General features: G+C 40.2%; 2 protein-coding genes across 2 annotated transcripts; both read left to right on the top strand.

Moving 5' to 3' along the window:
- The first annotated feature begins 240 nt into the window (after positions 1-240).
- On the top strand, positions 241-14584 carry LOC137074960 (bactericidal permeability-increasing protein-like). The gene is made up of 16 exons (XM_067443066.1): positions 241-333; positions 1606-1712; positions 4126-4237; positions 4452-4580; positions 7575-7727; positions 9005-9068; positions 9186-9246; positions 9602-9693; positions 11131-11307; positions 11463-11522; positions 11752-11919; positions 12171-12235; positions 12581-12623; positions 12715-12778; positions 12902-12978; positions 13102-14584. Exons 2-16 carry the CDS (start codon positions 1616-1618, stop codon positions 13150-13152), a joined length of 1413 nt encoding a protein of 470 aa, XP_067299167.1. The 5' UTR covers positions 241-333; positions 1606-1615; the 3' UTR covers positions 13153-14584.
- An 11934-nt stretch (positions 14585-26518) lies between these two features.
- LOC137074956 (tripartite motif-containing protein 16-like protein) lies at positions 26519-36529 on the top strand. Its single transcript, XM_067443063.1, has 6 exons — positions 26519-27181; positions 33407-33502; positions 33588-33821; positions 35227-35386; positions 35539-35574; positions 35813-36529. The coding sequence occupies exons 1-6, from the start codon at positions 26606-26608 to the stop codon at positions 36331-36333; spliced, it is 1623 nt and encodes a 540-aa protein (XP_067299164.1). The 5' UTR covers positions 26519-26605; the 3' UTR covers positions 36334-36529.
- Positions 36530-53868: the final 17339 nt, after the last annotated feature.

Here is a 53868-nt window from a genome sequence, read left to right as displayed (position 1 = left end):
ACATATTATGAAAAGGGGTATACTAGGGCCCCTTAAAAGCTTTTTTTTTTCCTTTGTTTTTTTCTTTTTTGCTGACAACAGCTTTCTAAACAATTATAAATTGACTATGATGATTAGTTATAGAAGTGTGTGTGATTAATTACTTCTTATCCGAGTGAATCGAGTGAAAGCCTTAGTAATTATCCTTTAATATTTAAAGACACTCAAAGCAGGAACTGAACACACGCCCCTCTCGTGTGAATGTTGTTCTTTCAAAGCAGCTTTTGAGGAAACACTCACACAGAAACACTCACTTTCCCTTCAGACACCTGGCTGTGCTGTGTGCGTTCTGAGGTACGTTCTTACAATTTCAGATCAAATGTGAATATGAAAGTGTTTATTAAATATTTTACATCTTTTATACAAGTATTTCTTTCCCTTCAAGGGATTTATGTTGCTTATAAATAAAACATACCAAACATTAATATGTTGATGCTCAACTGGTAGAATGACATGCCAAGGTCTAAGAAATACACCATCAAGATCTCAGCACAAGTCAAGACACCTTTATTTAGATAGTGCGTTTTACAATGCTGATTGTTTCAAAGCAGCTTCACAGTGTTAACAGGAAAATAATGCAACAGAATTTGTTTCGGCTGTACAGCCGCTCTGGTGAAAACGGTGATATTTCAATTATCATATAGTGTCAATGTGGGCAGATCAGTAATATAGTTGAAATTTAAGTGTCCCCAACTGAGCAAGCCAAAAGCGACGGTGGCAAGGAACCAAAACTCATTCAGACGATTGCTACAGCTTTAAGATAAAAAACAATGACAACCAGAAAAGAGCAATGAAAATATTCTTCTTAATTAAAATAAAATACTGCAGGTATGCAGACGAACTTACAGAAGAACAAAATGAATAATGTGATCAACTGTTACTCTGTGACCTTACACATGTTGCTATATATAATGTGTGCGTGTGTGTGTGTGTGTGTGTGTGTGTGTGTGTGTGTGTGTGTGCGTGCGTGCGTGCGTGTGTGTGTGTGTTTCTGAGCAGTGTCCTCAAATAAGCATGTGTTTTGTCAGAGTATCAGTTCTGTATAATTTAAGGAAGTGACTTTAATGCAGCTGAACAGAGGAATTATGACTGACATTAGACTTGATATGCATGATCAAATATACACTCTCTTAGCAATGCAAAGGTCATGGGTTCTCTTTACAGGGAACACACTCACTGATAATGTGCAGTGTCTGTTCAGATCATCCGAAGAGATATTGGGATGCGGTGGCACACATACAGTAGTAGTACAGACTAACATCTCAGACGTGTTATCTGCCACTGGAGCCATTTAAATAAAGATTAAAATAAAGAATGCACTTAATACACAGCATACATTAAACATACATATACATCAGATTTGTTTTTATCATATTACAATTGATGTGATCTTTGGTTAGATTATCTTGACATCTTCAAATAAAAAATGGTGTGTGTGAGAATTAACACCAAAACTAGAAGTAAATGTACAATCAGTAAGATAATGAATTGATGAACCAGGTCCAGATGCCTGTCTGAAGCTCAAGGACTCCTCTCATGTGTGATATATTTTGTCTTCCCCAGCAGGAGTTGAAGGATGCAGCGGGTCATTTATTTCCTGATGATATTCACATACACATATGCAGATCATCCGGCGCTAAAAACTCTTCTGTCAGAGAAGGGTCTCAGAGGTGGTAAGTTCTTCACTGCGTTGATCCGGAAAGACATCTAACAACATTCATTACTGTGCGTTTTAGTTTGAGATGATAGATACCTGTCTGTCAGGGAAATGCTCGGTAACGGACTTCTCTGCTGCTTAATTTGGAAACTGACAGGAAATTGACTATATCCAACATTGTTTTTCTAACAGATTAAACATGCATGCACTGATTCCTTTCATAGACTGTATAAACTTTGACCTCCATAACGTCATTTTTTAGTGAAAGAAAAACTTGTCATGTTTTCATAAATGTTACAAGCAGCAGTAGGACCTAAACACCAGTCAATGGCATTGTGAACTGGGCTTAAAAGCACAATATATAAGATTTTTGGAATAAAATATTAAAAACCATTGGAACGACGTTATATATTTTGTTGACTTATGTACTTACATTATCACAAATGTTTCCATCAATGTTTAAATCTAGAGAAATCAGCTATTTTAACCAACGGTCTTCATGTCACCTGTCAATCACGCCGTATCCGCTTTATCCTCAATTTATGTTTTTTTCTTCAGAAGAAACCAAAGATGCTTTAATAAGTTTATGTTTTTTTATGAGACAGTTGAGCAACTCTTTGGAAGACATTCATCAACAGAAAACTAATATATCTCAATTTCAGTTCCTCAAATAATCTGACCTGTGTGAGAAACAACGTTCAAGTTTAGGTCAGAAGAAGGAGGACGTTAAATGTAACTTCAATCATGAAATATATAATAACAACAAAACAAACGGAGCGGCTTAAACTGACTGCAACATATAAACATAATAAAAACTAGGGCTGTTAATTTAAACAGGTAAATTTAATGAATTAGTTATGGGGGTAATTATGGCATTACAATTATTAATGCATTTAACAAACGCAAGTGCAATCATCATTGAAGTAGTTCAATTCTATGTTGAATCAAATAAAATATTTTCTAAAGCTATGTTTTTTTTCCGTCTATTTGATGTTTTTCTAATTGAACACAATATAGATGTAGTCATTTGACAGCTGTAATGTAAACAGCAATGTAAAATGTCCTGGTCCTTTCTCGCCATTTACTGTGATCATTCCTTCTTATATCCTTGCAGACTCGAGACCGGTGTGTCGTTCAGGTGTCTCTCATTAGCATTCGTTCCGCTCCCACAGCTCTCGGCCTCACCCTGCTTCATTCCACTGTGACGAAAGCCAAACTTTAATACATAAGCTCATCCATGAGCATGATTTCTGAATGAACATAGAGTCCCATCGGATTGATTTCCATTGGCTGTAGAGGTGAAGATCAAAACAGCGTCATTATTGTTATAGCGACAGCGGAACAGCAGTATTTTTTATTGTTTTGAATAAGCGACCTATAGCGGCAAAATGTACAAACATCTGTGCCTTTTGAGAATATATAATATAGCTTTTGATGCAACCATCCAGTTTGAATACGCCTTTTCCCAACCCCATTCTTCTCCCTTTTCCCATTAAATATCATATCATCTTACACAGACAGGCATTTTCTTTCTTCTTTTTTTCTCCTTTGCTTGATGGTTATATATTGAAAGACCTATAACAAAATAGGTATATTTAATACCTCAAATATTTTAAGTTGTAAATTAACAATAATGGTACTAATATTAATATTAGTAATATAGTATATACAATATTAGTTGTATAGTATATAGTATACTAGTTGTATTAGTAATATAGTATACAATATTAGTACTAATATTAGACAAAGTATACAATAAACTTGTGCCCCAACAAATTACTTTACTTGTTGAGGCACATGACTATTAAGAAATTCAAAATTAATTCAAAACCCATAACCACAATTACACATTACTTAATCAATTAGTTAATAGTCATGCCCCAACTAGTAAAGTCAAAACATAATGATACCTTTGTAAATCATTAGCTGATGATTAATTAAAGCCGACAACTGGAAGTTGAAATGCATGGCTTTGACTCGTTGTGGTAATTAACACATTAATTTACATAATTAGTTAAAATATAATATGTTATTAAAGAATTAATACATTATGTCACATTTAACTAATAACAATGTAATGATTAATTAATCTATTAATCATGATGAATCCCTCAGTAGTTGCTGATGCAGTAATCATTAATAAATGGGTTAGTTAACCATTAGTAATACATTAACTCATGATTTTCTGTGCATTAATTAAGCATGAATTACTGCATATTAGTGCACCCGTATTGAAAAGTGTTACCGATTTTATTAATAATAATAAATAAAAAAAACGTTCTCCTGCATAACCCGCATAATTAAACGTTTTATTAATAAACCCTACATGGTCAGCGGTGAATTAATCCTTTAAAATACATGAAATCTATATGCTAGTCATGCTTATGCTAAAGACGGGGTGTTATATCTGTTTCTGTACATGTGTTCAGTGTCTCAGATGATGTCTGTCCGGATACAAAGCAAACTGAAGACTACTCCGCTCCCAGAGGTCCAGGGTGGGGTGGACATCGGGATCGGCACTGTGGAGTACACCTTATCAAAGTCAGTACACTAACAAACAATCAAACCAACTGAACTAATGAACATCGTCTTTGAATTGACAAAGATAATAAATGCATTTATTTAAATGCAATTGCATGGAATTGAGTCAGTAGTTCTTATAGGCATCACATGTAATAAATAGTTATTTAAACAAAAAAATGACTGCATTAACTTGAATATATTCCATAAATGGTGAGCAGATGTGTCTTTCCAGCATGCAGGTTGTGCAGTGCAGCATGCCAGACCCATCACTGGTGTTTCTCGAGGGAACAGGCGTATCTGTGGAAGTCAGTCAACTCACATTAGGCATCACAGGCAACTGGCGAACAAAGTTTGGTATAATGTAAGTGCACCAGGGAATCTATGGAGCCAGAATGATGACTTTAAAATTTGGCATCACAAATTAAAAATGTCATTGAAAACAAAAGCAGAACTGAAAAAGGAAACATTGGCATTGAAACATTTGGATTGAAAACAGTTGTATTGGCAATGAAACAAGTATTGGCACTGAAAAAATAAATAATTAAAATCTTACAATCTTATTTGTGGTTGGGGATGTCAGTAGTGTAACTTACACAGCCTACGGCCTGCTGATAATCATGTCAGTGTTAACGTCACAGGCTATGTTACTGTTAGCCACTGTTGTGATGTTCATACTTAGCAGCAACAAGTATACCGACAGACACCTAACGTTAATTAAATTTTTGCGCCAAACCGGACTTTTAGCCTTATTCGGTGCAAATGGATGGTGACCGGTGTTTATTTGACCCTGCATTAACCACAGTTAAGTTAGCCAACACGGCTAATGTTAGTAGTTTACAGTCCCTGACAAAAGTCTTGTCGCTTGTGTACAAATTGACCTAAAATATATTTCTAATCAAGATATTTTTACAAGAAATGGCTCATTTTAATCCCACCAGCTTTTGTGATAATGTTTCAGTGAAAAACTAAACTTTCAAAAAGTATTCTAATATTCACAGCTTGGTAAAGCCCATTGAGTCAAATTTTGCAAAGACATAAGTGTTGTCACCTTGTCATATGAGCTTCACCTGTGACTAATAATGGATCAATTAGGTCTCAAGTGTGTATAAAAAGAACCCCAGTACGCTAGACCTTCACATCAACTGCAACTAGACCTCTGCAAACATGCCTAAGATTCACCCTGAGACTATAGTTTTGATTATCAAGAGGCTGAAGACCAGATCCACTGCTGATGTGGCAGACACCTTCAATGTGTCTCAGCGTCAAGTACAGAGGATAAAAAAAAGATTTGAAGAGACTGGAGACGTTTTTGACAAGCCCAGGTCAGGCAGATCCCGCAACTGCTCGAGAGGACCGTTTGTTGGCTCGAAAATCCAAGGCCAGCCCATTTTCCACTGCAGCAGAGCTCCACGAGACCTGGTCACCTGAAGTCCCTGTGTCAACCAGAACAGTTTGTAGGATTCTGCCTCGAAATGGCCTCCATGGTCGAATCAGTGCCCAGAAGCCAGCACTAAACAAAAGACAATTGAAAAACCGTGTGGCATTTGCCAAGGCCCACAGCCTGCTAAAAGGATGGACGCTGGAAAAGTGGCAGAAGGTGGATTTTTCAGATGAATCTTCAGTTGAATTACACCACAGTCGCCGCAAATATTGCAGGAGTCCTACTGGAGCCAGAATGGATCCGAGATTCACCCAGAAAACAGTGAAGTTTGGTGGCGGAAAAATCATGGTCTGGGGTTACATCCAGTATGAGGGTGTGCGAGATCTGCAGGATGGAAGGGAACATCAATAGTCTAAAATACCAAGAAATCTTAGCTACCTCTTATTCCCAACCATAAAAGAGGCCAAATTCTGCAGCAGGACGGTGCTCCATCGCATACTTCCATCTCCACATCAAAGTTCCTCAAGGCGAAGAAGATCAAGATGCTCCAGGATTGGCCAGCCCAGTCACCAGACATGAACATCATTGAGCATATGTGGGGTAGGATGAAAGAGGACGCATGGAAGACGAAACCAAAGAATATTGATGAACTCTGGGAGGCATGCAAGACTGCTTTCTTAGCTATTCCTGATGACTTCATCAATAAATTGTATGAATCCTTGCCAAACCGCATGGATGCAGTCCTTCAAGCTCATGGAAGTCCTACAAGATATTAAATTTGGATCTCACAGCGCCACAACTTAATTTGTATTATTTTTGTATTTGCAGTAAATTTGTTCAATTTCTGTATAGGCGACAAAACTTTTGTCTTGCCAAAATTTGACAGAAAATTGAGCTTTCTGTCTTGATTAAATGATGAATATTTCTTCTGTGAAAATTATTTATTTCAGTGCATTAAACATATGAGCTATTTCTAACACCAATTGATTAATTAAAAGTCAGGTTAATATCAGGTATTTATACAAAATAGATTAGCGACAAGACTTTTGTCAGGGACTGTACATGTTCCAGTTGACGTCCGGAAAAAAAACAGCATAACGGCCGTTAAAAGTTAACCAAGCCGGCCAGGTTGCACGTGAATAAACATGTTAATGGCAGATAAAAAAAAAAACAGACTTACTTGCAGCTTGGAAGTTCCCGGTAAACTGGACATTTGTCATGCCAGAGGCTTCAGAGCTGACGACGGGTTCCAGTAAAGTGACGCTCGGCCTACTGCTTCAGTATACCTATATGCAAATGATATGCAAACTACGCTCTACTTACCCCTCCCCTCAAACCCCGCCCCTCTCCACGCCAAAACATTACCAGAAAGTTGAAACTGAAAATCAGTGACATTGAAAAAAAACTGACATTGTAAAAAAAATCTGTCTCTGAAAAAGAATGACATAAAGAAAAAATCAGAAGATTGTCATTGAAAAATACAAATAAATCCCAATACAATAAAAGAATAAGATTGTAAGATTTTAATTATTTAATTTTTTCATTGCCAATACTTGTTTCATTGCCAATACAACTGTTTTCAATGCAAATGTTTCAATGCCAATGTTTCCTTTTTCAGTTCTGATTTTGTTTTCAATGACAATTTTAATTTCTGATGCCAAATTTTAAAGTCACCATTCTGGCTCCATAGGAATCATGGGGAAGGAGATGGAGGCGATGACACGTACCATTTTCCGTAACAATATGTCACAATGTTTGTAAATAACAGCATTTTATTGTAAAAATGAACATTTATCAACAGAAAAATCAGCCAACTTTACGTCGCCAATATGTGTTTAACAAGACAACAACTCAAAGCACACATCAAAGTTGGTCCAAATGTTTTTGAAGGACAATCAAGAGCCTGGAGTGGCCCTCTGAGAGCCCAGATCTAAATCCTATTATGACTCTATAGCTTTTGTTCTATGATTGCAGCCATGATAGCGGCTCATTTGATCTGGCTGTGTACAATATACAAATCGACACCCTCCTGCAGTTAGGGGATAAGGCTGGCCATCTCTCCATCACCACCGTGTCCTGCAGTGCTGACATAGGAGGTGTGGATATTCAGTTCCATGGAGGTGCTAGGTAAGACCAGTGTTAAAGGGTTACTTCTATATTTAAACTGGGTCATTAATGTAGTAGAAATGTGAAATTATATTTGAATTTGGTGCCTTCTAGACTGAGAAAAGACAGAAAATGTATTTTTGGTTCATGGGGATGAATGACAACAACACCCAGAATGCATTGCTTCGCGAGGCCACTCTCAAAGCCATCGCTACTGGATTACTTTGCCACCGTGGTAATTTTTTTCCTAAAATTATTTAGTTCAGTTAGAAAACAGACAATACTATGAAAAACTGAATATGTCTGTCCAATATAATGTGAGTGAGCCGAGCGAGTTTCACAACTCAAGTGCAAATGAAAATGGGTTTTATTTAAATACAAAATAAAATAAACGTTAACAAAACTGCCCCCGACGGGGAAAACAAAGCATACTACACATAAGGAAACAGGAATCATGGAAAGAACAAAGACAGGAAACAGGAGACATACCACTGATAACGAACCAGCACAGGACTGAAGACACAAGGAGATTAAATAGGAGACAAACACGGCAGGTTATGGGGAAGAACAGGTGGGGCAAATGAACCAATAATCAGATAACAAGAGGGATGGGGTCAAGATAATAGAGGGAATGCATCAACGTCACTTCCCGCCAGAACACGCCCCCTAAGCCGGACTGAGTGGCAGAAGAGCTGCTGCGTGACTGGAGTTACTAGAGGAAACCGCGAGTAGTTTCGTTTCGGATCATATCGTTCTAAATGAACCAATATCGTCCTTAAATCGTATCGACAACCTCAAATCGTGATACGAATTGAATTGTTGTTAAAACGAATCGTTACACCCCTAATTCCCTCTATAGACAGGAGGTCACATGACAGAAAATGAAAGGCTTGTTTGAGATCCATCTGGGCTTCACAGACCGATCGGTGTATGACATTAACTACGGCGAGAGAGATTCAGAAGCATAAGGAGTCATTTGCTCTACAGTTGTTCTTGTGGTACTTTGATTTCATATGCTGATCAATCTGCGCAGTGCCAATGGATCTTAAACAAACCTTACAAAAACACCTCATGTGCTAGACAAGACAGACATGTGACAAGACTGAGATGTGAAGATACACGCAGCAATAGTGAATATCTCTTACAGCTAACGCTAATGGAGATGCTAATGACAGTCACATTGATATATTTTTAAATCTTTTGGCCCCTTTAAAATGAAATGAATGTATTAAAAGAACACTGTAAGGCTCACTGGGCCTATCAACTTCAAGAAGTATAATTTATGTGTTTTGCTGCAGCTTTATTTTTCAGCCATTTGTAAGCCATTTCAAAGGAAAAATATCAGGCATGATACGTGAGAAGGTTTGTCATTTATTCAAAACAAATGAACAAAAACTATTATCTGCTGCTTGTTATCATTATGTCTTGTGTTGCCATTATTATTAGTAGTAGTATTCATTTTTATTCCTTCTTTTTAAGATTTGCCCAGCAATTCAACAAGCAATCAGTGAATTGGAGAGAAATCTACAGGAAATGCCTGGTACTGGCACATAAACGATATATATAATAGATCACATTGATTTATATTTAGATAAAAGAAGACATAAGCAGAAATAACTTTTTTTTAGGACCAATGATATTTCTTGCACTGTGGTTTTATTTTAATTATGAAAATTAAGATAAATGTGATTAATTGTTATTAAAAATATTATTTGATGTTTGCATTTTAGAGAGACCCACCCTACTGTGGGTTACTTTGGCTGTATTATTTAGCCATTGCTACTAAATGACACTGATGTTGACGTGATTGTACAAAATCCTTAGAAAACAACAACACTTTACATTCCACTTTATTAGATGACTACGGTAATCATGCTCAAATGATTTATTTCTAGTGAACATACCTGTGGATAAGTATATATATCTCAGCGTCCCGCTCACTTCCTCCCCGGCTGTGACAGGCCAGAGCTTTGAATTAGATATTAAGGTAAGGATTTTTAATTCAGCATGTACATATTTTTTTTTAAGCCAGGTATATACAGTGTGATTTCATCAATGTTTCTGATAAATATCAGCTCTCACTGTATGAGTAAATCGCATTTGATGTAAATCCAAAGTTCACGATCTATACGGTCTGATCTTGGAGCTGCGACTCGACATATAGCGATTTCATTTCCCCAGGGTTTATGCCGCCTTCACGTGCTATTGGAATTATCGTAAATACGAGTTTTCAAGGTAAAAATTGCACATGAACGCCCTCTGATCTTGTGTTTACCTCTGGGAAGTTCCTGAGATGGGCGTGGCATAACCGTTAAAAATCGCAGACGAATTTCTGCTGTGGCAGGTGTTTTATTAGTTTTTTTTCCCACAACAATTTAATTGTCTTGTCGTTAAAGTAGTACATATTTACATAAAAAATAATAATCATTTGAAGCATGTTTTGTATTTTAAACACATCGAAAATCAAATCTAGTTGACCATCATACCAGAACAGTGAGCAAGCTGACTATCTATCTAGTGTGGTAAAGTAGCTATACAATAGCATCATGTATGGCTGAAAACTATTGCCATTTTAGTCTTTAAGCAGCCTTTATTGTCTACATTATGCCTTTATTGTGAATGTGATTATAAACGATATGCTTTCGTGTTGTGCTGCTGTGTTTGCCAGCGATTCTACAAATTTCTGGGACTGGGAATTGTCTGAAATGGTTATAGTGTTAAAATAACATTTTCCAAAGACAATCAAAAGTATGAACCAGGCGTCCTCCATTCTTTCCGACAACAAAGCACCTGAACACAACAAGCTCGTAATCACGACTTCTGAAGTGAGAAGTAGGAAACTTCCGATAGCACGTGAAGGCGGCATTAATCTCTGGGTTTGCGCAGGTGCATTGAGTTTAGGGCCATCAGTTCGAAGCTCAGTGTGAAAAATGATGTAAGATAAAGCTGAAATTCGGCCTGACTGAAACAAAAGAGTTTTAAAGCTTAAATTTATAAAATTTATCAATTTATAAATTTGCGGGCCAAGTAATAAAAAAATCAATCAATCACAGTTCGATGAGCGATTAAATCATTGTGTTTGTTTGATAAAGATGTTTTGCGAACCCTATCAGAATTATTCCGGTTGCCACTTTCAAAACAATCCCTCCATCATGTGAACTGACACCGGAGCTGAAGCTGCAAATCTTATCCAATCCTAGCCGTGGGCGTTTACTTCCATGTCTCCAGTGACACGCCCATCAAAACCCAGCGTTCAGGAGAGAGCCTCAAAACCAGTGTAGAAAATAGCCTATTACTTATTAGTTATGATGTTTTTGAATGTAAAAACCACATGAACATCATAAGCCAGTTCATGACACCTTTAATAGATTTGTAATAGTTACTGTATCCTGTCAATGATGTGTGGATGTTGTTCCTGTGACAGGGTGAGTTTTACAGCCGCAGTTCTCCGTCTGAACCGCCTTTCTCTGCGAGCGTGTTTGAAGTGCAGTCCACAGATAACTACATGCTTTCAGTGGCTGCCTCTGAGTTCTTCATAAATTCAGCAGCTTATGCATTCCTCAGCTCCGGGGTTCTCCAAATCAACATCCGAGAAGACATGGTGAGGAAATAACAATGAACATATCCAATGAAACTATACAGCGGCTGTGTGGGAACAGCTCTGTATCTTACTCTTATTATAGACTTAATGAATCCTGGCCTCTTGAAGCTATTAAGTTACTTTTTCAGTCATCTGATTTAATGTGTCAATCATAGATACCAAAGAGTTCTCCAATCCATCTGAACACCAGCCAGTTTGGTGCCTTCATTCCACAGGTTAGTGTATGCACAGGTCGTGACTTTATAAGGGAAAAAAATATTAATTTATAAAATATTTTGTTTAGTGGCAAAATTAAATGTAACTAGATTAATTACATATTGCATAACTAGATAATATGACTATGTTGATATTTAGTGATGTAACACCAGTCATCTTGTGTCTGTTCCATGTAGTTTCCAAGTACAATCAAGTGGTTTTCCAGATGAATAATGAGTTTCTTTACAGCTACGCACATTATATCCGGACATGGAGATGCAGGTGCTGTTATACGCCAGTGAGACGCCTCTAGTCTCCTTCAGTTCAGGAGTGATAGGCGTTCATGTACTGGCTGCAGCTAAGTTCTCCGCTGTTAAACCCGATGGTACGCTGCTGCCTCTCTTCACACTGAATGTGGTGAGTTTTGTGTTTGGATACACAAATTATGCACAACAAAATAAAAAAAAAATAAGAGGAACTCTCACACTTTCTCAGTAAATGGTAATATCAAAATTGTACAAAACATGTTGGCAAAACCTTCTTTAAGCTGTAATGCAGAAACAGGAAACGGTGATATAATACCACGTGTTCACCAAATTTATCAATATGTAATTTATGTAAAAGGAAACATCAATTCAGCTTTTAATTGACTCTCTCTCCACCTGCAGGACGCCAGCTTCAATGGAAGTGCTCGAATTGAGAAAAACCTGACTGGAGCTTTCGGAATGAAGAAGTGAGTTTCACTGATATTTGTTCAGATGAAGTTGCAGTCAAATAAGCTCCATTTTTGTTGTAAGGTCCAGTTGTCATTGGAGGTCAAGCATTGCTTTTTTCTTTTCCTTTGATTAATTTCTCTGAGGTCCACTTTGCAAAACCACTCATATTTTAGAAATAATTGCCCATTATCTATCCTATTTTTGGTGGGGGTTTTTTGTACAATGACCTCTTATGTCAAAAAATATTTCTTTATGCATGAATCATATTAAGCACAAGCTGTATATATGAATATATAAATATATATGCAAAAACAAGTTTTCTGAACCTCTACATGGTCTTTTGCCCTGAATGCTGCATGAAGTTTAACACTGACTGTCGGATCATCTGAGATTGGGGATTTCAAGGTGAGACAGACAGTGACGATTCATGAAATATTCACTTTGGTAGATCATCTTTATAAGATATTTTATCTCTGTGTAATCTTTCAATGTACAGACTGACTCACTCAAGACAATGTTAGTGGTGGCAGTGAAGGTGTCTGTACTTCCTAAACTAAATGGTAAAAATATTTTGAAGATATTCCATTTATTATATTTTGTCCATTATTTAAAGTATTCATAAATTCAAACTGTTTTTACAAAGTCTGCTGATAATTAACACCTCCTTCTACTTTGTATTTTAGCGGCGCTGAAGATTGGCTTTCTCTTACCCGCACTGCCGGGCTTTAGTTTGATCAATTCGCAATTGCTTGTCAAAAATGTGAGTACTATTAATGAATATTAGTATTATGTTATGTATGGGGTTTGGATTTTGTTTCATATTGCAAAAATGTGAGAAAAACACAGTGGAACCGTCTGAATATGTTTGTGATTTTTTTTTCAGGGCTTTGTGGCCATTTTTACTGATGTTGAGGACACTCTGACGGGCGTCTAAGATCCATCAACATGAACTGCGCAAAATAACAATAGATTACTGTCGTAACCCCGGTTCTCGTTCATCGTCTTATGTTCGGGATCCACCTATGGGAAGAACATCCGTACTTGACCTCTGCAGAAGCATCCAATTGCACCAAGTCTGACAAGACAGGCAGGAGCGCAGCCAATGCCCAGTAAGGCCTACCTCTTAGCTACCGGCATATATAGCCTGCATGCGCTCCTGTACATCAGTTGATATTTGCTTCTCATGCGGCAAGCGGGGCAAAGCTGGTGGATCTCTCCACTCGATGTTTCAGAGAACCAGGGTTACAACAGTAACCTATTGTTCTCTTTTATCATCTCGTGTTCGAGATCCACCTATGGTAAAGATTTGGACAGTTCCCCGATTGCCCAATACACTCACAGTGAGGTCCTGCTAGCCAAAACAAAACGGTCACCCCAAGGGTTTCCTCTGGCCGGAGGGGAAGCTCCCAGCACTTTCCCGTCATAAACATCCCGCTCCAGGATGGTTTGAAGCACAGCTGTGGGGGGCGGCAGCCTGGGGAATACCAGAGGGCGGGATGGCCTTTATTGGAAGTTATTGATTAAATAAAATGTACATACATTCATTTAGTAAAGAATCATTTTATGTGTTTGAATTCACACCGGAGACAACATGTGTTTTTGCAATAAGACATTTCTCTAAGCTTAACAGACTCAGAGACTGGGTTTGTGACCTTGGGGGTCGCGGAACACCTAAAGTGAGGGCCAGGTGTAAGGAAACCAGAACAGATGAGGGTTATTTGTTTGCTGTTCTTCCTACTTTTACCATGTGTAAACATTGGGGGTATAAGAGATCGTGGCAGGCGTGGGCGGCTCCGAGAGCAGAAACTGGCAGAATAGAAACTGTCACGCCTGGCGGAGGCTGATCTGAAGATATTTCCTCCTGCAGACAACAAGTGAGCTGCGCAAATTCGACCGAGCTGTGTCAGTGTAGAGATCGCGAGAAGCAAGTGTCAACTGATGTACAGGAGCGCATGCCGGCTTTATATGCCCGTAGCTAAGAGGTGGGGCCTTATTGGGCATTGGCTGCGCGCTCCTGCCTGTCTTGTCAGACTTGGTGCGATTGGATGCTTCTGCAGAGGTCAGGTACAGATCCCCTTTCCATAGGTGGATCTTAAACACGAGATGATGAAAGAGAACTAATAACTGCAGATTTTCTGTGTAAGAATTATATAATCACTTGATATGTTCATATGTACAAGTTGACCAAATTTGACCCGTTATTTTTTCCACATATCTTATGTACAAGAATTGTTGCCTCTCATCCACACAAATAAATACTCTACAGCACGACATCCCCATCCAAGAGGAGGCTGGCATGATGTCTTTCAGCTATGAGCTAGTGTTTGTATGAAAGTCAATTAAAAAATATATCATAACCAATTCAACATTCAAATTGTTTTGCTTCATCATTAAAGATTTGGAAGCCTTTTGGGTACCAAGGCTATGGTGAATATAGATGGTGGCCTAATAAATGAGCATATCATCATAACCTGAGACATAAACGTTACATGTTTATCATACACTCTACCTGAAAAAAGAGCTGAGCAACTCTAATCTAATAAATCTTAATTATATTGATGTAGCACAATAAAATCAACAATAGTTTGTAGGGATGTAGGTATAAATCACTTAAAATGTATTATTCTGTCATCATGCACTCACCCTCATGTCATTTTAAACCTACACAATTTTCATTTAACTTTAACAAAACACCTGAGAGATTTCTCTCCCTACATTTAAAAGTCCATTCCTCTCAAACAAAAAATGTCAAAGGCATTGTAAAAAATAATCATGCGAGCGTCTAATCCAAATCCAAGTCTTCTGAAGAGACACGATGGCTTCATATGATGGACAGATTTACAACGACAAGCATACTGTAGTACACACTGATGTACAAATGTGATGTGACATGCTAAAACATGAAACTGAGTGAATGCAGAACTAACCATTTACAGAATACTCAATTTGACACGCTTTCCTGCCATTAGAACCGTGAGGGATTGCTTTGATCATTTGAAGCGCACACACTCCTCAAAGTGAAAGCACAATTTAATTCACCAGATCACATTTGGTTTTAGTAGTTTGATTTTAGATTCATTATAGATGGTTTATTCTTATATGTATAGAGTATTAACAGCGGGAGAGGGGGAACATAGTGAGCACCGGGAGAGTCTGTGGGCGAGGAAGTACACAGTCACAGAGTTTCACTGACATTACTACATTAACCTACTATATACAGTATAATGTTGATTGGGGGAATATTTGTGTCCTTATACTAAAATAATAATAATAATAATAATAATATTTAAATTATAATGAAAAAAATCTTATTTTGACTTAAAAATATCACAATAAATATTGTATATTGTATCGATATCATGACAGGAGTGTATCTGTAACGAACTGCTCTGAGACAGAAGGTTGGGTTGAAGATCCAAATGCAGTATTTATTAAAGGGTAATCCAAAGTCGTAGTCCATAAAACACGCAAAAGGTCATACACAGGCAAGCAGTCCAAAAAGGCAAACAAAACAGAAGGAACAGGCAAAAGGGTAATCCACAGAGAAGGCAAGAAATCAAAGGCCAAGATACATGAAACCAGGGAAACGCTCAGAAATTCAGTTGTGACACTAAACAAGACTTCGCACTGAATGACTGAGAGAACAAGGTACATATAGGCAGAGGTAATGAGGTGATGAGAGACAGGTGTAAACAGTGAGTGCTAATGAGTCCAAGGCAAAGGATAATGGGTAATGTAGTTTGTGATGGAGTGACAGTCAGGGGTGGAGTGCCCTCTGGTGGTGATCATGGGCACTCGAACTGGTGAATTGTGACATAAAATTCGCTCCTAAAATTGTCCAGGAGGGAGGTGGAGCGGACCCGGGGACGGGATGGAGGGCCAGGCCCATGTAGTGGAAGAGGACCTGGAGATTCAGGCAGAGCAGGAGGCCAGGATGGAGCAGGCCGGGCAGATGACCAGGGTGGAGCAGACCGCACAGATGACCAGACTGGTGCAGGCGACCAGGGTGGAGCCGGCGGTCTTGAAGACCCCCACGGCGGAGCAGATGACCACCACAGCAGAGCTGATGGGCTTGAAGACCCCCACGGCAGAGCAGACGACCACCACAGCAGCGCAGATGGACTTGAAGACCCCCACGGCAGAGCAGATGACCACCACAGCAGAGATGATGGAATTGAAGACCTCCACGGTGGAGCAGACGACCACCACAGCAGCGCAGGCAATCTTGAAGACCCCCACGGTAAAGCAGGCGATCACCACAGCAGCGCAGGCGGTCCAGCCAGGGTCCTCTCTGGACTCGGGGCAGGAGGCGTAGCCCTCTCTTGACTCTGCACACGGACAGGAGACCTCTCTGGACTCGGCACACGGGCTGGAGCCCTCTCGGGACTCTGGTGAGTGACAGGAGGCTCTGGAAGGCCTGCTGAGACGACACGAGGCTGGGGTAATACTAATCCCGTTCGAATAGACCCGCTGTAAAAATGTGAGGTAAAATTCCATCATTTCCTTTTTAAAAGTTTTTTTTTAAAAACGCATTTTGCGAGCTTTGAGGCGCTTGAAGCATTCGGTTGCGTTGTAGGTGGAGGGACAACTCTGTGGCAAATCTCCAGTATTTTCCGTATATCATTTAAAACAAAAAGAAGATCAAAAGCACTTTGTGGAGTGACAGGCAGCGAGGCGAGGGGCCGCGAGAGCGGGCCGGTGATTAGTGTTGACGAGTGCCAGCTGCATGGCACACCGGTCTCGTCTCGCGGCCATGTGACGGGAGCTTAAAAGGAGGAGCAAGGGCTGCGGAAGACGAGAGAGGACCAGGCCTGGAGTTTATGTTTAGTTTTGTTTTACGTGTGTTTGTGGGCAGTCGTCCGTGAGGGGCTGCCCGTGGTTTTACTTTCGTTTTTGTTTATTTATTTTGAATAAAGTGTTTGAACGTTCGCCGGTTCCCGCCTCCTTCCTTCCCATCTACGAACTGTATTACACTGGTGCTGAAAACGGAAGAGGAAGGAGGGACATGCTGTCGAAAAGCCCTTCCTTCTCCTTTTATGCTCCCGTCACATGGCCGCGAGACGAGACCGGTGTGCCATGCAGCTGGCACTCGTCAACACTAATCACCAGCCCGCTCTCGCGGTCCCTCGCCCCACTGCCTGTCACACCACACACTTATTAGAGACACAACAGTTATTTTAGCTCTAAGAAAAGTGTCCATTACCAACACAATCCAATCAGAATCGTTAGACTGGATCTAACTGTTTATTAAAACAAACATTATATTGTAGACAGAGTTCAGACTGGCACTCATGTTGTGTGTTTGCTCACGTGATAACAGCAACGTCATACGCACATGAAGACACGGAGGTTACCGTGGTGTGTAAAGCGAGTTACTCCTCCCAATTCTGCTAGTTTTACTGAGATGCCTTATCCCCTGCAAATTGGCCATTAATATTACAGATGTCCTGAGGTAAAATTACTTTACCCCTACGTCCCCATGTTAATCTAATATATGTATATGTATGTGTATATATATATATATATATATATATATATATATATATATATATATATATAGTAATAATATAGTCATTTAATGTAATAATGTCACTCGTAAACTTTCATTTTTTCCCCTCAGGCATTACTCATGCTTCCAATACAGGCAGCATCTCTCCAGGTGCTCACAGTGTCCTGCCTCTCCCGTTATTAATGCACTATACATATAAGAATAAACCATCTAAAATGCTTTGAATCATACTACTAAAACTAAATGTGATCTGATGATTTAAAGGATATTTGCACTTTGACTTTGAGGAGTGCCGCTGAAAAGAATGTTTGCGCTCTCACTTTGAGGCGTGTCATTCCAGCAGCTTGTCCACTTCGTCATAGTTCTAATCACATGAAGGCTTGTCAGAATGACTGCTCTCAGACTGTAAATGTTTAGCTCATCCAAGAATTTCAATTCTGCACTTACTCACTCTCATGTTGTTTTCGCACGTCAAGCAATCATTTGAATATCTGTGTTTACTACAATATGTGCGATGTTGTATATCTGTTGTTCATCATACAGTCTTGTTCAAAATAATAGCAGTACAATGTGACTAACCAGAATAATCAAGGTTTTTAGTATATTTTTTATTGCTACATGGCAAACAAGTTACCAGTAGGTTCAGTAGATTCTCAGAAAACAAACAAGACACAGCATTCATGATATGCACGCTCTTAAGGCTGTGCAATTGGGCAGTTAGTTGAAAGGGGTGTGTTAAAAAAAATAGCAGTGTGGCATTCAATCACTGAGGTCATCAATTTTGTGAAGAAACAGGTGTGAATCAGGTGGCCCCTATTTAAGGATGAAGCCAACACTTGTTGAACATGCATTTGAAAGCTGAGGAAAATGGGTCGTTCAAGACATTGTTCAGAAGAACAGCGTACTTTGATTAAAAAGTTGATTAGAGAGGGGAAAACCTATAAAGAGGTGCAAAAAATGATAGGCTGTTCAGCTAAAATGATCTCCAATGCCTTAAAATGGAGAGCAAAACCAGAGAGACGTGGAAGAAAACGGAAGACAACCATCAAAATGGATAGAAGAATAACCAGAATGGCAAAGGCTCAGCCAATGATCACCTCCAGGATGATCAAAGACAGTCTGGAGTTACCTGTAAGTACTGTGACAGTTAGAAGACGTCTGTGTGAAGCTAATCTATTTTCAAGAATCCCCCGCAAAGTCCCTCTGTTAAAAAAAAGGCATGTGCAGAAGAGGTTACAATTTGCCAAAGAACACATCAACTGGCCTAAAGAGAAATGGAGGAACATTTTGTGGACTGATGAGAGTAAAATTGTTCTTTTTGGGTCCAAGGGCCACAGGCAGTTTGTGAGACGACCCCCAAACTCTGAATTCAAGCCACAGTACACAGTGAAGACAGTGAAGCATGGAGGTGCAAGCATCATGATATGGGCATGTTTCTCCTACTATGGTGTTGGGCCTATTTATCGCATACCAGGGATCATGGTTTAGTTTGCATATGTTAAAATACTTGAAGAGGTCATGTTGCCCTATGCTGAAGAGGACATGCCCTTGAAACGGTTGTTTCAACAAGACAATGACCCAAAACACACTAGTAAACGGGCAAAGTCTTGGTTCCAAACCAACAAAATTAATGTTATGGAGTGGCCAGCCCAATCTCCAGACCTTAATCCAATTGAGAACTTGTGGGGTGATATCAAAAATGCTGTTCCTGAAGCAAAACCAAGAAATTTGAATGAATTGTGGAATGTTGTTAAAGAATCATGGAGTGGAATAACAGCTGAGAGGTGCCACAAGTTGGTTGACTCCATGCCACACAGATGTCAAGCAGTTTTAAAAAACTGTGGTCATACAACTAAATATTAGTTTAGTGATTCACAGGATTGCTAAATCCCAAAAGAAAAAAAATGTTTGTACAAAATAGTTTTGAGTTTGTACAGTCAAAGGTAGACACTGCTATTTTTTTGAACACACCCCTTTCAACTAATTCAACTAATTGACCAATTGCACAGCCTTAAGAGCGTGCATATCATGAATGCTGGGTCTTGTTTGTTTTCTGAGAATCTACTGAACCTACTGGTAACTTGTTTGCCACGTAGCAATAAAAAATATACTAAAAACCTTGATTATTCTGGTTAGTCACATTGTACTGCTATTATTTTGAACAAGACTTAAGTCATCATTCATGTCTCTTCAGAAGATTTGGATTTGGATTAGACACTCGATTTATGATTTTATGATTACATTATGACATTTTTTGGATCTTTGAAATTTGAGGAATAATGGACTTTAAATGGAGGGACAGAAATCCCTCAGGTTTCAAAGAATATCGGTAACACTTTACTTGAAAGTTCATAAACATGCATAAAAACTCCTTCATATTCATGACACGTGTCATGTCATGATTATAAAGGTGTCATGTCAGTCTTATGCACACGCCTTCAAGTAAAGTTTTACCAGAATATCTTGATTGTTTGGAAGTTAAACGAAAAACAACATGATGGTGAGTACATGACGACAGAGTTTACATTTGTAAATTAGTGTTCGGGTGACTTATACCTTATCAATAGGCCTCCTACAGCAAGTTGAGCTGTAAAAAAAGATAAACTCTATATCGCAATTCATATAGTTTCCATCAACAATACATATCGTCACATTTTTATATCATGATATATCGTTTAACAATATATTGTTACCCCCTTAATATCCACTCCATCTCCATCCGTATTCACGCTGCCCCTAACATACATACACATAGTCTTATATACCTACTTGTTGTGAGCATTTGTCAGCGTCTGTGTTGTCGGTCTTCCATGTTGTGTCTCCTCCATCGGCCGATCGAAACCAAGGGCTACCCGGCAGCCTGGATAAGTAGTGCCGGGTCATGTCGGCAGAACACAGCTGGAAGCCGCTCCCCCATTGTATTTATTTGTGTGTGTGTGTGTGTGTGTGTGTGTGTGTGTGTGTGTGTGTGTGTGTGTGTGTGTGTGTGTGTGTGTGTGTGTGTGTGTGTGTGTGTGTGTGTGTGTGTGTGTGTGTGTGTGTGTGTGTGTGTGTGTGGAAGGGGTGTGTGACACGTGTTGTCTCACACCCTGTTATGTAGCTTTGACAGGTGTAAGACTCGGTTTAGCCATAGGCGTTTGCTAGGTCTGCTCTCACCAGAAAGATTAATCTTACTGAGGTCTCAGCCCCTAGAGCTCGGCTAATGTTTGCTAAGTTGTTAGGCTCTTTTGAGTCTCCTTGGCTGCTGTGAGAGTCGCTAGGCTCTACCCAGAGCTCCGCTAGGATAGCAATTGTGAGAGGTAGGCTCTCTGAGCCTCCTTGCAAGAAGCCTTGAGCGTGGGCCGTTGTTAGGTCTCCTCCCTATTTAGAGAGTCATGTTGAGGCATCTAATCCTAGTGCTTGGCAGTTTAAGTTGTTATGCTCTCTGAGAGCCTCCTTGGCTACTGCGAGCGGTGTTCGCCCTCCTTTCACTAGAGATTTCTTATTAAGGCCTCCACTTCCCAGAGCTCCACTGGGATATCAATTGTGAGTTGTGAGTCTCCTTGGCTGCTGTGAGTGTTGCTAGGCCTCCTCTCCTTAGAGATAATTATCTTGTTGAGGCCTCCATTCCTAGAGCTTGGCTTGGTGGTAGTGTGGTATGCTAGGTTGTCAGGCTCTCTCTGTGTTTAGCACATTCTAAGCCTTTACGGTACTGCCCATGCGTTAGAGCGTTGCTCTGCCTCGTTTGAGGCCTCCACTCTTCAGGGTTGTACACTGTAAAAAAAATCCCCGTAAAATTTACGGTAAAAAACCGGCAGCTGTGGTTGCCAGAATTATACCGTAAAAAATACGGCAGTTACGTTTTAGTTTTTACGGGGCAACAACATATAATTTAAAGGTTTATAATGTAATAATCACGGTTGAAAACCGTTTATTTTACCATTCAAAACTGTACATTGTAAAAAAATACCCATCAAATTTATGGTCAAAAAACGGCAGCTGTGGTTGCCAGAACTTTACCATAAAAAATACAGCAGCAACGTTTTAGATTTTATGGGACAGCAGCATATAATTTAAAGGTTTATAATGTGGTAATTATGGCTAAAAACTGTTTATTTTACAGTTCAAAACCATATAATTTGAAAGTTTATATTGTAATACTTATATGTACACAGTGCACTATAAACAATTACGGTAAAAAAATATTTAACTGAAATAATATTAATTTACCAACTTATTGAAATGCTAATATCTGTTATGTACCTTTGATATAGATTGACAGCCACCAATTACAGTGGTGATGAGAATCACATGATGAATCAAAGCTCATCACACGCAGCTTTTGGAGAGACAATATTAACATATAGAAGGAGCACACACAAACACTAAACACCAAACACCATCATGGTAACAGACATGGCTTTTTAAAAAAATGCAATAAACATTAATTTAACAACATTAGATGTAAAATAAAACATTAATGTACATAAGTGATTAGAAAAAACTAAGAAGAAACAGTTAATTCAATGAAAATGCATCAAATGCGAAGTGTCACGTGGGGAATTCTGGGAATGTCAATTTACGGTTTTTCACTGTTAATTACACAATGACCTGTTGTTTTTCACTTCGAAAAACTGTAAATTTAACGGTGTTTTACTGTTAAATAAAATAAAATGTATAACATTTGTAAATTATACAGTTTTAACCTGTAAAATAAATGGTTTTTAACCGTAATAATTACAGTATAAACCTTTAAATTATATGGTCCTGTCCCGTAAAACCTAAAACGTAATTGCCGTATTTTTTACGGTAAAGTTCTGGCAACCACAGCTGCCGGTTTTTTACCGTAAATTTTATGGGGAAAAACTGTTGTTTTTACGGGAAAACGCTGGCAGCTGCCGTTACCAGAGAATTATGAAACTATGCACACTATGAAAATCAAAATTAGGCGTGGTTAGAGGAGGCACTTTTTTTTTTTTTTTTACATAAATATAAATATAAAACCAGTAATTATTACATCAAAATGTAAAGACTAAAAGAAAAAAGGAAACAAAAAGCATAAGATTTATGTATTTATATTGCATATAAATTTTCAATGGATTTGGATTTTTTTTACATAAACAAAATAATAAACTTAATGTGATTCATATTTCTAAGTATACACAGATTAAACGGGTAAGATTTGTGTAATTGTATTAATAAACTGAATGTGATTGATATATGCCAGTTATACGTAAATTAAACAGGATGGAAAAGCACACCAAAAAATGCTCATGTTAAATTAACACTTCCCGGTGTTCATGTGTGTGTTCACTACTGAGTTAAAGTACCATTGAAGCAGTGTTGATGTTAATTCGATAATTAAGTGATGATTGAGCATTAGTGGTGAACACCTGGTGATAACCATGATGGTGAGCAGTGTTTGCTTTAGTTGGGCTCTTGACCCTTATCTCTTTCACATTCGTTTTCTGACTGCTTTAACTGTGTTTGTAAAGCACTTTTGTTATAGCATGGAAAGCCAAGAAAGAAACATGGCCAGGTGATTTGGCTCTTTAGTGATGATTAAATAATCGTCATGTAGTGGTTGAATCCCTGAGCTCATTCAGATTCTAATGCTCTGGTTATAAAGGTGATTAGCCGTATGTGTAAAAATATTCATGTGGTTTGCAGTATGACAGCCAGTATAATTGTTGTAATCAAACAATATGCAGGTTTATAAAAAAAGTTTTAAACTACAGCATAATTTAGACACACACAGACATCAAGAATCAGTGTATGTGTCTCTACAATGGTGACAAGCAAAAAAAAAATCAGATAAACATCTACTCTTAACATGAAACAAGCTACTATAAAACATCACAAGAAAAACAGCAAAAGTAAAAAAAAAAAGTTGTCAGAATCAAAGAAAATTTGTCAATTCAGATGGATAATTTATTCATGCCGCAATGCATGCTGGGACCCATGGGAGAGTTTTGATTGGTGGTACCCAGCATGCACTGCAGCATGAAGCTTTTCATTGATTGTCACCATTGTTGAGATTAATACACTGATTCTTGATATCTGTTTGTGTCTAATAATTGCCATAGATTAAAACCTTATGCACACTTTTCTATTTTATTTTTTTAGCTGTGCATATTATTAGATTGCCACAACATTGCTGAAACTCATGCTGTAGAATGAAATGCTAGTTGGCCACTATAATGAATAAAACAAAATTAACACACATAACAAGGACCTTAGACTCTGAAAAAGATCAGTGATCACTAGATGATGATTATAGCATCATGAACAAAGAGCCAAATCACCTGGCCATGTTTTAGCTTTGCTTTCCATGCCATAACAAAACTGCTTTATAAACACAGTTAAAGCAGCCAGAAAACTAATGTTGGAGAGTCAAGGGTCAAGAGCCCAACTAAAGAAAACACTACTCACCATCATGGTGACTTCAAATAAACCTATTATTTTCATTAAAACATAAATTACACAAATAAAGTCAGTCTGGTTAGTAATGCATGAAGCTGGTAATGTTGTTTGTGGAGTTGTTTAATCCTCTGATGAGATCTTCAGAGATTTAATGTCTTCTTTTATCTTCAGTTGATTTCATCTAAAGCTGTGGCTGAAGTCAGATGTAGTTCTCGTGTTTCTCTTTCCTTCAGTGATTCTGATCTGTTATCATCAGGTGTTCATCATTAATGCTCAATCGTCTCTTAATTATCTCATTAATGTCAACACTGGTTGAATAGTACTTTAACTCAGTAGTGAGCTTCTCATCTGAGAATCTTACCTGTTTCATTTATGTTTGATTTACAAATAAGATTTTCATTAAGTTTATTAATTTGTTTGTCAAAATTACATAATCAACATGCATGGAACATTTATATGCAATTCAAATACATGTTTAGACATTTTTTAAGTGCATAAACTTGTAAAATTACTTACATTTCTAAGAACAACTGACTAAAACATAAGTTTTTACAATATTTAGATATCAAATTAACAAAATAGATTTTAAAGTATTACAGTATTTATCTGTTGTTGATACCAATATTTGTAGGTTTAACAAACAAATTTGTTTATAATCACATGTTGTTGTAAATATAACACAATATTCTGTTTAACAGTTTACAAAAGTTCATTGTGATTTAAACAAAAAATATATGTTTTTGGGGTTCTAATAATATTCTGTTGGGATTTTACATTGTTTTTTTGTAAATGTTACAGGCATAAGGTTAGATCTATTACAGTTATTCACCGTATATAGTACGGAACCTCTCCTACGGAAACTTTCTGTTTACCAAATAACAGTTTTTAACCGTAGAATATTACAACCTTACACCGTTAAAATCACGGTCATTTTTTAGAGTGTATAAACATGAGTCCTGAGTGTTAGGCTATCTGTGTTAGGCTCTCCTTGGACACATTGAGAGTAAAAAAAGACAATTGCTAACATCTCAGACACGTTAATGTTGTGATTAGTAATTAATTAGTAATGCTTTACAATTTGTTATAGTTATTTATTAGTTATTAGGGATGACAATCATATTCAGTAATTATTGATTACCTAATAAGAAACTATCTTAGTCCTAAATTAACTCTTACTTACTGATTAGTTAAGCTTTTTTCTATATTAGTTAATAGTAGTAGCTGAAGTGTTATGTAGTACTACTCATTAGTCCTGCATTACTTCATCCATAGTTACTTATTAATGATGGACCATTATTCTAAAGCGATACCGCTTGTTGTTGTTTACAAATCCATCTTGAAAGTAGCAATTATCAAAAAATGTGCGTAAAATACAATATTCATGTTTAATGTCTACAGCGTATAGTTGCTGGAGCTCATGCTGTAGTTAATCAGAGTTTCTGTAAGAAATAATGTTAAGTTAATAACACATCACCTTTACAATCAGAGATTAGACACTAGATGAGATCAGTGAATCAGACCACTAAATTATGTTTATGTTATCATATTTTTTTCAGTAGCTAACATCAAAATTTTCTTATCTATATAAATCTGCCAGATAAACAGTTGCAGCAGCCAGAAGAAATCATGCGAAAAATGTCAAGAGTCAAGAGCTCAACTAAAGGAAACACTAATGAGGATAATGGTGATTATGAACGTCAAATTAACCTTTCAACAAAGCATACATATTGTCAAGGTTCATGACACATATACAGTTTAAATATGAAAAACAGAAGCTCAAGGACCAATCAAATCAATTGACCTTTATTTTTATAGCGCTTTATACAATACAGATTGTTTCAACTCAGCTTTACAGTGATAAGCAATATCATCCAACTGTAGCCACAAATGGGTGTTATCGTGCTGGTAGGGGTTTCCGCTTTCGAAGACTAGAACGCCCCAGTCTTCTTCTTCTTCGCCTCTTCTGCTTAACTGATAGCTGTCAACACCCGGATAAATAAGTTCAACATTTGCTAGTTAGTTTTTCTCAAACAGAAACTTCAAAATAAGATCTAGCATCTTGCAACATGACATCATTACTTTGCGTAAACATACATGCCACTTTCTAAAGCCAAGTGGTGTGTTATCTGTACGCATTTTGAGCTATCCACGTGTATGTCTAAGCCGTGTGATTCCACGTGAATCTCTACGCCTAAACGAACCATCATCCCGCATGTGATTGCTGTAACTGAACACCTCAATTATATAATAAATGTTTTTGCATTTGCTGTGGTATAAATTCTGAACTCAGCAGGTATGAGGTTATGCAAGTCTATCAAAGAACGTTATGTCCCTTGATAGACTTGCAGATAAACCGGTTTTGCACACGTCATTCTAGCACAAAAGCAGGAATCAGAAATCGTATGACTTCAGGAAAAGAGATACTTAAGTGTAGTTGAGCTGGTGTGTGTTTGTGTCTCTGTATTCATTCAGTAAAATGGCAGAAGCGAGGACTTCATTGGACCAGGATGAGTTGATGTGTTCAGTGTGTCTGGATCTCCTGAAGGATCCAGTGACCATCCCGTGTGGACACAGTTACTGTAAGATCTGTATTACAGGCTCCTGGGATCAGGAGGATCAGATGAGAGTCTACAGCTGCCCTCAGTGCAGACAGACCTTCAGGCCAAGACCTGCTTTAGCTAAAAACACCATGATGGCTGAACTGGTGGAGAAACTGAAGAAGACTAAACTTCCTGCTGACTGTTATGCTGGAGCTGGAGATGTGCAGTGTGACGTCTGTACTGGAAGAAAACACAAAGCCGTCAAGTCCTGTCTGGTGTGTCTGGAGTCTTACTGTCAGAGTCATTTTGTCCGTCATGAGGACTGTCACTCCCGTAAGCCACATAAAGTGACCGATGTCACTGGACGACTGCAGGAGATGATCTGCCAAACACATGATAAACTCCTGGGGGTTTTCTGCCGCACTGACCTGAAGTTTATATGTGTGCTGTGTACGATGGATGAACATAAAGACCACAACACTGTATCAGCCACAGCACAGACAGAGAAAAAGGTAAAAATCACACACTGATCAAATAATGCTGACACTATTTATACTTGCACCATAAGATCAGGAAACATTATTCACACTGCAGACGTCAGCAGAAGTGAACAGCAGATCTGTGCTACACCGAATATAACGGGAAATATGGAGACAATGCACTTTAAACATAGGGTAGAAGACAAAGACCTCTTATAAATATTATGAGTAAATTATAAAGTGCTTTACTTTAAAAAAAAATAAGTTGTTTGTGTCATTTTAAGCAGTAAAAGACTTGTAAGGTGTAGTTATAGGTGTAATAGATATTGTGCAGATCTGAAGAAAAGATATGAAACTATGGGATATATAATATATTATAACTTAAGTGGATAAAATTATCTTCATGTTATAACCACAAAGGTAAGTATTACTACTGTTATGATTATGCATCAGATGACAGAACACATTATAAGGTTGTTTATAAGGCGTTATGCATGTATTATAATGCACTAAGAATATCCTTATAATGGATTAACAATATAGGCTTTGTGAGTCTGGAAAAACTAGCTGATGCCGAAATGTCTAATTGCTCTGAGAAAACAAAGGAAATTAGCATCTGAACTCATTCATACAGTTAGCGTCTCTGTCCTAGATGACATCACACTGAATGAACCATCTACAAATGACACTAATCTACATGCCTTTCCTTTCACATGAAACTTCCCCCAAACTCCTGCTCCCCCTCATATTGAGACCACCTGAAATGCACCAGAAATCTTTGTTAGAATGTCAATCCTCACGATACAGTATTTATGTGTTTAATATCATTTGAAATGTCTCAGTGCGACTGGTACAAATATCTCTACTCCACAGAAGTAAACTAGAACATCATAAATGTTTTAAGAGTTTAAAGATATTGACTTGGTGTATGGTGGGTGTGGCTTTCAGCCATTTGGCCTCTCTCTTTGGCCTCTCATTAATAGGACTTTATTAATGCAAATTCCTAATGTTGAACTCATGTTTACATTTGAAAGAGTTTCAAATGGTTCTGGGTATGCATCTGGTTCTGGGTATTTAAGGAAATGTTGCAAAGAGCTCAGGGCTCGATTCTGTAGCCAGGTCAGCCCGTAATGCTGGATGTCTCAAGATAGCCAGCATTATGCAATTTTCAGAAGTCAGGTATACATTTCATTCTTTACTTCAGAGTATTTGATGTTATATTGATTGGGCTACCATTGAATTGATTATGTAATTGGCATTATACATTTACCTGACTGTTGACATTCTAACCTAAATTCTAAATTATGATTAAATGAAGTCAGATAACGAGGAATTGGAATAAAATCCCTTTTCCCGGCTGAAAAGACGAACGCGCAGCGACCTTCACCCGCCGATCGTTCGCCTCCATTGGGACGATTTTGGCAGCCTTACAGCTTCATGGAGTTTCCTTTCGTTCAGTCACTCTGAGTAACGTCAGTGACTGATAACTGGGGGTTGCGCCTAGAAGCCAATCATCTTTGAGATCGGAATTTGCATGCGTAACCCTGCCCCACCGTGTAGGTGTATGCTGGCAGTTGCATTATGTTTCTGCTTCAGAGCCAATAGCATCTCTTCACTTCCTCAAGCCTGAATTCTGAAGTTCTCTCTTCAGTCTTTGAGACGAGTGGTTCTCCAGGGTGTTGGTGTGACTCCGCATTACAGCGATCTCACATTGCCTTCCTGCTGATCTGTGCAGTGATCTTCAACAGCTGTGTGGGTTTTCCCTGGGTGACACTCTGCAGAGCTTTCCTTTCACATAAAGAGCTTGTACGTGGCACATCTTTTTCAAGACGGTTTGTCTGTGCACTTCCGGGTGCGATCGATCTCCGTTACTGTCTTGGGCACATACACTGCTTGACGTGTTTGGGCGTCAGCATGTCCGGGCAGTGTTTGTGGATGTACCATGTTCTCACTGCAGTAACATGATCATCACAATGTTGCGGTCGAGACTCAGTGACCTCCGTAAAGGAGAGAGAGCCCCCTCTGCCACACCCCAACCTATCATCTCTGAGAGGGTGGTGCTTTGGTTGGTGGCCAGGGTGACCTGAGGGCAGTGCTGTGTTTTAAAGAACCCCCGACGATCATTCCTCAGGCCACACCCCCCCTCTCGCAAACCGCTACCAGCGAGTGCTTGGGCTGAATTGGCGGGACCGCCTGTTGATGCCCCGTTCATTTCGTTCACACTCCAGATAGCAACAAGATGTCGTTTGCTGCATCTCAAGGTGGGCTAGAGTCCTTTGGAGATGATGATTCAGCTATGCTCGCCTTCGGGTGTGTTAACACAGATCGGATTTGACCTACAGTTGACAGCCATGTTATCTCGGGCTGGTGTGTAAATTCCGCTTTGTCAAGAGCGCTCACGGTTGGGCGGTTGGATTTTCGGGGCGGCACCTGACAGCTGTTGGGCCCCGCCCCCAATGCCTCTTCATTCTGAGATACATGAGGAGCTCACTTGGTCCTAGAGGTCCTTGTGTCTTCCCGTGACTGTTCAGTGGCATTCTCCGCCTTCTGGGGCCGTCTAAATGTACACTGGGGTCCCTACCCATGGTTGAACAGAGCGTTGCACACTATGGTGTCCATAGAGTGCTTTGACATGACGTGGCGAGGCTATCCTAAGCGCCCTCCCAAAGCCTGTGGGCTTGTCTACTTCGGTGGCGAAGTCCTGCAGAGCTACGGGGTAAGCCACTGCCTCTTTGCGCATGCACAAGGGTAGAGTAGGGGTGTCCCCGACTAAGGATTTACACATTTGAATCAGAATTTTCTAATCTCTCTATGGTCGACCGATAGTCGAATCATCTATGTGTGTAAACCATAGACCGGAAAAAAAAAAAACGGTATAAACAGGTTGGGAAGGAGGCTAAGACTATTTTTATTTTACTTTACACACGGCACACAGCCACCACTTTTAATAAAGTGATCAAAACTAGGCTAAACTACACATTCGTAAATTAACCGTTCTCTCATAACATTTAAAAGCCGCGATCGAAACAGAACATCACACAAATATATAAAAGAACATTTTGATAAATAAACCTAAAAAAATACCTGCCTAGAGACGGAAAGAACACTTTAAGTGCGTTTATATGCACATTCTTAAGCCGATTGTGCCTAAAGGGGGTCGCACACCGGACTGAAGCTCAGTGCCGTGTCTCAGGTATCTCATACCAGGCAGACGTGAACATTATATATGCGCAAGCTCAATTTTGAATTGACTTCTGACAGAAGAGCTGCACGATGAGTGTATCTTGTAGCACAGGGTGAAATCAGTATGTACATTCACGATTTGAGGGATATATACATTTAATCGCCACGGACAGGTGTCAAATGCCGCGATCGGTGTATATGTGTTTGAATTTAAAAGGCGCAGTGCGTCCGGTGCGAAACTCAGAGCCCTTAAAGGACACGTCTTTATAACACTAATATTGAGCACCCCCATATTGCCAAAATGGTATGATCCTCGTTTCATAACACCCGCGAAGATTCGACCATGATCAGTGGTCGAATCCTGTCCTGCATATCGATGCATCAAATCTTCGACTGTTAGGGGTCACCCCTAGGGTAGAGTCGATCCAGGGTTCTTCAATGAGCTGCGGGCCGCCACCAACCCCACCCTCAAGGCAGTGAAGGTGACCACACGCTCCCTGGGTCAGGGGATGTCCAAAACTGTGGTCCGGGAAAGACACCTGGCCTTACCTGGTTGATATGGGGAGGCTGAGTGAGCCCGCCTCCTCAGCTCGCCCATATCCCAGGCTGGCCTCTTTGGCGGCACAGTCGAGGACTGCACCTAACAGTTCTCGGCCGCCCAGAAGCAGACTGAGGCTGTTAACATACTGCCCCGGTGGCCAGCTGCTGCACCGAGTCACCGGCTCAGTCACGAGCAGGCTGAGGGTGTCTGTGGTCCAAATGACCCCATTGGGGCAGTTCCTGGGAGCCTGGTTACAGCTTCCGGGACTGTCTCGCTGGGTCGCAACCAATCCAGGCTCTGCACGTCCTGAACCGATCCCTTCACGGGCTTCCGTTCAGGATGTTGACAGCGAACTGCATTTTCAAATGCGTTCGTCCATTTGATTGGTTTGCAGTGATCGACCTGAAGGACGTCTCCTTCCTACCTCGACACAGACCGCTCCTACGGTTTGCTTTCAAGGGGCGGGCATATCAGTTTATGAAGATTGTCGAGGCAGCCCTTGTGCCACTCAGGCAGCACGGGGTTCGCATCCTGAACTACCTCAGCAACTGGCTCATACTGAGTCACTCTTGAGAGCAGGTGTGCGAACACAGAGACCTAGTGCTCTAGAACGTAGCCTGTCTGGGCCTTTGGGTCAACTGGTAGAAGAGCAAACTCTGCCCTCTGCAGAGGATCTCTTTTTTTCGGTGTGAATATCGACTCGGTTGCTGTCACTGCTGACTTGCCTCCGCCAAATCGAGAGCAAAAGTGCAGTTCCACTGAAAGTATTTAAGAGGCTCATGGGGCATATGGCATCTGCAGCCGTGGTAACTCAGACTGCTTCATATGAGACTGCTTCAGCACTGGATTCGCGATCGAGTCCCGAGATGGGCATGGCAGTCTGGCACGCTCCAGATTCTAGAATCTCGGGCCTGCCTTCAGACTCTCACCCTGTGGTTGAACCTCAGCTTTCTAGGGGCAGGAGTGCCCTTAGAACGAGTTTTCAGGCATGTTGTTGTGTCAACGGAGGCCTCCACCACTGGCTGGGGTGCCATGTGCAATGGACACGCTGCCGCAGGATCTTGGACAGGACCCCAGCGACTGCTGCATGTAAATAACCCTGTGGGAGTTGCTGGCAGTATGGTTCCCCCTGCACTGGTTATGAGTGTTGCTGAAGGGTCAACATGTACTCTAGTCCGGTCAGACAACATGTCCACTGTAGCACACATCAACCACCAGGGTGGTCTATGCTCCCACCGTATGTCTCAACTCGCCCGCCATCTCGTCTTATGGAGTCAGAAGCAACTGAGGTCCCTTCGTCCATATCCCGGTAGAACTGAACTGTGCAGCTGATGAGCTCTCACGGTCTCGGCCACTTCATGGAGAATAAAGACTCCATCCCCAGATGGTCCAGCTGATCTGGGAACAGTTTGGCGATGCATAGGTAGATCTGTTTGCCTCCCACAAATCTTTCCATTGAAGCCTGTTCTATTCCCTGACCAGGGGCACGCTCGGCAAGGAAGCACTGGTGTATAGCGGGCTGCGGGGCCTACGCAAGTATGCATTCTCCCAGTGAGCCTTCTTGCACAGGTTCTGTGCAAGATCAGGGAGGACAAGGAGCAGGTCATGTTGGTTGCCCCGTATTGGCATGGTCTGACCTGTTTCTTGGAACTCCTACTCCTTGTGACAGCCCCTCCCTGGGTGATTCCTCTGAGTAAGGACCTTCTCTCTCAGAGACGAAGCACCCTTTGGCACCCGCATCCCGATCTCTGGAAAACCTCCATGTGTGGCTCCTGAATGGGACGCTACCTCCGGTGGTGGCTACCATATCTTCCACTAGAGCAGAGTCTACACAACACGCCTATGCGTTGAAGTGGAACCTTTGTCACCTGGGTGTTCTTCTCGCCAAGAAGACCCCTGGAAATGCCTGATCGGGTCTGTGCTCTCATTCCTCCAGGAAGGGTTGGATCGAAGGATGTCTCCTTCCACCCTCAAGGTTTATGTGGCTGCGGTATCTGACTACTACGACCTCTTGAAGAACAATACGATATGCCAAAATCCATATCGTGTATAAAAAATATCTCGATATATTTTAAATATCAAGATATATCCCACCCCTGTTGAATGAAAGGGAACGTCTCGGTTATGAATGTCACCCTCATTCCCTGGGGAGGCAACGGAGATGTAACGTCCCTTTGCCACATCTGCTGTACCATGGGAACGGCCAGGAGTTCAGTCCTTGCTCCTCAGCAGGTAAACATAATGTGACATTGCCAGCATACTTCCTTATATACACACGGTGGGGCGGGGTTATGCATGCAAATTCCGCATGACTGTGACATTGGCACTGATATTGGGCATTTTTTAACATCTCAAAGATGATTGGCTTCTAAGCTGAAACCCCCATTCATCAGACACTGATGTTACGTCTTCGTTACGTCCTGAGGGAACGAGGGTTACATACGTAACCAATAAGTTTTTTTCCCCCAAAACCTCCCATGATGCTCTAGAGCAGCAGTATAAAGTGACATCTCTGTCATTGGTTTCTGCTGCAGAAGCGGCTGAAGGAGACGCAGAGGTCATTCCAGCAGAGAATCCAGCAGAGAGAGAAAGATCTTCAGCAGCTGAGAGAGGCTGTGGAGGCTCATAAGGTGAGTCTGGAGAAGAAGAGAAGTTTGAGAAGTCTCAGTCAGGACTCACTGACCCACTGTGTGATTGTGATGTGTGTCCTAACAGCGCTCTGCACAGACAGCAGTGGAGGACAGTGAGAGGATCTTCACTGAGCTCATCCGCTTCATTGAGAGAAGCCGTTCTGAGGCCACACAGCGGATCAGAGATCAGGAAAAGACTGCAGTGAGTCAAGCTGAAGGACGACTGGAGAGACTGGAGCAGGAGATCAATGATCTGAGGAGGAGAGATGCTGAGCTGGAGCAGCTTTCACACACACAGGATCACGTCCATTTCCTGCAGGTAACAGAGATCTAGAAGAACAAGAGACTCACAGAGGAACATTTCATGAGAGCAAAATGAGCCGTTGATCTGTGTGTTGGGTTACTATATAATTGTCAGACAGATCTGATCATCTTCTGTTGAAAGAGACAAGCTTACATATGCATTTCAGCTCTAGAAATCTCTTAACCCGTTAACTGTTTCCCCCTTATTGAGAATAGATGTGAAAATGCAGTTTCCAAACTTAAATGGCTGTAATTCACATCAAAAGATGAAAGTAGGGAAAAGTTATGGGAGTTAAATTTGTACTAATAGTATGTACTAATTTTATTTTATATAAAATATATATTTTATAAAATAGTTTTTACTTTATAAATAAAAATACTCAAATTGTTAAGCCATATAAGTCCCAAATTTAAAGTTGGTATAGCACAAATTGAGGTTCCCATGAGATTTTGTTTAGGCAAAAATAGCCTTTTTTTGTTATACAAAAATAGCCACCGAAAAGAAGGGGTTAAGAAAACCTGTTTGGGGCTCTTTCTTCTTTAAGATGTATGTATGTGTATTTTGCTATCAAACTGTTCAAAACTTTATTCACATTTTTTACTTAACTTTTTTTTTTTTTTTACCAGATTTTTCTGTCTAATTTCTTACTGCATGGTAAAATCATTGAACGTGTCTTGAAAGTCCTTTGAGATGAAGCCATTTCTGAACATTTTGGCCCAATTTCCCAAAACTTACACATTCAAAATTTAAATAGCAACATTTCTAAGCATTGATATAATACTTTTTTATTAATTATATGAATATATTTTTTCTCAACATTGAAACGATTCCCCACCGATGTACATTAATTATTTTTTTCACAAATATTGGTTGCAGGAACAACATTAGTGTTCGGTGGTTCAGCGTAGTTAGTTAGCAATGAAAGTTTTACAGATTCCAGTGCACAGGATCCAAATTTAAGATCTTTTATAGGAAATTGATTGTCCGGTTTACTTTCTATTGAGACTTCTTGTTGAGCATTTCTCATCACTCGCTGCCCGATTACTAATAAAAAACCTCACTCTGTGCTTTTAAATAATGATAATCTCTAGACATGCAATGTATTCAACAAACAATAAATGCACAATGCTTAAAATAAAATGAGAGTTATAATAAAATGTTAAAATGTTATAATATTTCCTTTAATAAAACAACAATATTGTTTCTTCTCTCTCAATAATGCAACAGTAGCCGATTATTTTTTCAATAAAACTTAGTGCTTTATTAAAAGTTAAATATGAGAAGAATGAAGCTGATGATGTGAAAGTGCTGGATTGAGGAGGAGCCACTAAAGATCATCAAGAGCTGCTCAAATCTGACAGTAGTGCAGGTTATTGGCTGAAGTGTGGAGGTGATGAGCTTTGGTTTCTGTCTTCTGTAGAGTTTCCAGTCTCTCTCAGCTCCTCCTGAATCTACAGACGTCAATGACGATCCCTTCAGTTCTCTCTCCTCTTTTGATGGCGTGAGAGAATCTGTCCATCAGCTGAGAGACAAACTGGAGGATTTCTGCAAAGAGGAGCTGAAGAAGATCTCTAACAGAGGTAAAGTCCTGGAGATTCATCTGCTCTCAGAAATCATCCTCCATCATATCATATATGTAGAAGATCATATTAGAAATGTCTTAGGAACGGATGCAGGTATTATATTATCTTGGCATGATAATCACACTCTTCATCTCTGTTGATTTCCACAGTCATTGTTCCCAGGACCAGGAACGACTTCCTACAATGTAAGTTACTGAGAAAACAAGCAGAAAACCTCACTGAGTGTGTTCATGTTCTTCCTGGAGAAGGAGAAAGAAAACATTACAGAAGAGTTTTAGAGTTGATCATGTCAATGATGATTTGCACAGGATCTGGTAAACTGTACTGAGACACTGATGATATATTGAACATGAAGAGTTCAGCTCCATTAAAAGATCAGACAGATTCATAATTCCTGATTCTTATGTGTTTTATCTCCACCAGATTCTCGTCCGCTGACTCTGGATCAGAACACAGTGAATAAACACCTCCATCTGTCTGAGAGGAAAAGAGAGATTACTAACACAGTCACAGTCCAGTCATATCCTGATCATCCAGACAGATTTGATGAGTGGTGGCAGGTGTTGTGTAGAGAGAGTGTGTGTGGACGCTGTTACTGGGAGATTGAGTGGAGTGGTAAAGCTGTGTGTATATCAGTGTCATATAAGAGCATCAGCAGGAAGGGATCGGGTAAAGAGTGTGTGTTTGGAGGTAATGATCAGTCCTGGACTTTGTTCTGCTCTTCCTCCAGTTACTCATTCACACACAATACCATAGAGACTAAATTCTGTGTAAAGCCCATCAGCCATAGAATAGGAGTGTATGTGGATCACAGCGCAGGAACTCTGTCCTTCTACAGCGTCTCTGACACGATGAGCCTCATACACACAGTCCAGACCACATTCACTCACACACTCTATCCTGGGTTTACTGTTTATAATAAATCATCAGTGAAACTGTGTTGATGAATGAGAATAGACTGTAGAGAGATTACCCATAATGCTTTGAGCTGCATGATAAATCATAAACGCTGAGATGTTATAGAGTCTTTCTCTTCATCACATTAATAATATATGTGTATGTATATGCGCATATGTATATATGAGAGAATGTGTGTCTATTTCTTTGCTCTTTTGTTCATGATATGCAAAATAAAATTTTATATAAAATGAAACACTCTGTTTCCACACATCAGTTTCTCTTGAAAATGAAAGTACAATGAGTAGAATGTCGGGACTGTCTGAGGTTGAATTCATAAATAAAAGACTAAAAACTGTTTACAAAAATAACTTATTTTTTGTCAATACATTCAGATAGATAGTATAAAAAGAAAAACTGTTTTCACACTATTATTAGTTGTGTAAATATAAATTGTGTTGCTTCTATATGCAATATTTTTTTAAATACATTTATGTATTGTGTCTTGAAAAGAAAAGCCCGATAGTATTTTAATTTCTTAGTAGCCAATGTCTAACAAATACCACTATTCTACATTTCTGCAAATTAATAACTATATTAGTTTAACCTATGAAACTAATAATATCAAATATCACATATCAAATATCTGGTCCAAATAACCACCAAGTACTATCTGCTCTTTAATTCTGAAATTCTAATTTTTGAGTGATTGACACTGAGGTTGTGAGTGACTATTAGCCTAGAAATCTAGACGCACCCTAGCGGCAGCAAATTTAATCTGCCCGCAAGTGTCGTCTAGGAACTCTCAATACCCTTCTGAGCTGTATTCCTCACAATCTGGACGGGCCAATCACGTTGTGTATAGAGTTGGTGGGCGGGGCCATAATGACGACGGCCGAGTTGCGTTTGCGTGCTTCTAGTAAACACAGAAACTGGCGAACGGCGGCGGTCTGTCGAATCAGCTTTGACCGCGACTCTGGAAGACTTGGAGTTTAGCTTTTCTCTGAGAAAAGAACAAAGAACGGCACTGAAGTCATTCTTAAAAAGGGAAGATGTGTTCTGAGTTTAGCCGACCGGTGAATGTTTAATCTATCAACAAGCTCTGTTTTACCTTCGTTGCTCTGGTTGGTGTAGCGCTATCCTATCACATGCAGAGGGAGTTTGAAAGACAACCGTTTATCCCGCCCCTCGGATTGAGCTGTCAATGGTGAGTTTCCAGACCAAACATCTTGATGTGAGTCTGGCTTGTCAGGCTAAGTGATTATCATTCTGAACTGAACTATTGCTCTCCTCATGTGTAAGTCACTTTGCATGAAATCGTCTGCTAAATGATTAAATGTAAATGTTAGAATAATGCAAACATATATAAAAAGAAAAGCTGAGCTAAGTTGCCTAGCAACGAGGGAGAGGATGCTGGCATTGTCTATTCGCCGCTTTTCCACCCGATTTTAGTTTATATATGTTAATTACAGATTTTATTTTTATTTTATTTTTTTGTCAGTAACTAGTACATTACGTCAGTGCTAATTTTGGGACATATTGCTTGGATCTTATCGTCTCGGATAGCTCTTTTCGGCTGTTGACAGTTGGCAGTTTGAATGGACTCCCTCATGACAGGAGAGGACTCTCATTGACTCTCACGGATTTTTACGTTTTTTCTCCTAATTTCAAAGACTTTTACTCAACCCCTGCTATCTCTTCTAAAAATCGGCTGTTTGCTGGGATTGCTGGGAGTTGGCGCATACACTCCTCTGCTATGGAATGGACCATCATCTCGCTGTGCCTGACAGTGTTCCAGCTCTGTGTTTCTATAATGCATAGCGCTAGTCAAAACCTTCCAGCGGCCGTCATGAAGCTTAAATATTCCATCCCACAGCTGCTAAATTTCAACGACCACACATTTCCGGCGTGCATCGTGGTCATTAAGGAACTTGGACTTCTGTGCAGACCGCGTTACATCCATAGAGGCTCTCGTCGCGGGCTAGTTTATCATCAGCCTGAAAACTCTGCATCAGCCATACCATCCATCTGGACCTCCGTCGTAAACATCTGCCGCATCATCACAACAGTGTTGCTCTCCATTTTAGTAACACGGGAATCACAGCGAGATCTCACCAATCTAAGCTGGATTGCACGGGAAACACAGCGAGATCATTTAGCACAGCGCATGACAGAAAACGTGGAGTGTATTTTAGTGTTTTACAGCCAATAATGAGATTCACCACCCCATCAATGCTCAAAATAGAACTTTTTAATGCACAATCCCTCACAAATAAGTCATCTTTCATCCAAGACCACATCATTGATAAGAGATTAGACCTTATGTGCTTAATGGAAACATGGCACCAGCCTGCAGTTTACTCAGTACTTAATGATGCCTGTCCTCCTGGTTACAGCTACCTGGAGAAAGCCCGCTACACTGGTCGTGTTGGTGGCTTAGCTGTAATTCATAGACAATCATTGGAGCTGTCTTTGTCCCTCTCTTTGTCTTCTGTTTGTCCATGACGTAAAATGAGGGTGTGGGAGAGGCGGAGACTTGAATATATAGGGGCGTGTTATGCTGCTATGCTGATGACACTCAACTTTACTTTAGGACAAGTTCATCTCCCTCTGCTGACCTCACACCATCCACTTTGATCACTTGCCTGGATGAGATAAAGGCGTGGATGAAGCATAAAACTTTTTGCAGCTAAACAGCTCCAAGACTGAAGCTATCCTAGTCGGCACTCCACTTCAGGTCCAGAAGTCCGTTATCACCAGCATTGCTTTCTCTGGTCAGTTCATTCTACTTTCCACTTCAGTCACCAATCTTTGGAAAAGATCCTTGGTTCCTGTCCCGAGGTCCAGTTCTGGGTGCTCCTTGTCGTCGCGTAACGGTAACGACGGATGCTTCACTAACTGGCTGGGGAGCGGTCATGAGTGGCCGCTTGGCCCAAGGTCTGTGGAGCGGCCGTCAGCTCTCCTGGCACATAAACCAGCTGGAGCTGATGGCTGTGTTTCAATCACATAAAATCAAACACTTCCTCTCAGACCTGCGGGGCCGCCATGTGTTAGTTCGGTCAGACAACACTTCGGTGGTCCTGATATAAATCACATGGGGGGATTGAGATCGCGTCGGGTGTGGAAGCTGACGCATCACATGCTAACATGGGCCCAAGGCAAGATGCTCTCGCTCAGGGCGATGTACATCCCGGGGGTCCTGAATGTAGCGGCAGACTCCCTGTCGAGGCAGGGAGTGATGCCGGGAGAATGGAGACTCCACCCCGAGGTGGTGGAGGAGCTGTGGTTCCGCTTTGGGCAAGCCCAGGTGGATCTGTTTGCGTCTCGAGAGACGACACACTGTCCAGCATATTTCTCCCTCACGCATCCAGCCCCGCTGGGGTTGGACACAATGGTACAGACGTGGCCGAGGCACATCCTTCACCAATGAGGGTTCGCGCCCACTCCACTAGGAGTATGGCTGCCTCTATGGCTCTTATTTCGCGAGTTTCATTGTCAGAGGTATGTGATGCGGCTGGGTGGTCCTCTCCGCATACATTTGTGAGGTTTTACAATCTAGATGTAGCCTCTACACCGGGGTCCCGGGTGTTTCTGGGTTGATTCACACATACAGACATTTGGGACTCTGGCGGCGTGGGTATTGAGGTCCCCTAGCGTTTCGACGCAGCTCGAAGTTCCCTCGAGATAGGGAACGTCTCAGGTTACGTATGTAACCATGGTTCCCTGAGAGGGAACGAGACGCTGCGTCGCTATGCCATACTCCCGGCATGCCTGTGATCGACTTGTTCGGCTTTTTCCAGAAGCTAGTGACTGTTTGGTCCAGGTGTGCTTTATAGCTTCCTGGTCGATGACGTCACCCGCCCGTGACGTATCGTCCCGCTATTGGACTGATTACACAAGTGCTTCATGACATGGTACGCAGAGGCGTCCCCTAGCGTTTCGACGCAGCGTCTCGTTCCCTCTCAGGGAAGCATGGTTACATACGTAACCTGAGACATTTTCCAAAAGCAATAGGTCATGTAGCTGAGCCGCTGAAACATTGTGAAAGGTAAAAAAAAAGTGTTAATCTGGAGAAAAGACTTAATTGAAAAGAAATAATAAACACAATGATGGTCAATAAAATCAACCCACAGCTGCCCACTATACGGTATATACAGTACAGGTCAAATGTTTGGACACACCTTCTCATTCAATGCGTTTCCCTTATTTTCATAACTATTTACATTGTAGATTCTCACTGGCTACTTTAAAGAAACTTGCCAAATCTGTGAGATACATTTTTGATGACTCAGGTTTCTTTATACCTGAGTACATCCCGATGACTACAGGTTCTTTCATGGGTACTCCAACCAATCTACACTGTAAAAAATGTCTAGTGCTTTCAACTAATTATTATTTAGTAACTAGTTCCACAGATTTTTTACGTTCACTCAATTTCGTTCTATAAATTGTTACCTGAATTAATATTTTTTAATTGGCTGAAACTTGACTTCAACATTAAAATGTACGTTTGCTCAATTATTTTTAAAGTTAATTGAATTAATAATTTTTAGTTGGCTCAAACTTGACTTCAACTTTAAAATGTACGTTTACTCAACCTGTTTTTATAATTAATTCAACCAAAAGGTTTTAATTAGGGGTTTCATTTTTAAATGGTTTTAATTGTTACTAGAAATTGCAGTGGTGGAACTAGTTACAATATGTTAAAGCAAGGATAAAAACAAATTAAAGCACATTGTATCATCTGCATTTATAACATTTGGCATACAAACAATACATTTTCATAAGAATTAATTTCAAATTTCTTTAAATAATAAAAAAATGACCAAAGCCCTTGTCACTTTTCTATAATGTCTTTAATGCACCTTTAGTTTTGAAAATACAGACAGAATTTTCATTTTTGGGTTAACTGTCCCTTTAAGAAGAACTGACTGGCTTGGATGAGAAACTTTGCAAGGACAAAGCATCAATGGATATCTTGGTCACACCCTGTTGGAGAAAGAAAGAGAAAAATTATTAATAAAAAAATATATATATTCTTTATACTTGCCTGTGTGACTAAACTAAAGTTTAGAATTCGTCCCACTTGTGAGGACGATGAAATGAGCGCCATTTTATCATAGTATTCATCGTTATGTTGTTCCCTTAATTTACGGGAAATTTTAAAAGTTGGATCGCGAAAAAAAATCACGTTCAACACAACCACGAAACCCTAAATAGTGTACATTATTTGGCCTACATTAAGTTACACGTTTGACATGTTTCAGTAAATTTGCACGTATAAATATCACCACAGCACCTTGGCCTAACGTTATCTAATGAGAGAAAGTTTGTCTGACACAAAAATTGCAGACAACACGCTGATATTAAATCAAAAATACATTATATATTATTATAGTTTAAAACAAAATTATGTATTATTACTTAAACATGGTTAAAGACCACATTAACGTAACGTAAATCATTTATTCGGTGACGAGTGAACTTGACGTAGACATCACTTAAGCCTATATAATCCCTATTTCCCTTGGATATATTTACTTCTAATTTACTTCTTACTTCACGTCTAACGTTAAATATCCACACAAGCCTAATATGTTCGGCATATTTGTCTGCAATTTAATCATTAACACTTACCTGACCTGTGGACTAAAGTTCTAAAATGTTGACTGGATTCGTGTTTTTTAGTCCAGTCAACATTTGCAATTCTAAATGTTAACTGGATTTGAAAATATAAATTCATTTAATGTTTTTCTAATATATTTCTGCAGACTAAATATAATTAGTCTTCTTAACCAAGCACAAGTAAGAAAATTTATATTTTTTTGCTCTTCCAACATTTTATTAATTGGAGTTTTTAGAGTGTACCTAAAATGGGCCACAACTGAAGACCTGAACTTTTAAAAAGTGGCAGGCCATCCACTGACATTTGAAGATATAAACAACATCCATCGACAAGCTTGCCTTTCCACTTGGAAAGGGTATGTTTTAACGCCTCAATAATGCCAATGTAGTGGTATAGGCCACCGCAGAGCTCCTTAACAGAATAATCTCTTCTTGTGTTAAGAAGAGTTTGTGCATCTTTTGGCAAGTCACAGTGGTGGACCGTTAATATTGCCAAAAGAGCTGAAAGTGCAATATGAGAAATACCATATATTAATGCCCAGTTGGAAAGGCGATGTCTGAGTTTTTCTGGTTCCTCCCAGTCAGATATTTCTTCTACATCACTATCATCTTGATTATAAGATCTATCCTCTGGGTCAGACACAACAGCTGCTATTGGATCTAATCCAAGATTTTCTTCCATGATATATCATTTTCATGTTCTGCAACATCATCTGTTGGAGACCCACTATCTCTGGGAGGAAGTGTGGCTGCAGGTGTTTCCTGACCGATATCAATTAACCTTCTATTAAAGGGTTAGTTCACCCAAAAATGAAATTAATTACTCACCCTCATGTCGTTGGACACCTGTAACACCTTCGTTCATCTTCAGAACACAAATGAAGATATTTTTGGTGAAAGCTGAGAAAGGCTTCAGAAAGGCCTCCATTGGGATTCAGGACATTTCGACTGACCCACTCACAAGACCCATAAAGGCACTAAAGACTTTAGTCTTTAGAGGGTGCTCTAAGCTACGGCTCCAGCGGTGTAAAGTGAGATTTATGATCATTTATTTACAGGTCATTTACTTTAATGCGTTACTAGTATTTTAAAATGTCATCTTCCTGAGAACCAAAAAAAGGTTATGTAAATTTAGATTTTTTTTTTAAATTCCTGTTATGTGCGATATATTCTACTACACAGAGGACACCAGAACGCCTTTATTGAGGAAATTAAAAGACATGAATAGACAAACAATAGGATTTTCTTCATTCATCCAATCCATTTTTTTTACCCAAACTTTGTATAAAGATGATTCTCAATGTTATGAAAGATAGAATAATTTCAATATAGGCTACCATTTTATTTAATGCAATATGTTTGTAAACATGGCCATAAATGCCATTTCCTTTCTAATTTGCATTTTTAATGTGTTTTGGGACTATATGTAATGTACAAAGACGTAATAATATTTTCATAAGAAGGTCGTATATTCTATAAGAATAGGCTACTTAAAACTGTGTGTTAGAGAAATTCGCTAAATATGTCCTCTAGCTACTGATGCCAAACCTCTTTTGTGGGTCTCGGGGATATTTCTGTCTCGTGCAGAGTTCCATTAATATTTAGATGTAAATTACAAAACTTTGCAGCAAGCAATATTGGCGGTCGATTTTATTAATGAATGACTGTAGCCTAGAAAGAGCCAAGATCAATACGATCACTACAATGCTGTTGCTTTGTCAGTTCATCGTGATCGATGCTGCGTAAAGTTGCGTATAAAAATAAAGTTGTCAACAATAAATCGCGTATAGTGGCTTGACGAGCCTGCATTAACTCTGGACTTCTGCAGATTGAAGTTTGCGGTTCTGCCGTATCACTGGAAATGTTGCTGTAACATCAATTTTATCTGCTGAAGACAAACGCATAAAACTGTTGAATGCCACTATCACGCCATTTCTACTTCATTTCTCTCAATGTGACCAATTACAAAAATATGTGAAGCTAAACTTCTAGTACATTGCTTCTGTATTAAATTACCTGACAATATTTGATATTTTAGGAAATATTTACAATACTTTTATTGCAGAATATACAATATTATGATATACAATATGTATATCAGAAAACATGGAGTTTTTGAAGATTTTGACCACATCATTAAAGGGTTAGTTCACCCAAAAATGAAATTTCTTTCATTAATGACTCACCCCAATGTCGTTCCACACCCGTAAGACCTCTGTTCATCTTCAGAACACAGTTTGATATATTATAGAATTACGCCTGTTTCACACCTACTCCGTCTGCAGTGCGCTACTGATCCGTCGTTTTCTGTATGCTGCATCATCAAAAATGGGTAAGTCATTTAGATTTTTTTATTCAAACGTTAACTTTGAAATTATTAAATACACTTAAACGTTTTAAAAGTTATTTTAATCATTGTTTATTCTTTGTTTTACCCATAGTTAGAGTTGTTGACAGAAGAAAAGCTATTGGGCTGTATCTGTTGCTAAGAAGATTACGGAGAAGAACAAGGTGCATTTGGGTTCACTCAGTCAACCAGTGCAGGAGACATTTTGGTGCTTAATACCATCTTGTCTCAGAACTTCGACTTGACAGTGACTGGCACCTGAAGTACTTTAGGATGAGCGCCAAACAGATGGATAATGTTCTTTCGCTGGTTGGAGCAGACATCACAAGGCAAACCACAACTTATTGTGCATCCATCGAAGCCAAGCAGAGGCTTGCGGATGGGTAGGATGCAGTTGGGGGAGGTGTCAGATGGTGGGTGTGATGGGTCTGGACTTAATGGCAGGAGGTGGTGGGGTGGATTGGCTGAAATCCTGTTGTTTGTGGGGGCTGAGGATGTGAGAGCACAGGCCCGGCTTGTGTGGCTTGATTTTGTAGATTTTCCTCCTCTAATTCCAAATTAGCTATGTAGTTGAGGATATGGATTCGTGCCCTTGTTTGGTTCCTTAGATGAAGGCTGTTTAGTTTAGCCACTAAACTGAGGTCAAAATAGTACATCGCATCCTCTTGTCTTGGTACATAAGGTGGAGGTGTAGTTGTTGACTGCGTGATGATATCCAGAAGCTGTTGTTCAGTTGGACTTGGTGATACAACTCTTCTCCTTTTTTGTCTCTGTCGACCTTCATTCATTATGGCCTGCACTCTGGGATGTAGGGTGGGGGTGTCTGCTATTTGTGTTGATAGTGGAGGAGTAGATGTGCCCGGGGTGGTGGTGTGGGGGTTGAAGATATTTGACTTTCTGGCATAGGTGTTGCAGGCTTTTGTATAACTGTAAGGGGACTGTGTGGTCTGCTGAGCTGGCATATCTCTGGATCCTCCTCAGCCATTCTCATATCCACTGGTTCATCTTCTAGCTGCAAAGTGGTTTTTGAACTGAAATAATAAGTGTTATTAGTGTACATAAACTTTGTAATATAATAATATTAAAAATGTATTTTGAAAACATACGGCATGACAATATTAATATAATAATATTAATACAAAATTATTTAAACAATTATCGTTTCCCATAATTGTGAGTTGTGTCATAATCACCAACATACTAACCTTCTGAGCTGCATTACAAAGGCATCTCTAAGTACTCTCCATCTCTGCTTGCATTCATTCACTGAAAAACAAAATGCACATATGTATGTTAATTAGAGGTGTCCATGGTTAACCGATTAACCGTTAAAAATTGCGTAACCGAGTAAAACATTTTGTGCCGTCAATGACTTGCTTTGAATTTAGTTGTAATATATTTTTGCACCACTAGAGACCACCAGAGCGCTCCCAGACATTTGTAATATCCACAAGAAGAAGTCTTGACCAGTTTTCTAACATGAAGCGGTCAAAGAAAAGTACAGCGTGGGAGCACTTTAAAATTGAGAGTGACGGGGCAAAATGTAAGTATTGCAATGCAGTGCTTACCGCATTTTTCAGGCTATAAGTTGCTCCGGAGGAAGCTGAAGGCTTAGCTGAAGGAACGAGTCCACAGATGCTTGAACTCTCTGCCGTGAGAGGCTCAGCCCCACGAGTCAAACGCTGTGTGAATCATTCTCGGCTGCATATTTTACTACATGCTGTTTGTAATTTGCAGAATTGGATTTTCTTTATGGGGGCATTTTGTTTGTGTTCAGTCTTTCTAAGTTGTTGTCTTTAAGTTAATATTTCAGTTAAGAGTGTAACGGACTTTATTTGATCTCGCATAATGTATTCATTTGGTACGCACTGGCGCTCGTTATGTATGTGTGCAATGTATTTTTCCCCTCGGGGCTTGCCGTAGATAGGTTGGAGCATGCGCACTTGTTTGGTACTGGAGTGTCGTGGGTTTTGGGTTTTTTCAGGTTGGTGATTTACATGTGTGATGGAGAATAAAGGAAGGAATGTTCAGACGGCTGTCGTTTATTGTTTTTCTTATGACAAAGTATTTTAGGCGAACACTGCACGAACGCTCGGTCACAAGAGCTTTTTTTTCTGTTTTCAAGGGTAGGCTACAGGAGCAGCATAGAGCCCTCTCTCGCGGCTATATGTTTATTCTTGTATGAATTAAATTTGATATATAAGTCGCACCTCACTATAAGTCGCAGGACCAGCCAAACTATGAAAAACGTATAGTCTTTTAGTGCGACTTATAGTCCCATCTCAACAGCCAACACCCGGGCATCATTAGAGAGGCGTTGCACTTGCATTGCTCGTGAACTGGAGCGCATCTCATCCTAATTTAACGAAACTCAGCGTACGCCTCACAGACATGAAATATATCTTAAGAAAGCTTGAAATGTCTTTTAACAATTTAAAACGAAAAGAAATAGGCTACTCTCTGATTATGTAATCCATGATGTGCATTTCTCTCTATAGGCGCGTTCACTACGGAGATGGCGGTGGTCAACTTAATAAACTAAAAATAACCCTGACTCACACTATGGTTAACCGAGTATTAACCGCTAAGGGCCTCGGTTAACGGTTAATGGAAAACTTGAAAACGTGCAGCCCTAATGTTAATATTATTTAACATACATTTGATTCTTTATTCTTTGTTGTTTTAAATCCCAAATATTTTACGTATAAAAATCATCATAACCGATTTGCTGAATACTGAATTGTGTTTTTTGGCCCCAAAACAGCTCAGACTCCACGGCAGAGATCTGGCACGGAATACTTTAAGCCCTGCAACTGACAACCATATAAGGATGTCATAACCTAATTTTCACTTCATTTTTTCAACAGGTCTTCACAAAAGAGAATTAAGAAGAAAAAAAATTCTGACACCGAAACAGAAGCTTTATTGGTTGAAGTACATTCAAAACGCAACATTTTATTCACAAGTGAACACAGTGGCATATCAGGACCTAGAAAAAAGGAGGCGTGGCAGCAAACTGCAGCTGTTGTCAAAGAAGTGAAAAGGAAATGGTTCGACATGAAAATACGCATGTAATTAGTATGGTGATTATCATAAATATCTTGTACAAACTGCTGGAGGAACGTCATCGGGCGTATCCATCTGAACGCATCATCAGCATAATTGGTGAAACGTCTCTCTCAGGTGTAATTTCCGATGGAAACAGTGATAAATTCCCCTTGCAGTAAAACACTTCAGCACAATCGGACGGTAAGGCTACGTAGTTTTTACTGTCATTAAGGTACATTTGGAAAAGCAAAAAGATAATATACAACTCTTGAGGAGAAACCCACTGTCACACAGAAGGGAACAGACTAATGGCCGTTTCACACCGCAAGCGTGAGCAGCGCCTGAGCAGCGCTTCAGCGTAACTACACCGTCACTGCAGCTGCAGACGCGCGAGAGTATTCACACTGGAAGCGTTGGTGCAGCATCACAGCAGCGGCTCCCACAATGATAGACCCTACCTGTCTATATTACATACTAAACTAAAATAAAGTTTATTATATTTTCTGGCTTAAAGGAGCACTAGGTAACTTTTCAACCTTCATAATATATTTTCAGGGCTCTTGTGATGATACATTGACATACAATGCAATCAACATGTGACCAGCGTTTGCTCGTCGGCGTGAGCTGAAGGAGGCGTGCCCGACCGATGCTGTCCTGCTTGTTACGGTGATTACCTACCACTCAAACATTGAACTGAAGTATTATATCGATTCTGTAAAACGCTAACCAATAGACTACTATAATGACGCTGGCTTGTAAACGTAAGCATCGTGATTATTTGGCATTTGAAAAAAATAAAACCCATGAAATGATATTCATATGACATGCTGAAGCATCTGCCACTGACTGTACCTGGGATGAAGACATTTCACACGCGACGCCGAAGAACACCTCCATGTGAACTCCTCCTGCAGTGTTCAGAGGAACTGTTAGTGCTGCACCGACCCGCGGGACGCTTTTATGAAGTTATTTGGCCCGCACCGCACCACTGTATATATTTTTACAACCCGCCCCGCACTCGCGACCATTAAATAGACATACGGGGTCCGCGGGTTATGAGACGACCCGCGCATTACTAGTTCAGGGCTATCAGGGCTGTCATGTCAACAAATGCACGCGCGATGGCATCCCCTGTTGTAGGAGGACAGAGCTTACGACAGTAGTTGAGGACATTATTTTTTCCCAACTGTAGGGGGACCCCGAGAGCAAAAGTAGCCAAGTGCTGCTTTAACTTTTACTTAACTTTTTATTATCATAACCATACTTTCAACCAAAGTGAATAATTAAAACAAGTTTAAATGGGTAAATCTTCTACAGATATTTTTTATTCTTCGTTTTCTTTTCACGTGCTTCTTGTGTGCATTTTAAGCACTTTTTGTGTGAAATCATATTTATTTTGTCCATTAAAAGTGTGCTTTCACTTTAATTGAGCGTCAGCAGCGCAGGAAAAACAGGCTCGCCTGATGCTTCCACTTCAATGATGCTCACGCGACGCTCCTGCTTGACACTTACAGTCAAGTGAAGTGTACTGAATGTACTGATGTACTGAAGTGATAATGTAGTAGACGGCTGCATGGTTATAATTTTATTCCTAATATTATCAATCTTACTAGTAAAGAAGCTCATAAAGTCATTACTGCTGTGCTGTTTCCAAACGTCAGAAGCTGAAGCTTTATTTTTTGATAATTTAGCCACTGTATCGAATAAATACTTAGGGTTGTGTTTGTTTTCTTCTAAAAGAGTTGAGAAATAAGCAGATCTAGCAGTTTTTATGGCCTTTCTGTATGCAATCATGCTCTCTTTCCACAAATTGCGAAAAAACCTCCAGTTTTGTTTTCTTCCAGCTGCGCTCCATTTTTCTGGCTGCTGTTTTTAGGGCCTGAGTGTGCTCGTTGTACCACGGCGTTGGATTATTTGCTTTAATCTTCTTTAAGCGCCGGGGAGCAACTATGTCTAAAGTGCTAGTAAAGAGAGAGTCAATAGTTTCGGTTGCAGCATCAAGTTCCTCTTGGCTATCTGTAATGCTGAGGAGATGGAACTGATGAGGAAGATTATGTACAAAGCAATCTTTAGTCGCAGCGGTTATCGTCCTGCCATATTTGAAGCGAGGGGATGGCTTTGCAGCCTTAGGTAAATTAAGTATACATGATATTAGGTAATGATCTGAGATGTCATCGCTCTGCTGCAGAATTTTAACAGTATCAACATTTATTCCATGTGACATTATTAGATCTAAAGTATGATTAAGGCGATGAGTGGGTCCCGATACGTGTTGTCTAACTCCAATAGAGTTTAGAATGTCTCTAAATGCCAATCCCAATGCGTCTTTTTCATTGTCTACGTGGATATTAAAATCCCCAACAATTAGTACTTTATCTACAGCTAATACTAACTCCGATACAAAACCAGCAAATTCTCTGATAAAGTCTGTATTGTGCCCTGGTGGCCCAGGGTATTCTCACAAAAATGCGTATAAATAGTATGAGTGTGCAATGTCGTGGAATGTATACGCCAAAACTCATTTTGGCGTGTCTATGGCACGCTGTTTTTCGCGTGCATATGATACGCATTTTATGGCGTATTATACATACGAACCCCCCACCCCACCACCCTAAACCTACCCAAGCGCGTGTCATATATACGCCCCACAACCCTAAACCTACCCAAGCGCGTGTCATATATACGCCCCACAACCCTAAACCTACCCAAGAGCGTGTCATATATACGCCATAAAGTGCGTATCATATGCACGCGAAAAACAGCGTATCATATGCACGCCAAAATGAGTTTTGGCGTATACATTCCACAACATTGCACACTCGTACTATTTATACGCATTTATGTGTGATCGGGTTGGGTGGCCTGTATATGGTAGCCAACACAAATGTCAAACGGGATTTATCATTTACACTACACAGCGTTACATAAAGCACCAACACTTCAAAGGAATTATATTTGAAACTAGACTTCTGAGTAATACTGAAAATATTATTATAAATTATAGCAACACCTCCCCCTTTACCTTTCAGACGTGGCTCATGTTTGTAACAATAATCTCGGGGGGTGCACTCATTTAAAGTAATGTAATCGTCAGGTTTTAGCCAGGTTTCTGTCAAACACAGCACATCTAAGTTATGATCTATAATCATATCATTAACAATAAGCGTTTTTGGAGAAAGGGATCGAATATTCAGCAACCAAAGCTTTATCAATTGTTCATCCGTATTATATCTGTTGTTTATTTGTTGGACATCAATTAAATTTTTACTGTTGAATGGTTTTGATGGTTTTTTGTATTTACTAATTCGGGGAACAGACACAGTCTGCTTGACTGCTTGACACTTAAACGCTACTCCTGCTCCTGGTGTGAATGCACTCATTAGCGTTTCCATTACCCTTCAAATTGCGAATTGAAAATACGCCCAATGGAAATGTGACAATTTCGCAAAAACTCCCATATATTGCAAAAAATGTTTTTACGTTCTCATGAGGTGGTTTTTCAGGCAATTCGAAAAAGGACATTTTTGCAAAACTGCAAATACAAGTGCGGTAACGCATTGCTGCAACATAGGGCCTATATATTATATTTTCCACTAAATTGTGTCGTAATAACAAGATATAATGTAGTTAAAAGGACATATATGTTCTCCTAATAAGGACAGTGCCGTAAATTAAAACCTAGTAATGACGGACCCCGGTGCAGCCACAAATAATATAACTATATATAGGCCTACTGTAATTAAGACATATATTCAACAAATGTATTAAAACAGAAAGAGCTAGCCTATAGTTTCAGCCTTACTCAAAGGCCGAGGAAACAGGACAGTTACGCACGTCAATCCATTCCAGACGATCTTGGTTTGCTTCTTATTTAATAAACAGGCAATTAATTTATGAAACATCGATCAAAATAAAAATATAATTTATACAAAACTAAATCACCTAATTACTGAAACGTGCACGTGATTGGACAGAAAGTGAGGCTTCATTTGTCATCAATCACGTGACTCAGGTGAAACCAATACACACTCTGGAGTGTCAGTACAAATTGTCACATGCGTGATTTGCACATCGAAGCTTCAGTGTCATATGTAACATCACTAGTAGCAAGCTTTTTTTCCTTCCTCTGCTTGGTCTCGTCTACTGCTGGGTCATCCTGCCTCCTGTGTGTTCGGTGGTCTTTCCAGCCAGTGTGTCGGCTGCTGTGTGCAGAGACACAGCGGGAGCCACCATACAGTTTCCCCAAACTGAAAGTTTCCAGTCTTATTTTGTATGTTTTGTTTATTTGTTGGTGTCTCAGGTTGGCCTGAATAAACGTGTTTTCTTTCCACAGCAACTTGAGTCCTCCTGTCATCAGCATCACGAAAGTTTATTTAATCAGAGTAAAGGTGAAACAGCGGATTTGCTGAATGTAGTTGGTGAAGACTCAGGTGGATATTCCTTGCAGGTGGCGATGGATACAAAGACAGGAGATCGGGAACCAGGAAGACAGGCGATTAGACGAGACGAATCACAGGTAGGCTAAAAGAAATAAGAGGTCTGATGTGGATTAGTGTATACTGTGCCGAGACCAGACAAGGAGTGAATGGTGAGTATAAAAGGTGATATATATATATATATATATATATATATATATATATATATATATATATATATATATATATATATATATATATATATAAATAAAAAAGCATACATACTTTGGAAGCGATTCTGTTGCCATTGATGTAAATACAAACCCTTCACCAAACACCAACACCCTATCCCCTAACCCCAAACACCAACCCCCTGACCCCAACACCCTATCCCCTAACCCCAAACACCAACACCCTAACCCCTAACCCCAAACACCAACACCCTATCCCCTAACCCCAAACACCAACACCCTATCCCCTAACCCCAAACACCAACCCCCTATCCCCTAACCCCAAACACCAACACCAATCACCAACCCCCTATCCCCTAACCCCAAACACCAACACCCTATCCCCTAACCCCAAACACCAACCCCCTATCTCCTAACCCCAAACACCAACACCCTATCCCCTAACCCCAAACACCAACACCCTATCCCCTAACCCCAAACACCAACCCCCTATCCTCTAACCCCAAAACACCAACACCCTAACCCCAAACCCCAAACACCAACCCCCTATCCCCTACCCCCAATCACCAACACCCTATCCCCTAACCCCAAACACCAACACCCTATCCCCTAACCCCAAACACCAACACCCTATCCCCTAACCCCAAACACCAACACCCTATCCCCTAACCCCAAACACCAACACCCTATCCCCTAACCCCAATCACCAATCCCCTATCCCCTAACCCCAAACACCAACACCCTATCCCCTAACCCCAAACACCAACACCCTATCCCCTAACCCCAAACACCAACACCCTATCCCCTAACCCCAAACACCAACACTCTATCCCCTAACCCGAATCACCAACACCCTATCCCCTAACCCCAACACCCTATCCCCTAACCCCAAACACCAACCCCCTATCCCCTAACCCCAAACACCAACCCCCTATCCCCTAACCCCAACCCATTATCCTCTAACCCCAAACACCAACACCCTATCCCCTAACCCCAAACACCAACCCCCTATCCCCTAACCCCAAACACCAATCCCCTAACCCCAAACACCAACACCCTATCCCCTAACCCCAAACACCAACACCCTATCCCCTAACCCCAAACACCAACACTCTATCCCCTAACCCCAATCACCAACACCCTATCCCCTAACCCCAAACACCAACCCCCTATCCCCTAACCCCAAACACCAACCCCCTATCCCCTAACCCCAAACACCAACACCCTATCCCCTAACCCCAAAAACCAACCCCCTATCCCCTAACCCCAAACACCAATCCCCTAACCCCAAACACCAATCCCCTAACCCCAAACACCAACACCCTATCCCCTAACCCCAAACACCTATCCCCTAACCCCAAACACCAACACCCTATCCCCTAACCCCAAACACCAACACCATATCCCCTAACCCCAAACACCAACACCCTATCCCCTAACCCCAAACACCAACACCCTATCCCCTAACCCCAAACACCAACACCCTATCCCCTAACCCCAAACACCAACACTCTATCCCCTAACCCCAATCACCAACACCCAATCCCCTAACCCCAAACACCAACCCCCTATCCCCAAACACCAACCCCCTATCCCCTAACCCCAAACACCAACACCCTATCCCCTAACCCCAAACACCAACACCCTATCCCCTAACCCCAAACACCAACCCCCTATCCCCTAACCCCAAACACCAATCCCCTAACCCCAAACACCAATCCCCTAACCCCAAACACCAACACCCTAACCCCAAACACCAACACCCTATCCCCTAACCCGAAACACCAACACCCTATCCCCTAATCCCAATTACCAACACCCTATCCCCTAACCCCAAACACCAACACCCTATCCCCTAACCCCAAACACCAACACCATATCCCCTAACCCCAAACACCAACACCCTATCCCCTAACCCCAAACACCAACACCCTATCCCCTAACCCCAAACACCAA

This window comes from Pseudorasbora parva, chromosome 5 (assembly GCF_024679245.1).
Source record: "Pseudorasbora parva isolate DD20220531a chromosome 5, ASM2467924v1, whole genome shotgun sequence".
NCBI lineage: Eukaryota > Metazoa > Chordata > Actinopteri > Cypriniformes > Gobionidae > Pseudorasbora > Pseudorasbora parva.
The sequence above is the reverse complement of the archived record's forward strand: the minus strand, read 5'-3'. Positions and strand labels throughout refer to the sequence as shown.

What these genes read in the sequence shown, in the direction of transcription:
- LOC137074960 (XM_067443066.1), top strand. Translation starts at nt 1,616, where the DNA reads ATGCAGCGGGTCATTTATTTCCTGATGATATTCACATACACATATGCA. An exon ending in CGAACAAAGTTTGGTATAAT is followed by an intron (nt 4,581 to 7,574) that starts GTAAGTGCACCA and finishes CTATGATTGCAG; the next exon opens with CCATGATAGCGGCTCATTTG. An exon ending in CGCAATTGCTTGTCAAAAAT is followed by an intron (nt 12,979 to 13,101) that starts GTGAGTACTATT and finishes TTTTTTTTTCAG; the next exon opens with GGCTTTGTGGCCATTTTTAC.
- LOC137074956 (XM_067443063.1), top strand. Translation starts at nt 26,606, where the DNA reads ATGGCAGAAGCGAGGACTTCATTGGACCAGGATGAGTTGATGTGTTCA. An exon ending in AGGCTGTGGAGGCTCATAAG is followed by an intron (nt 33,503 to 33,587) that starts GTGAGTCTGGAG and finishes GTGTCCTAACAG; the next exon opens with CGCTCTGCACAGACAGCAGT. An exon ending in ATCACGTCCATTTCCTGCAG is followed by an intron (nt 33,822 to 35,226) that starts GTAACAGAGATC and finishes TGTCTTCTGTAG; the next exon opens with AGTTTCCAGTCTCTCTCAGC.